The sequence below is a fragment of the Procambarus clarkii genome, chromosome 17, assembly GCF_040958095.1.
Source record: "Procambarus clarkii isolate CNS0578487 chromosome 17, FALCON_Pclarkii_2.0, whole genome shotgun sequence".
Taxonomy (NCBI): domain Eukaryota; kingdom Metazoa; phylum Arthropoda; class Malacostraca; order Decapoda; family Cambaridae; genus Procambarus; species Procambarus clarkii.
This window is the reverse complement of record NC_091166.1, coordinates 17,055,495-17,127,583: the sequence shown is the minus strand read 5'-3', so window position 1 is coordinate 17,127,583 and position 72,089 is coordinate 17,055,495.

Sequence of the window (72,089 nt, the reverse complement as noted above, 5' to 3'; positions counted from 1 at the left end):
ACAGCACCAGGTGCTGAGACAAGATCACATAAAGCAACAGGTGCTGAGACAAGATCACATACAACAACATATGCTGAGACAAGATCACATACAGCAAAAGATGCTGACACAAGATCACATATAGCAACATACGCTGAGACAAGATCACATACAGCAACAGATGCTAAGACAAGATCACAAACAGCAACAGACGCTGACACAAGATCACATACAGCAACAGATGCTGACACAAGATCACATACAACAACAGACGCTGACACAAGATCACATACAGCAACAGATGCTGAGACAAGATCACAAACAGCAACAGACGCTGACACAAGATCACATACAGCAACAGATGCTGAGACAAGATCAAATACAACAACAGACGCTGACACAAGATCACATACAGCAACAGACGCTGACACAAGATCACATACAGGAACAGATGCTGACACAAGATCACATACAGCAACAGACGCTGACAAAAGATCACATACAGCAACAGATGCTGAGACAAGATCACATACAACAACAGACGCTGACACAAGATCACATACAGCAACAGACGCTGACACAAGATCACATACAGCAACAGGTGCAGACACAAAATCACATACAGCAACAGAAGCTGACACTAGATCACATACAGCAACAGGTGTTGACACAAGATCACATACAGCAACAGACGCTAACACAAGATCACATACAGCAACAGGTGCTGACATAAGATCACACACAGCAACAGACGCTAACGCGAGATCACATACAGCAACAGACGCTGACAAAAGATCACATACAGCAACAGATGCTGACACAAGATCACATACAACAACAGATGCTGACACATGATCACATACAGCAACAGGTGCTGACACAAGATCACATACAGCAACAAATGCTGAGACAAGATCACATACAGCAACAGATGCTGAGACAAGATCACATACAGCAACAGAATGCTGAGACAAGATCACATACAGCAACAGATGCTGACACAAGATCACATACAGCAACAGATGCTGACACAAGACCACATACAGCAACAGATGCTGACACAAGACCACATACAGCAACAGATGCTGACACAAGATCACATACAGCAACAGATGCTGACACAAGATCACATACAGCAACAGATGCTGACACAAGATCACATACAGCAACAGACGCTGACACAAGATCACATACAGCAACAGACGCTGACACAAGATCACATACAGCAACAGACGCTGACACAAGATCACATACAGCAACAGACGCTGACACAAGATCACATACAGCAACAGACGCTGACACAAGAACACATACAGCAACAGACGCTGACACAAGATCACATTCAGCAACAGATGGTGACACATGATCACATACAGCAACAGACGCTGACACAAGATCACATACAGCAAAAGATGCTGACACAAGATCACATACAGCAACATAGGCTGACACAAGATCACATACAGCAACAGACGCTGACACAAGAACACATACAGCAACAGACGCTGACACAAGATCACATTCAGCAACAGATGGTGACACAAGATCACATACAGCAAAAGATGCTGACACAAGATCACATACAGCAACATAGGCTGACACAAGATCACATACAGCAACAGATGCTGACACAAGATCACATACCTTGCCTTGAGGATACCTTGAGGTGCTTCCGGAGTTTAGCGTCCCCGCAGCCCGGTCGTCGACCAGGCCTCCTGGTTGCCGGACTGATCAACCAGGCTGTTGGACGCGGCTGCTCGCAACAGATGCTGACACAAGATCACATACAGCAACAGATGCTGACACAAGATCACAAACAGCAACAGATGCTGACACAAGATCACATACAGCAAGATACGCTGACACAAGATCACATACAGCAACAGATGCTAAGACAAGATCACATACAGCAACAGATGCTGACACAAGATCACATACAGCAACAGATGCTGACACAAGATCACATACAGCAACAGATGCTGACACAAGATCACATACAGCAACAGACGCTGACACAAGATCACATACAACAACAGACGCTGACACAAGATCACATACAGCAACAGACGCTGTCACAAGATCACATACAGCAACAGACGCTGACACAAGATCACATACAGCAACAGACGCTGACACAAGATCACATACAGCAACAGATGCTGACACAAGATCACATACAGCAACAGACGCTGACACAAGATCACATACAGCAACAGATGCTGACACAAGATCACATACAGCAACAGATGCTGACACAAGATCACATACAGCACCAGGTGCTGAGACAAGATCACATAAAGCAACAGGTGCTGAGACAAGATCACATACAACAACATATGCTGAGACAAGATCACATACAGCAAAAGATGCTGACACAAGATCACATATAGCAACATACGCTGAGACAAGATCACATACAGCAACAGATGCTAAGACAAGATCACAAACAGCAACAGACGCTGACACATGACCACATACAGCAACAGATGCTGACACAAGATCACATACAACAACAGACGCTGACACAAGATCACATACAGCAACAGATGCTGAGACAAGATCACATACAGCAACAGGTGCTGACACAAGATCACATGCAGCAAAAGATGCTGACACAAGATCACATACTGCAACAGATGCTGACACAAGATCACATACAGCAACAGATGCTGACACAAGATCACAAACAGCAACAGATGCTGACACAAGATCACATACAGCAACAGTTGCTGAGACAAGATCACATACAGCAACAGTTGCTGAGACAAGATCACATACAGCAACAGATGCTGACACAAGATCACATACAGCAACAGATGCTGACACAAGATCACATACAGCAACAGATGCTGACACAAGATCACATACAGCAACAGACGCTGACTCAAGATCACATACAACAACAGACGCTGACACAAGATCACATACAGCAACAGGTGTTGACACAAGATCACATACAGCAACAGACGCTAACACAAGATCACATACAGCAACAGGTGCTGACATAAGATCACACACAGCAACAGACGCTAACGCGAGATCACATACAGCAACAGACGCTGACAAAAGATCACATACAGCAACAGATGCTGACACAAGATCACATACAACAACAGATGCTGACACAAGATCACATACAGCAACAGGTGCTGACACAAGATCACATACAGCAACAAATGCTGAGACAAGATCACATACAGCAACAGATGCTGAGACAAGATCACATACAGCAACAGATGCTGAGACAAGATCACATACAGCAACAGATGCTGACACAAGATCACATACAGCAACAGATGCTGACACAAGACCACATACAGCAACAGATGCTGACACAAGACCACATACAGCAACAGATGCTGACACAAGATCACATACAGCAACAGATGCTGACACAAGATCACATACAGCAACAGATGCTGACACAAGATCACATATAGCAACAGATGCTGACACAAGATCACATACAGCAACAGATGCTGACACAAGATCACATACAGCAACAGATGCTGAGACAAGATCACATACAGCAACAGATGCTGACACAAGATCACATACAGCAACAGATGCTGAGACAAGATCACATACAGCAACAGATGCTGAGACAAGATCACATACAGCAACAGATGCTGAGACAAGATCACATACAGCAAAAGGTGCTGACACAAGATCACATACAGCAACAGATGCTGACACAAGATCACATACAGCAACAGATGCTGAGACAATATCACATACAGCAACAGGTGCTGAGACAAGATCACATACAGCAACAGATGCTGAGACAAGATCACATACAGCAACAGATGCTGAGACAAAATCACATACAGTAACAGATGCTGACACAAGATCACATACAGCAACAGGTGCTGACACAAGACCATATACAGCAACAGATGCTGACACAAGATCTCATACAGCAACAGATGCTGGGACAAGATCACATACAGGAACATATGCTGAGACAAGATCACATACAGCAACAGATGCTGAGACAAGATCACATACAGCAACAGGTGCTGGCACAAGATCACATACAGCAACAGGTACCGAGACAAGATCACATACAGCAACAGGTGCTGAGACAAGATCACATACAGCAACAGATGCTGAGACAAGATCACATACAGCAAAAGATGCTGAGACAAGATCACATACAGCAAAAGATACTGAGACAAGATCACATACAGCAACAGATGCTGACACAAGATCACATACAGCAATAGATGCTGACACAAAATCACATATAGCAACATACGCTGAGACAAGATCACATACAGCAACAGATGCTGAGACAAGATCACAAACAGCAAAAAATGCTGAGACAAGATCACATACAGCAACAGATGCTGACACAAGATCACATACAGCAACAGATGCTGACACAAGATCACATACAGCACCAGGTGCTGAGACAAGATCACATAAAGCAACAGGTGCTGAGACAAGATCACATACAACAACATATGCTGAGACAAGATCACATACAGCAAAAGATGCTGACACAAGATCACATATAGCAACATACGCTGAGACAAGATCACATACAGCAACAGATGCTAAGACAAGATCACAAACAGCAACAGACGCTGACACAAGATCACATACAGCAACAGATGCTGACACAAGATCACATACAACAACAGACGCTGACACAAGATCACATACAGCAACAGATGCTGAGACAAGATCACAAACAGCAACAGACGCTGACACAAGATCACATACAGCAACAGATGCTGAGACAAGATCAAATACAACAACAGACGCTGACACAAGATCACATACAGCAACAGACGCTGACACAAGATCACATACAGCAACAGATGCTGACACAAGATCACATACAGCAACAGACGCTGACACAAGATCACATACAGCAACAGATGCTGAGACAAGATCACATACAACAACAGACGCTGACACAAGATCACATACAGCAACAGACGCTGACACAAGATCACATACAGCAACAGGGGCAGACACAAAATCACATACAGCAACAGACGCTGACACTAGATCACATACAGCAACAGGTGTTGACACAAGATCACATACAGCAACAGACGCTAACACAAGATCACATACAGCAACAGGTGCTGACACAAGATCACACACAGCAACAGACGCTAACGCGAGATCACATACAGCAACAGACGCTGACAAAAGATCACATACAGCAACAGATGCTGACACAAGATCACATACAACAACAGATGCTGACACAAGATCACATACAGCAACAGGTGCTGACACAAGATCACATACAGCAACAGACGCTGACACAAGATCACATACAGCAACAGATGCTGACACAAGATCACATACAGCAACAGACGCTGACACAAGATCACATACAACAACAGACGCTGACACAAGATTACATACAGCAACAGACGCTGACACAAGATCACATACAGCAACAAACGCTGAGACACCATCACATACAGCAAAAGATGCTGACACAAGATCACATACAGCAACAGATGCTGAGACAAGATCACATACAGCAACAGATGCTGACACAAGATCACATACAGCAACAGATGCTGAGACAAGATCACATACAGCAACAGATGCTGAGACAAGATCACATACAGCAAAAGATGCTGACACAAGATCACATACAGCAACAGATGCTGAAACAAGATCACATACAGCAACAGATGCTGACACAAGATCACATACAGCATCAGATACTGAGACAAGATCACATACAGGAACAGATGCTAACACAAGATCACATACAGCAACAGATGCTGACACAAGATCACATACAGCAACAGATGCTGACTCAAGATCACATACAGCAACAGATGCTGACACAAGATCACATACAGCAACAGATGCTGACACAAGATCACATACAGCAACAGATGCTGACACAAGATCACATACAGCAACAGATGCTGACACAAGATCACATACAGCAACAGATGCTGACACAAGATCACATACAGCAACAGACGCTGACACAAGATCACATACAGCAACAGACGCTGACACAAGATCACATACAGCAACAGATGCTGACACAAGATCACATACAGCAACAGATGCTGACACAAGATAATATACAGCAAAAGATGCTGACACAAGATCACATACAGCAACAGATACTGAGACAAGATCACATACAGCAACAGATGCTGACACAAGATCACATACAGCAACAGATGCTGAGACAAGATCACATACAGCAACAGATGCTGACACAAGATCACATACAGCAACAGATGCTGACACAAGATCACATACAGCAACAGATGCTGACACAAGATCACATACAGCACCAGGTGCTGAGACAAGATCACATAAAGCAACAGGTGCTGAGACAAGATCACATACAACAACATATGCTGAGACAAGATCACATACAGCAAAAGATGCTGACACAAGATCACATATAGCAACATACGCTGAGACAAGATCACATACAGCAACAGATGCTAGGACAAGATCACAAACAGCAACAGACGCTGACACAAGATCACATACAGCAACAGATGCTGACACAAGATCACATACAACAACAGACGCTGACACAAGATCACATACAGCAACAGATGCTGAGACAAGATCACAAACAGCAACAGACGCTGACACAAGATCACATACAGCAACAGATGCTGAGACAAGATCAAATACAACAACAGACGCTGACACAAGATCACATACAGCAACAGACGCTGACACAAGATCACATACAGCAACAGATGCTGACACAAGATCACATACAGCAACAGACGCTGACACAAGATCACATACAGCAACAGATGCTGAGACAAGATCACATACAACAACAGACGCTGACACAAGATCACATACAGCAACAGACGCTGACACAAGATCACATACAGCAACAGGTGCAGACACAAAATCACATACAGCAACAGACGCTGACACTAGATCACATACAGCAACAGGTGTTGACACAAGATCACATACAGCAACAGACGCTAACACAAGATCACATACAGCAACAGGTGCTGACACAAGATCACACACAGCAACAGACGCTAACGCGAGATCACATACAGCAACAGACGCTGACAAAAGATCACATACAGCAACAGATGCTGACACAAGATCACATACAACAACAGATGCTGACACAAGATCACATACAGCAACAGGTGCTGACACAAGATCACATACAGCAACAGATGCTGAGACAAGATCACATACAGCAACAGATGCTGACACAAGATCACATACAGCAACAGATGCTGACACAAGACCACATACAGCAACAGATGCTGACACAAGACCACATACAGCAACATATGCTGACACAAGATCACATACAGCAACAGATGCTGACACAAGATCACATACAGCAACAGATGCTGATACAAGATCACATACAGCAACAGACGCTGACACAAGATCACATACAGCAACAGACGCTGACACAAGATCACATACAGCAACAGACGCTGACACAAGATCACATACAGCAACAGACGCTGACACAAGAACACATACAGCAACAGACGCTGACACAAGATCACATTCAGCAACAGATGGTGACACATGATCACATACAGCAACAGACGCTGACACAAGATCACATACAGCAAAAGATGCTGACACAAGATCACATACAGCAACATAGGCTGACACAAGATCACATACAGCAACAGATGCTGAGACAAGATCACATACAGCAACAGATGCTGACACAAGATCACATACAGCAACAGATGCTGACACAAGATCACATACAGCAACAGATGCTGACACAAGATCACATACAGCAACAGATGCTGAGACAAGATCACATACAGTAACAGATGCTGAGACAAGATCACATACAGCAACAGATGCTGACACAAAATCACATATAGCAACAGATGCTGACACAAGATCACATACAGCAACAGATGCTGAGACAAGATCACATACAGCAACAGATGCTGACACAAGATCACATACAGCAACAGATGCTGAGACAAGATCACATACAGCAACAGATGCTGAGACAAGATCACATACAGCAACAGAGGCTGAGACAAGATCACATACAGCAAAAGGTGCTGACACAAGATCACATACAGCAACAGATGCTGACACAAGATCACATACAGCAACAGATGCTGAGACAATATCACATACAGCAACAGGTGCTGAGACAAGATCACATACAGCAACAGATGCTGAGACAAGATCACATACAGCAACAGATGCTGAGACAAAATCACATACAGTAACAGATGCTGACACAAGATCACATACAGCAACAGGTGCTGACACAAGACCATATACAGCAACAGATGCTGACACAAGATCACATACAGCAACAGATGCTGGGACAAGATCACATACAGGAACATATGCTGAGACAAGATCACATACAGCAACAGATGCTGAGACAAGATCACATACAGCAACAGGTGCTGGCACAAGATCACATACAGCAACAGGTACCGAGACAAGATCACATACAGCAACAGGTGCTGAGACAAGATCACATACAGCAACAGATGCTGAGACAAGATCACATACAGCAAAAGATGCTGAGACAAGATCACATACAGCAAAAGATGCTGAGACAAGATCACATACAGCAACAGATGCTGACACAAGATCACATACAACAATAGATGCTGACACAAAATCACATATAGCAACATACGCTGAGACAAGATCACATACAGCAACAGATGCTGAGACAAGATCACAAACAGCAAAAGCTGCTGAGACAAGATCACATACAGCAACAGATGCTGACACAAGATCACATACAGCAACAGATGCTGACACAAGATCACATACAGCACCAGGTGCTGAGACAAGATCACATAAAGCAACAGGTGCTGAGACAAGATCACATACAACAACATATGCTGAGACAAGATCACATACAGCAAAAGATGCTGACACAAGATCACATATAGCAACATACGCTGAGACAAGATCACATACAGCAACAGATGCTAAGACAAGATCACAAACAGCAACAGACGCTGACACAAGATCACATACAGCAACAGATGCTGACACAAGATCACATACAACAACAGACGCTGACACAAGATCACATACAACAACAGATGCTGAGACAAGATCACAAACAGCAACAGACGCTGACACAAGATCACATACAGCAACAGATGCTGAGACAAGATCAAATACAACAACAGACGCTGACACAAGATCACATACAGCAACAGACGCTGACACAAGATCACATACAGCAACAGATGCTGACACAAGATCACATACAGCAACAGACGCTGACACAAGATCACATACAGCAACAGATGCTGAGACAAGATCACATACAACAACAGACGCTGACACAAGATCACATACAGCAACAGACGCTGACACAAGATCACATACAGCAACAGGTGCAGACACAAAATCACATACAGCAACAGACGCTGACACTAGATCACATACAGCAACAGGTGTTGACACAAGATCACATACAGCAACAGACGCTAACACAAGATCACATACAGCAACAGGTGCTGACACAAGATCACACACAGCAACAGACGCTAACGCGAGATCACATACAGCAACAGACGCTGACAAAAGATCACATACAGCAACAGATGATGACACAAGATCACTTACAACAACAGATGCTGACACAAGATCACATACAGCAACAGGTGCTGACACAAGATCGTATACAGCAACAAATGCTGAGACAAGATCACATACAGCAACAGATGCTGAGACAAGATCACATACAGCAACAGATGCTGAGACAAGATCACATACAGCAACAGATGCTGACACAAGATCACATACAGCAACAGATGCTGACACAAGACCACATACAGCAACAGATGCTGACACAAGACCACATACAGCAACAGATGCTGACACAAGATCACATACAGCAACAGATGCTGACACAAGATCACATACAGCAACAGACGCTGACACAAGATCACATACAGCAACAGACGCTGACACAAGATCACATACAGCAACAGACGCTGACACAAGATCACATACAGCAACAGACGCTGACACAAGATCACATACAGCAACAGACGCTGACACAAGAACACATACAGCAACAGACGCTGACACAAGATCACATTCAGCAACAGATGGTGACACATGATCACATACAGCAACAGACGCTGACACAAGATCACATACAGCAAAAGATTCTGACACAAGATCACATACAGCAACATAGGCTGACACAAGATCACATACAGCAACAGATGCTGACACAAGATCACATACCTTGCCTTGAGGATACCTTGAGGTGCTTCCGGAGTTTAGCGTCCCCGCAGCCCGGTCGTCGACCAGGCCTCCTGGTTGCCGGACTGATCAACCAGGCTGTTGGACGCGGCTGCTCGCAACAGATGCTGACACAAGATCACATACAGCAACAGATGCTGACACAAGATCACATACAGCAACAGATGCTGACACAAGATCACAAACAGCAACAGATGCTGACACAAGATCACATACAGCAAGATACGCTGACACAAGATCACATACAGCAACAGATGCTGAGACAAGATCACATACAGCAACAGATGCTGACACAAGATCACATACAGCAACAGATGCTGACACAAGATCACATACAGCAACAGATGCTGACACAAGATCACATACAGCAACAGACGCTGACACAAGATCACATACAACAACAGACGCTGACACAAGATCACATACAGCAACAGACGCTGTCACAAGATCACATACAGCAACAGACGCTGACACAAGATCACATACAGCAACAGACGCTGACACAAGATCACATACAGCAACAGATGCTGACACAAAATCACATACAGCAACAGACGCTGACACAAGATCACATACAGCAACAGACGCTGACACAAGATCACATACAGCAACAGACGCTGACACAAGATCACATACAGCAACAAACGCTGAGACACGATCACATACAGCAAAAGATGCTGAGACAAGATCACATACAGCAACAGATGCTGAGACAAGATCACATACAGCAACAGATGCTGACACAAGATCACATACAGCAACAGATGCTGACACAAGATCACATACAGCAACAGATGCTGACACAAGATCACATACAGCAACAGATGCTGAGACAAGATCAAATACAACAACAGACGCTGACACAAGATCACATACAGCAACAGACGCTGACACAAGATCACATACAGCAACAGATGCTGACACAAGATCACATACAGCAACAGACGCTGACACAAGATCACATACAGCAACAGATGCTGAGACAAGATCACATACAACAACAGACGCTGAGACAAGATCACATACAGCAACAGATGCTAAGACAAGATCACAAACAGCAACAGACGCTGACACAAGATCACATACAGCAACAGATGCTGACACAAGATCACATACAACAACAGACGCTGACACAAGATCACATACAACAACAGATGCTGAGACAAGATCACAAACAGCAACAGACGCTGACACAAGATCACATACAGCAACAGATGCTGAGACAAGATCAAATACAACAACAGACGCTGACACAAGATCACATACAGCAACAGACGCTGACACAAGATCACATACAGCAACAGATGCTGACACAAGATCACATACAGCAACAGACGCTGACACAAGATCACATACAGCAACAGATGCTGAGACAAGATCACATACAACAACAGACGCTGACACAATATCACATACAGCAACAGACGTTGACACAAGATCACATACAGCAACAGGTGCAGACACAAAATCACATACAGCAACAGACGCTGACACTAGATCACATACAGCAACAGGTGTTGACACAAGATCACATACAGCAACAGACGCTAACACAAGATCACATACAGCAACAGGTGCTGACACAAGATCACACACAGCAACAGACGCTAACGCGAGATCACATACAGCAACAGACGCTGACAAAAGATCACATACAGCAACAGATGATGACACAAGATCACTTACAACAACAGATGCTGACACAAGATCACATACAGCAACAGGTGCTGACACAAGATCGTATACAGCAACAAATGCTGAGACAAGATCACATACAGCAACAGATGCTGAGACAAGATCACATACAGCAACAGATGCTGAGACAAGATCACATACAGCAATAGATGCTGACACAAAATCACATATAGCAACATACGCTGAGACAAGATCACATACAGCAACAGATGCTGAGACAAGATCACAAACAGCAAAAACTGCTGAGACAAGATCACATACAGCAACAGATGCTGACACAAGATCACATACAGCAACAGATGCTGACACAAGATCACATACAGCACCAGGTGCTGAGACAAGATCACATAAAGCAACAGGTGCTGAGACAAGATCACATACAACAACATATGCTGAGACAAGATCACATACAGCAAAAGATGCTGACACAAGATCACATATAGCAACATACGCTGAGACAAGATCACATACAGCAACAGATGCTAAGACAAGATCACAAACAGCAACAGACGCTGACACAAGATCACATACAGCAACAGATGCTGACACAAGATCACATACAACAACAGACGCTGACACAAGATCACATACAACAACAGATGCTGAGACAAGATCACAAACAGCAACAGACGCTGACACAAGATCACATACAGCAACAGATGCTGAGACAAGATCAAATACAACAACAGACGCTGACACAAGATCACATACAGCAACAGACGCTGACACAAGATCACATACAGCAACAGATGCTGACACAAGATCACATACAGCAACAGACGCTGACACAAGATCACATACAGCAACAGATGCTGAGACAAGATCACATACAACAACAGACGCTGACACAAGATCACATACAGCAACAGACGCTGACACAAGATCACATACAGCAACAGGTGCAGACACAAAATCACATACAGCAACAGACGCTGACACTAGATCACATACAGCAACAGGTGTTGACACAAGATCACATACAGCAACAGACGCTAACACAAGATCACATACAGCAACAGGTGCTGACACAAGATCACACACAGCAACAGACGCTAACGCGAGATCACATACAGCAACAGACGCTGACAAAAGACCACATACAGCAACAGATGATAACACAAGATCACATACAGCAACAGATGCTGACACAAGATCACATACAGCAACAGATGCTGACTCAAGATCACATACAGCAACAGATGCTGAAACAAGATCACATACAGCAACAGATGCTGACACAAGATCACATACAGCAACAGATGCTGACACAAGATCACATACAGCAACAGATGCTGACACAAGATCACATACAGCAACAGATGCTGACACAAGATCACATACAGCAACAGGCGCTGACACAAGATCACATACAGCAACAGACGCTGACACAAGATCACATACAGCAACAGATGCTGACACAAGATCACATACAGCAACAGATGCTGAGACAAGATCACATACAGCAACAGATGCTGAGACAAGATCACATACAGCAACAGATGCTGAGACAAGATCACATACAGCAAAAGGTGCTGACACAAGATCACATACAGCAACAGATGCTGACGCAAGATCACATACAGCAACAGATGCTGAGACAATATAACATACAGCAACAGGTGCTGAGACAAGATCACATACAGCAACAGATGCTGAGACAAGTTCACATACAGCAACAGATGCTGAGACAAAATCACATACAGTAACAGATGCTGAAACAAGATCACATACAGCAACAGATGCTGAGACAAGATCACATACAGCAAAAGATGCTGAGACAAGATCACATACAGCAAAAGATGCTGAGACAAGATCACATACAGCAACAGATGCTGACACAAGATCACATACAGCAATAGATGCTGACACAAGATCACATACAGCAACAGGAGCCGAGACAAGATCACATACAGCAACAGGTGCTGACACAAGACCATATACAGCAACAGATGCTGACACAAGATCACATACAGCAACAGATGCTGGGACAAGATCACATACAGGAACATATGCTGAGACAAGATCACATACAGCAACAGATGCTGAGACAAGATCACATACAGCAACAGGTGCTGGCACAAGATCACATACAGCAACAGGTGCCGAGACAAGATCACATACAGCAACAGGTGCTGAGACAAGATCACATACAGCAACAGATGCTGAGACAAGATCACATACAGCAAAAGATGCTGAGACAAGATCACATACAGCAAAAGATGCTGAGACAAGATCACATACAGCAACAGATGATGACACAAGATCACATACAGCAATAGATGCTGACACAAAATCACATATAGCAACATACGCTGAGACAAGATCACATACAGCAACAGATGCTGAGACAAGATCACAAACAGCAAAAAATGCTGAGACAAGATCACATACAGCAACAGATGCTGACACAAGATCACATACAGCAACAGATGCTGACACAAGATCACATACAGCACCAGGTGCTGAGACAAGATCACATAAAGCAACAGGTGCTGAGACAAGATCACATACAACAACATATGCTGAGACAAGATCACATACAGCAAAAGATGCTGACACAAGATCACATATAGCAACATACGCTGAGACAAGATCACATACAGCAACAGATGCTAAGACAAGATCACAAACAGCAACAGACGCTGACACAAGATCACATACAGCAACAGATGCTGACACAAGATCACATACAACAACAGACGCTGACACAAGATCACATACAGCAACAGATGCTGAGACAAGATCACAAACAGCAACAGACGCTGACACAAGATCACATACAGCAACAGATGCTGAGACAAGATCAAATACAACAACAGACGCTGACACAAGATCACATACAGCAACAGACGCTGACACAAGATCACATACAGGAACAGATGCTGACACAAGATCACATACAGCAACAGACGCTGACAAAAGATCACATACAGCAACAGATGCTGAGACAAGATCACATACAACAACAGACGCTGACACAAGATCACATACAGCAACAGACGCTGACACAAGATCACATACAGCAACAGGTGCAGACACAAAATCACATACAGCAACAGAAGCTGACACTAGATCACATACAGCAACAGGTGTTGACACAAGATCACATACAGCAACAGACGCTAACACAAGATCACATACAGCAACAGGTGCTGACATAAGATCACACACAGCAACAGACGCTAACGCGAGATCACATACAGCAACAGACGCTGACAAAAGATCACATACAGCAACAGATGCTGACACAAGATCACATACAACAACAGATGCTGACACATGATCACATACAGCAACAGGTGCTGACACAAGATCACATACAGCAACAAATGCTGAGACAAGATCACATACAGCAACAGATGCTGAGACAAGATCACATACAGCAACAGATGCTGAGACAAGATCACATACAGCAACAGATGCTGACACAAGATCACATACAGCAACAGATGCTGACACAAGACCACATACAGCAACAGATGCTGACACAAGACCACATACAGCAACAGATGCTGACACAAGATCACATACAGCAACAGATGCTGACACAAGATCACATACAGCAACAGATGCTGACACAAGATCACATACAGCAACAGACGCTGACACAAGATCACATACAGCAACAGACGCTGACACAAGATCACATACAGCAACAGACGCTGACACAAGATCACATACAGCAACAGACGCTGACACAAGATCACATACAGCAACAGACGCTGACACAAGAACACATACAGCAACAGACGCTGACACAAGATCACATTCAGCAACAGATGGTGACACATGATCACATACAGCAACAGACGCTGACACAAGATCACATACAGCAAAAGATGCTGACACAAGATCACATACAGCAACATAGGCTGACACAAGATCACATACAGCAACAGACGCTGACACAAGAACACATACAGCAACAGACGCTGACACAAGATCACATTCAGCAACAGATGGTGACACAAGATCACATACAGCAAAAGATGCTGACACAAGATCACATACAGCAACATAGGCTGACACAAGATCACATACAGCAACAGATGCTGACACAAGATCACATACCTTGCCTTGAGGATACCTTGAGGTGCTTCCGGAGTTTAGCGTCCCCGCAGCCCGGTCGTCGACCAGGCCTCCTGGTTGCCGGACTGATCAACCAGGCTGTTGGACGCGGCTGCTCGCAACAGATGCTGACACAAGATCACATACAGCAACAGATGCTGACACAAGATCACAAACAGCAACAGATGCTGACACAAGATCACATACAGCAAGATACGCTGACACAAGATCACATACAGCAACAGATGCTAAGACAAGATCACATACAGCAACAGATGCTGACACAAGATCACATACAGCAACAGATGCTGACACAAGATCACATACAGCAACAGATGCTGACACAAGATCACATACAGCAACAGACGCTGACACAAGATCACATACAACAACAGACGCTGACACAAGATCACATACAGCAACAGACGCTGTCACAAGATCACATACAGCAACAGACGCTGACACAAGATCACATACAGCAACAGACGCTGACACAAGATCACATACAGCAACAGATGCTGACACAAGATCACATACAGCAACAGACGCTGACACAAGATCACATACAGCAACAGATGCTGACACAAGATCACATACAGCAACAGATGCTGACACAAGATCACATACAGCACCAGGTGCTGAGACAAGATCACATAAAGCAACAGGTGCTGAGACAAGATCACATACAACAACATATGCTGAGACAAGATCACATACAGCAAAAGATGCTGACACAAGATCACATATAGCAACATACGCTGAGACAAGATCACATACAGCAACAGATGCTAAGACAAGATCACAAACAGCAACAGACGCTGACACATGACCACATACAGCAACAGATGCTGACACAAGATCACATACAACAACAGACGCTGACACAAGATCACATACAGCAACAGATGCTGAGACAAGATCACATACAGCAACAGGTGCTGACACAAGATCACATGCAGCAAAAGATGCTGACACAAGATCACATACTGCAACAGATGCTGACACAAGATCACATACAGCAACAGATGCTGACACAAGATCACAAACAGCAACAGATGCTGACACAAGATCACATACAGCAACAGTTGCTGAGACAAGATCACATACAGCAACAGTTGCTGAGACAAGATCACATACAGCAACAGATGCTGACACAAGATCACATACAGCAACAGATGCTGACACAAGATCACATACAGCAACAGATGCTGACACAAGATCACATACAGCAACAGACGCTGACTCAAGATCACATACAACAACAGACGCTGACACAAGATCACATACAGCAACAGGTGTTGACACAAGATCACATACAGCAACAGACGCTAACACAAGATCACATACAGCAACAGGTGCTGACATAAGATCACACACAGCAACAGACGCTAACGCGAGATCACATACAGCAACAGACGCTGACAAAAGATCACATACAGCAACAGATGCTGACACAAGATCACATACAACAACAGATGCTGACACAAGATCACATACAGCAACAGGTGCTGACACAAGATCACATACAGCAACAAATGCTGAGACAAGATCACATACAGCAACAGATGCTGAGACAAGATCACATACAGCAACAGATGCTGAGACAAGATCACATACAGCAACAGATGCTGACACAAGATCACATACAGCAACAGATGCTGACACAAGACCACATACAGCAACAGATGCTGACACAAGACCACATACAGCAACAGATGCTGACACAAGATCACATACAGCAACAGATGCTGACACAAGATCACATACAGCAACAGATGCTGACACAAGATCACATATAGCAACAGATGCTGACACAAGATCACATACAGCAACAGATGCTGACACAAGATCACATACAGCAACAGATGCTGAGACAAGATCACATACAGCAACAGATGCTGACACAAGATCACATACAGCAACAGATGCTGAGACAAGATCACATACAGCAACAGATGCTGAGACAAGATCACATACAGCAACAGATGCTGAGACAAGATCACATACAGCAAAAGGTGCTGACACAAGATCACATACAGCAACAGATGCTGACACAAGATCACATACAGCAACAGATGCTGAGACAATATCACATACAGCAACAGGTGCTGAGACAAGATCACATACAGCAACAGATGCTGAGACAAGATCACATACAGCAACAGATGCTGAGACAAAATCACATACAGTAACAGATGCTGACACAAGATCACATACAGCAACAGGTGCTGACACAAGACCATATACAGCAACAGATGCTGACACAAGATCTCATACAGCAACAGATGCTGGGACAAGATCACATACAGGAACATATGCTGAGACAAGATCACATACAGCAACAGATGCTGAGACAAGATCACATACAGCAACAGGTGCTGGCACAAGATCACATACAGCAACAGGTACCGAGACAAGATCACATACAGCAACAGGTGCTGAGACAAGATCACATACAGCAACAGATGCTGAGACAAGATCACATACAGCAAAAGATGCTGAGACAAGATCACATACAGCAAAAGATACTGAGACAAGATCACATACAGCAACAGATGCTGACACAAGATCACATACAGCAATAGATGCTGACACAAAATCACATATAGCAACATACGCTGAGACAAGATCACATACAGCAACAGATGCTGAGACAAGATCACAAACAGCAAAAAATGCTGAGACAAGATCACATACAGCAACAGATGCTGACACAAGATCACATACAGCAACAGATGCTGACACAAGATCACATACAGCACCAGGTGCTGAGACAAGATCACATAAAGCAACAGGTGCTGAGACAAGATCACATACAACAACATATGCTGAGACAAGATCACATACAGCAAAAGATGCTGACACAAGATCACATATAGCAACATACGCTGAGACAAGATCACATACAGCAACAGATGCTAAGACAAGATCACAAACAGCAACAGACGCTGACACAAGATCACATACAGCAACAGATGCTGACACAAGATCACATACAACAACAGACGCTGACACAAGATCACATACAGCAACAGATGCTGAGACAAGATCACAAACAGCAACAGACGCTGACACAAGATCACATACAGCAACAGATGCTGAGACAAGATCAAATACAACAACAGACGCTGACACAAGATCACATACAGCAACAGACGCTGACACAAGATCACATACAGCAACAGATGCTGACACAAGATCACATACAGCAACAGACGCTGACACAAGATCACATACAGCAACAGATGCTGAGACAAGATCACATACAACAACAGACGCTGACACAAGATCACATACAGCAACAGACGCTGACACAAGATCACATACAGCAACAGGGGCAGACACAAAATCACATACAGCAACAGACGCTGACACTAGATCACATACAGCAACAGGTGTTGACACAAGATCACATACAGCAACAGACGCTAACACAAGATCACATACAGCAACAGGTGCTGACACAAGATCACACACAGCAACAGACGCTAACGCGAGATCACATACAGCAACAGACGCTGACAAAAGATCACATACAGCAACAGATGCTGACACAAGATCACATACAACAACAGATGCTGACACAAGATCACATACAGCAACAGGTGCTGACACAAGATCACATACAGCAACAGACGCTGACACAAGATCACATACAGCAACAGATGCTGACACAAGATCACATACAGCAACAGACGCTGACACAAGATCACATACAGCAACAGATGCTGACACAAGATCACATACAGCAACAGATGCTGAGACAAGATCACATACAGCAACAGATGCTGACACAAGATCACATACAGCAACAGATGCTGACACAAGATCACATACAGCAACAGATGCTGAGACAAGATCACAAACAGCAACAGACGCTGACACAAGATCACATACAGCAACAGATGCTGAGACAAGATCAAATACAACAACAGACGCTGACACAAGATCACATACAGCAACAGACGCTGACACAAGATCACATACAGCAACAGATGCTGACACAAGATCACATACAGCAACAGACGCTGACACAAGATCACATACAGCAACAGATGCTGAGACAAGATCACATACAACAACAGACGCTGACACAAGATCACATACAGCAACAGACGCTGACACAAGATCACATACAGCAACAGGTGCAGACACAAAATCACATACAGCAACAGACGCTGACACTAGATCACATACAGCAACAGGTGTTGACACAAGATCACATACAGCAACAGACGCTAACACAAGATCACATACAGCAACAGGTGCTGACACAAGATCACACACAGCAACAGACGCTAACGCGAGATCACATACAGCAACAGACGCTGACAAAAGATCACATACAGCAACAGATGCTGACACAAGATCACATACAACAACAGATGCTGACACAAGATCACATACAGCAACAGGTGCTGACACAAGATCACATACAGCAACAGATGCTGAGACAAGATCACATACAGCAACAGATGCTGACACAAGATCACATACAGCAACAGATGCTGACACAAGACCACATACAGCAACAGATGCTGACACAAGACCACATACAGCAACATATGCTGACACAAGATCACATACAGCAACAGATGCTGACACAAGATCACATACAGCAACAGATGCTGATACAAGATCACATACAGCAACAGACGCTGACACAAGATCACATACAGCAACAGACGCTGACACAAGATCACATACAGCAACAGACGCTGACACAAGATCACATACAGCAACAGACGCTGACACAAGAACACATACAGCAACAGACGCTGACACAAGATCACATTCAGCAACAGATGGTGACACATGATCACATACAGCAACAGACGCTGACACAAGATCACATACAGCAAAAGATGCTGACACAAGATCACATACAGCAACATAGGCTGACACAAGATCACATACAGCAACAGATGCTGAGACAAGATCACATACAGCAACAGATGCTGACACAAGATCACATACAGCAACAGATGCTGACACAAGATCACATACAGCAACAGATGCTGACACAAGATCACATACAGCAACAGATGCTGAGACAAGATCACATACAGTAACAGATGCTGAGACAAGATCACATACAGCAACAGATGCTGACACAAAATCACATATAGCAACAGATGCTGACACAAGATCACATACAGCAACAGATGCTGAGACAAGATCACATACAGCAACAGATGCTGACACAAGATCACATACAGCAACAGATGCTGAGACAAGATCACATACAGCAACAGATGCTGAGACAAGATCACATACAGCAACAGAGGCTGAGACAAGATCACATACAGCAAAAGGTGCTGACACAAGATCACATACAGCAACAGATGCTGACACAAGATCACATACAGCAACAGATGCTGAGACAATATCACATACAGCAACAGGTGCTGAGACAAGATCACATACAGCAACAGATGCTGAGACAAGATCACATACAGCAACAGATGCTGAGACAAAATCACATACAGTAACAGATGCTGACACAAGATCACATACAGCAACAGGTGCTGACACAAGACCATATACAGCAACAGATGCTGACACAAGATCACATACAGCAACAGATGCTGGGACAAGATCACATACAGGAACATATGCTGAGACAAGATCACATACAGCAACAGATGCTGAGACAAGATCACATACAGCAACAGGTGCTGGCACAAGATCACATACAGCAACAGGTACCGAGACAAGATCACATACAGCAACAGGTGCTGAGACAAGATCACATACAGCAACAGATGCTGAGACAAGATCACATACAGCAAAAGATGCTGAGACAAGATCACATACAGCAAAAGATGCTGAGACAAGATCACATACAGCAACAGATGCTGACACAAGATCACATACAACAATAGATGCTGACACAAAATCACATATAGCAACATACGCTGAGACAAGATCACATACAGCAACAGATGCTGAGACAAGATCACAAACAGCAAAAGCTGCTGAGACAAGATCACATACAGCAACAGATGCTGACACAAGATCACATACAGCAACAGATGCTGACACAAGATCACATACAGCACCAGGTGCTGAGACAAGATCACATAAAGCAACAGGTGCTGAGACAAGATCACATACAACAACATATGCTGAGACAAGATCACATACAGCAAAAGATGCTGACACAAGATCACATATAGCAACATACGCTGAGACAAGATCACATACAGCAACAGATGCTAGGACAAGATCACAAACAGCAACAGACGCTGACACAAGATCACATACAGCAACAGATGCTGACACAAGATCACATACAACAACAGACGCTGACACAAGATCACATACAGCAACAGATGCTGAGACAAGATCACAAACAGCAACAGACGCTGACACAAGATCACATACAGCAACAGATGCTGAGACAAGATCAAATACAACAACAGACGCTGACACAAGATCACATACAGCAACAGACGCTGACACAAGATCACATACAGCAACAGATGCTGACACAAGATCACATACAGCAACAGACGCTGACACAAGATCACATACAGCAACAGATGCTGAGACAAGATCACATACAACAACAGACGCTGACACAAGATCACATACAGCAACAGACGCTGACACAAGATCACATACAGCAACAGGTGCAGACACAAAATCACATACAGCAACAGACGCTGACACTAGATCACATACAGCAACAGGTGTTGACACAAGATCACATACAGCAACAGACGCTAACACAAGATCACATACAGCAACAGGTGCTGACACAAGATCACACACAGCAACAGACGCTAACGCGAGATCACATACAGCAACAGACGCTGACAAAAGATCACATACAGCAACAGATGCTGACACAAGATCACATACAACAACAGATGCTGACACAAGATCACATACAGCAACAGGTGCTGACACAAGATCACATACAGCAACAGATGCTGAGACAAGATCACATACAGCAACAGATGCTGACACAAGATCACATACAGCAACAGATGCTGACACAAGACCACATACAGCAACAGATGCTGACACAAGACCACATACAGCAACATATGCTGACACAAGATCACATACAGCAACAGATGCTGACACAAGATCACATACAGCAACAGATGCTGATACAAGATCACATACAGCAACAGACGCTGACACAAGATCACATACAGCAACAGACGCTGACACAAGATCACATACAGCAACAGACGCTGACACAAGATCACATACAGCAACAGACGCTGACACAAGAACACATACAGCAACAGACGCTGACACAAGATCACATTCAGCAACAGATGGTGACACATGATCACATACAGCAACAGACGCTGACACAAGATCACATACAGCAAAAGATGCTGACACAAGATCACATACAGCAACATAGGCTGACACAAGATCACATACAGCAACAGATGCTGAGACAAGATCACATACAGCAACAGATGCTGACACAAGATCACATACAGCAACAGATGCTGACACAAGATCACATACAGCAACAGATGCTGACACAAGATCACATACAGCAACAGATGCTGAGACAAGATCACATACAGTAACAGATGCTGAGACAAGATCACATACAGCAACAGATGCTGACACAAAATCACATATAGCAACAGATGCTGACACAAGATCACATACAGCAACAGATGCTGAGACAAGATCACATACAGCAACAGATGCTGACACAAGATCACATACAGCAACAGATGCTGAGACAAGATCACATACAGCAACAGATGCTGAGACAAGATCACATACAGCAACAGAGGCTGAGACAAGATCACATACAGCAAAAGGTGCTGACACAAGATCACATACAGCAACAGATGCTGACACAAGATCACATACAGCAACAGATGCTGAGACAATATCACATACAGCAACAGGTGCTGAGACAAGATCACATACAGCAACAGATGCTGAGACAAGATCACATACAGCAACAGATGCTGAGACAAAATCACATACAGTAACAGATGCTGACACAAGATCACATACAGCAACAGGTGCTGACACAAGACCATATACAGCAACAGATGCTGACACAAGATCACATACAGCAACAGATGCTGGGACAAGATCACATACAGGAACATATGCTGAGACAAGATCACATACAGCAACAGATGCTGAGACAAGATCACATACAGCAACAGGTGCTGGCACAAGATCACATACAGCAACAGGTACCGAGACAAGATCACATACAGCAACAGGTGCTGAGACAAGATCACATACAGCAACAGATGCTGAGACAAGATCACATACAGCAAAAGATGCTGAGACAAGATCACATACAGCAAAAGATGCTGAGACAAGATCACATACAGCAACAGATGCTGACACAAGATCACATACAACAATAGATGCTGACACAAAATCACATATAGCAACAGATGCTGACACAAGATCACATACAGCAACAGATGCTGACACAAGATCACATACAGCACCAGGTGCTGAGACAAGATCACATAAAGCAACAGGTGCTGAGACAAGATCACATACAACAACATATGCTGAGACAAGATCACATACAGCAAAAGATGCTGACACAAGATCACATATAGCAACATACGCTGAGACAAGATCACATACAGCAACAGATGCTAAGACAAGATCACAAACAGCAACAGACGCTGACACAAGATCACATACAGCAACAGATGCTGACACAAGATCACATACAACAACAGACGCTGACACAAGATCACATACAACAACAGATGCTGAGACAAGATCACAAACAGCAACAGACGCTGACACAAGATCACATACAGCAACAGATGCTGAGACAAGATCAAATACAACAACAGACGCTGACACAAGATCACATACAGCAACAGACGCTGACACAAGATCACATACAGCAACAGATGCTGACACAAGATCACATACAGCAACAGACGCTGACACAAGATCACATACAGCAACAGATGCTGAGACAAGATCACATACAACAACAGACGCTGACACAAGATCACATACAGCAACAGACGCTGACACAAGATCACATACAGCAACAGGTGCAGACACAAAATCACATACAGCAACAGACGCTGACACTAGATCACATACAGCAACAGGTGTTGACACAAGATCACATACAGCAACAGACGCTAACACAAGATCACATACAGCAACAGGTGCTGACACAAGATCACACACAGCAACAGACGCTAACGCGAGATCACATACAGCAACAGACGCTGACAAAAGATCACATACAGCAACAGATGATGACACAAGATCACTTACAACAACAGATGCTGACACAAGATCACATACAGCAACAGGTGCTGACACAAGATCGTATACAGCAACAAATGCTGAGACAAGATCACATACAGCAACAGATGCTGAGACAAGATCACATACAGCAACAGATGCTGAGACAAGATCACATACAGCAACAGATGCTGACACAAGATCACATACAGCAACAGATGCTGACACAAGACCACATACAGCAACAGATGCTGACACAAGACCACATACAGCAACAGATGCTGACACAAGATCACATACAGCAACAGATGCTGACACAAGATCACATACAGCAACAGATGCTGACACAAGATCACATACAGCAACAGACGCTGACACAAGATCACATACAGCAACAGACGCTGACACAAGATCACATACAGCAACAGACGCTGACACAAGATCACATACAGCAACAGACGCTGACACAAGAACACATACAGCAACAGACGCTGACACAAGATCACATTCAGCAACAGATGGTGACACATGATCACATACAGCAACAGACGCTGACACAAGATCACATACAGCAAAAGATTCTGACACAAGATCACATACAGCAACATAGGCTGACACAAGATCACATACAGCAACAGATGCTGACACAAGATCACATACCTTGCCTTGAGGATACCTTGAGGTGCTTCCGGAGTTTAGCGTCCCCGCAGCCCGGTCGTCGACCAGGCCTCCTGGTTGCCGGACTGATCAACCAGGCTGTTGGACGCGGCTGCTCGCAACAGATGCTGACACAAGATCACATACAGCAACAGATGCTGACACAAGATCACATACAGCAACAGATGCTGACACAAGATCACAAACAGCAACAGATGCTGACACAAGATCACATACAGCAAGATACGCTGACACAAGATCACATACAGCAACAGATGCTGAGACAAGATCACATACAGCAACAGATGCTGACACAAGATCACATACAGCAACAGATGCTGACACAAGATCACATACAGCAACAGATGCTGACACAAGATCACATACAGCAACAGACGCTGACACAAGATCACATACAACAACAGACGCTGACACAAGATCACATACAGCAACAGACGCTGTCACAAGATCACATACAGCAACAGACGCTGACACAAGATCACATACAGCAACAGACGCTGACACAAGATCACATACAGCAACAGATGCTGACACAAAATCACATACAGCAACAGACGCTGACACAAGATCACATACAGCAACAGACGCTGACACAAGATCACATACAGCAACAGACGCTGACACAAGATCACATACAGCAACAAACGCTGAGACACGATCACATACAGCAAAAGATGCTGAGACAAGATCACATACAGCAACAGATGCTGAGACAAGATCACATACAGCAACAGATGCTGACACAAGATCACATACAGCAACAGATGCTGACACAAGATCACATACAGCAACAGATGCTGACACAAGATCACATACAGCAACAGATGCTGAGACAAGATCAAATACAACAACAGACGCTGACACAAGATCACATACAGCAACAGACGCTGACACAAGATCACATACAGCAACAGATGCTGACACAAGATCACATACAGCAACAGACGCTGACACAAGATCACATACAGCAACAGATGCTGAGACAAGATCACATACAACAACAGACGCTGAGACAAGATCACATACAGCAACAGATGCTAAGACAAGATCACAAACAGCAACAGACGCTGACACAAGATCACATACAGCAACAGATGCTGACACAAGATCACATACAACAACAGACGCTGACACAAGATCACATACAACAACAGATGCTGAGACAAGATCACAAACAGCAACAGACGCTGACACAAGATCACATACAGCAACAGATGCTGAGACAAGATCAAATACAACAACAGACGCTGACACAAGATCACATACAGCAACAGACGCTGACACAAGATCACATACAGCAACAGATGCTGACACAAGATCACATACAGCAACAGACGCTGACACAAGATCACATACAGCAACAGATGCTGAGACAAGATCACATACAACAACAGACGCTGACACAATATCACATACAGCAACAGACGTTGACACAAGATCACATACAGCAACAGGTGCAGACACAAAATCACATACAGCAACAGACGCTGACACTAGATCACATACAGCAACAGGTGTTGACACAAGATCACATACAGCAACAGACGCTAACACAAGATCACATACAGCAACAGGTGCTGACACAAGATCACACACAGCAACAGACGCTAACGCGAGATCACATACAGCAACAGACGCTGACAAAAGATCACATACAGCAACAGATGATGACACAAGATCACTTACAACAACAGATGCTGACACAAGATCACATACAGCAACAGGTGCTGACACAAGATCGTATACAGCAACAAATGCTGAGACAAGATCACATACAGCAACAGATGCTGAGACAAGATCACATACAGCAACAGATGCTGAGACAAGATCACATACAGCAATAGATGCTGACACAAAATCACATATAGCAACATACGCTGAGACAAGATCACATACAGCAACAGATGCTGAGACAAGATCACAAACAGCAAAAACTGCTGAGACAAGATCACATACAGCAACAGATGCTGACACAAGATCACATACAGCAACAGATGCTGACACAAGATCACATACAGCACCAGGTGCTGAGACAAGATCACATAAAGCAACAGGTGCTGAGACAAGATCACATACAACAACATATGCTGAGACAAGATCACATACAGCAAAAGATGCTGACACAAGATCACATATAGCAACATACGCTGAGACAAGATCACATACAGCAACAGATGCTAAGACAAGATCACAAACAGCAACAGACGCTGACACAAGATCACATACAGCAACAGATGCTGACACAAGATCACATACAACAACAGACGCTGACACAAGATCACATACAACAACAGATGCTGAGACAAGATCACAAACAGCAACAGACGCTGACACAAGATCACATACAGCAACAGATGCTGAGACAAGATCAAATACAACAACAGACGCTGACACAAGATCACATACAGCAACAGACGCTGACACAAGATCACATACAGCAACAGATGCTGACACAAGATCACATACAGCAACAGACGCTGACACAAGATCACATACAGCAACAGATGCTGAGACAAGATCACATACAACAACAGACGCTGACACAAGATCACATACAGCAACAGACGCTGACACAAGATCACATACAGCAACAGGTGCAGACACAAAATCACATACAGCAACAGACGCTGACACTAGATCACATACAGCAACAGGTGTTGACACAAGATCACATACAGCAACAGACGCTAACACAAGATCACATACAGCAACAGGTGCTGACACAAGATCACACACAGCAACAGACGCTAACGCGAGATCACATACAGCAACAGACGCTGACAAAAGACCACATACAGCAACAGATGATGACACAAGATCACTTACAACAACAGATGCTGACACAAGATCACATACAGCAACAGGTGCTGACACAAGATCGTATACAGCAACAAATGCTGAGACAAGATCACATACAGCAACAGATGCTGAGACAAGATCACATACAGCAACAGATGCTGAGACAAGATCACATACAGCAACAGATGCTGACACAAGATCACATACAGCAACAGATGCTGACACAAGACCACATACAGCAACAGATGCTGACACAAGACCACATACAGCAACAGATGCTGACACAAGATCACATACAGCAACAGATGCTGACACAAGATCACATACAGCAACAGATGCTGACACAAGATCACATACAGCAACAGACGCTGACACAAGATCACATACAGCAACAGACGCTGACACAAGATCACATACAGCAACAGACGCTGACACAAGATCACATACAGCAACAGACGCTGACACAAGAACACATACAGCAACAGACGCTGACACAAGATCACATTCAGCAACAGATGGTGACACATGATCACATACAGCAACAGACGCTGACACAAGATCACATACAGCAAAAGATTCTGACACAAGATCACATACAGCAACATAGGCTGACACAAGATCACATACAGCAACAGATGCTGACACAAGATCACATACCTTGCCTTGAGGATACCTTGAGGTGCTTCCGGAGTTTAGCGTCCCCGCAGCCCGGTCGTCGACCAGGCCTCCTGGTTGCCGGACTGATCAACCAGGCTGTTGGACGCGGCTGCTCGCAACAGATGCTGACACAAGATCACATACAGCAACAGATGCTGACACAAGATCACATACAGCAACAGATGCTGACACAAGATCACAAACAGCAACAGATGCTGACACAAGATCACATACAGCAAGATACGCTGACACAAGATCACATACAGCAACAGATGCTGAGACAAGATCACATACAGCAACAGATGCTGACACAAGATCACATACAGCAACAGATGCTGACACAAGATCACATACAGCAACAGATGCTGACACAAGATCACATACAGCAACAGACGCTGACACAAGATCACATACAACAACAGACGCTGACACAAGATCACATACAGCAACAGACGCTGTCACAAGATCACATACAGCAACAGACGCTGACACAAGATCACATACAGCAACAGACGCTGACACAAGATCACATACAGCAACAGATGCTGACACAAAATCACATACAGCAACAGACGCTGACACAAGAACACATACAGCAACAGACGCTGACACAAGACCACATACAGCAACAGACGCTGACACAAGATCACATACAGCAACAAACGCTGAGACACGATCACATACAGCAAAAGATGCTGAGACAAGATCACATACAGCAACAGATGCTGAGACAAGATCACATACAGCAACAGATGCTGACACAAGATCACATACAGCAACAGATGCTGCCACAAGATCACATACAGCAACAGATGCTGACACAAGATCACATACAGCAACAGATGCTGAGACAAGATCAAATACAACAACAGACGCTGACACAAGATCACATACAGCAACAGACGCTGACACAAGATCACATACAGCAACAGATGCTGACACAAGATCACATACAGCAACAGACGCTGACACAAGATCACATACAGCAACAGATGCTGAGACAAGATCACATACAACAACAGACGCTGAGACAAGATCACATACAGCAACAGATGCTAAGACAAGATCACAAACAGCAACAGACGCTGACACAAGATCACATACAGCAACAGATGCTGACACAAGATCACATACAACAACAGACGTTGACACAAGATCACATACAACAACAGATGCTGAGACAAGATCACAAACAGCAACAGACGCTGACACAAGATCACATACAGCAACAGATGCTGAGACAAGATCAAATACAACAACAGACGCTGACACAAGATCACATACAGCAACAGACGCTGACACAAGATCACATACAGCAACAGATGCTGACACAAGATCACATACAGCAACAGACGCTGACACAAGATCACATACAGCAATAGATGCTGAGACAAGATCACATACAACAACAGACGCTGACACAATATCACATACAGCAACAGACGTTGACACAAGATCACATACAGCAACAGGTGCAGACACAAAATCACATACAGCAACAGACGCTGACACTAGATCACATACAGCAACAGGTGTTGACACAAGATCACATACAGCAACAGACGCTAACACAAGATCACATACAGCAACAGGTGCTGACACAAGATCACACACAGCAACAGACGCTAACGCGAGATCACATACAGCAACAGACGCTGACAAAAGATCACATACAGCAACAGATGATGACACAAGATCACTTACAACAACAGATGCTGACACAAGATCACATACAGCAACAGGTGCTGACACAAGATCGTATACAGCAACAAATGCTGAGACAAGATCACATACAGCAACAGATGCTGAGACAAGATCACATACAGCAACAGATGCTGAGACAAGATCACATACAGCAACAGATGCTGACACAAGATCACATACAGCAACAGATGCTGACACAAGACCACATACAGCAACAGATGCTGACACAAGACCACATACAGCAACAGATGCTGACACAAGATCACATACAGCAACAGATGCTGACACAAGATCACATACAGCAACAGATGCTGACACAAGATCACATACAGCAACAGACGCTGACACAAGATCACATACAGCAACAGACGCTGACACAAGATCACATACAGCAACAGACGCTGACACAAGATCACATACAGCAACAGACGCTGACACAAGAACACATACAGCAACAGACGCTGACACAAGATCACATTCAGCAACAGATGGTGACACATGATCACATACAGCAACAGACGCTGACACAAGATCACATACAGCAAAAGATTCTGACACAAGATCACATACAGCAACATAGGCTGACACAAGATCACATACAGCAACAGATGCTGACACAAGATCACATACCTTGCCTTGAGGATACCTTGAGGTGCTTCCGGAGTTTAGCGTCCCCGCAGCCCGGTCGTCGACCAGGCCTCCTGGTTGCCGGACTGATCAACCAGGCTGTTGGACGCGGCTGCTCGCAACAGATGCTGACACAAGATCACATACAGCAACAGATGCTGACACAAGATCACATACAGCAACAGATGCTGACACAAGATCACAAACAGCAACAGATGCTGACACAAGATCACATACAGCAAGATACGCTGACACAAGATCACAAACAGCAACAGATGCTGAGACAAGATCACATACAGCAACAGATGCTGACACAAGATCACATACAGCAACAGATGCTGACACAAGATCACATACAGCAACAGATGCTGACACAAGATCACATACAGCAACAGACGCTGACACAAGATCACATACAACAACAGACGCTGACACAAGATCACATACAGCAACAGACGCTGTCACAAGATCACATACAGCAACAGACGCTGACACAAGATCACATACAGCAACAGACGCTGACACAAGATCACATACAGCAACAGATGCTGACACAAGATCACATACAGCAACAGACGCTGACACAAGATCACATACAGCAACAGACGCTGACACAAGATCACATACAGCAACAGACGCTGACACAAGATCACATACAGCAACAAACGCTGAGACACGATCACATACAGCAAAAGATGCTGAGACAAGATCACATACAGCAACAGATGCTGAGACAAGATCACATACAGCAACAGATGCTGACACAAGATCACATACAGCAACAGATGCTGACACAAGATCACATACAGCAACAGATGCTGACACAAGATCACATACAGCAACAGATGCTGAGACAAGATCAAATACAACAACAGACGCTGACACAAGATCACATACAGCAACAGACGCTGACACAAGATCACATACAGCAACAGATGCTGACACAAGATCACATACAGCAACAGACGCTGACACAAGATCACATACAGCAACAGATGCTGAGACAAGATCACATACAACAACAGACGCTGACACAAGATCACATACAGCAACAGACGCTGACACAAGATCACATACAGCAACAGGTGCAGACACAAAATCACATACAGCAACAGACGCTGACACTAGATCACATACAGCAACAGGTGTTGACACAAGATCACATACAGCAACAGACGCTAACACAAGATCACATACAGCAACAGGTGCTGACACAAGATCACACACAGCAACAGACGCTAACGCGAGATCACATACAGCAACAGACTCTGACAAAAGATCACATACAGCAACAGATGCTGACACAAGATCACATACAACAACAGATGCTGACACAAGATCACATACAGCAACAGGTGCTGACACAAGATCACATACAGCAACAAATGCTGAGACAAGATCACATACAGCAACAGATGCTGAGACAAGATCACATACAGCAACAGATGCTGAGACAAGATCACATACAGCAACAGATGCTGACACAAGATCACATACAGCAACAGATGCTGACACAAGACCACATACAGCAACAGATGCTGACACAAGACCACATACAGCAACAGATGCTGACACAAGATCACATACAGCAACTGATGCTGACACAAGATCACATACAGCAACAGATGCTGACACAAGATCACATACAGCAACAGACGCTGACACAAGATCACATACAGCAACAGACGCTGACACAAGATCACATACAGCAACAGACGCTGACACAAGATCACATACAGCAACAGACGCTGACACAAGAACACATACAGCAACAGACGCTGACACAAGATCACATTCAGCAACAGATGGTGACACATGATCACATACAGCAACAGACGCTGACACAAGATCACATACAGCAAAAGATGCTGACACAAAATCACATACAGCAACATAGGCTGACACAAGATCACATACAGCAACAGATGCTGACACAAGATCACATACCTTGCCTTGAGGATACCTTGAGGTGCTTCCGGAGTTTAGCGTCCCCGCAGCCCGGTCGTCGACCAGGCCTCCTGGTTGCCGGACTGATCAACCAGGCTGTTGGACGCGGCTGCTCGCAACAGATGCTGACACAAGATCACATACAGCAACAGATGCTGACACAAGATCACAAACAGCAACAGATGCTGACACAAGATCACATACAGCAAGATACGCTGAGACAAGATCACATACAGCAACAGATGCTAAGACAAGATCACAAACAGCAACAGACGCTGACACAAGATCACATACAGCAACAGATGCTGACACAAGATCACATACAACAACAGACGCTGACACAAGATCACATACAACAACAGATGCTGAGACAAGATCACAAACAGCAACAGACGCTGACACAAGATCACATACAGCAACAGATGCTGAGACAAGATCAAATACAACAACAGACGCTGACACAAGATCACATACAGCAACAGACGCTGACACAAGATCACATACAGCAACAGATGCTGACACAAGATCACATACAGCAACAGACGCTGACACAAGATCACATACAGCAACAGATGCTGAGACAAGATCACATACAACAACAGACGCTGACACAAGATCACATACAGCAACAGACGCTGACACAAGATCACATACAGCAACAGGTGCAGACACAAAATCACATACAGCAACAGACGCTGACACTAGATCACATACAGCAACAGGTGTTGACACAAGATCACATACAGCAACAGACGCTAACACAAGATCACATACAGCAACAGGTGCTGACACAAGATCACACACAGCAACAGACGCTAACGCGAGATCACATACAGCAACAGACGCTGACAAAAGACCACATACAGCAACAGATGATGACACAAGATCACTTACAACAACAGATGCTGACACAAGATCACATACAGCAACAGGTGCTGACACAAGATCGTATACAGCAACAAATGCTGAGACAAGATCACATACAGCAACAGATGCTGAGACAAGATCACATACAGCAACAGATGCTGAGACAAGATCACATACAGCAACAGATGCTGACACAAGATCACATACAGCAACAGATGCTGACACAAGACCACATACAGCAACAGATGCTGACACAAGACCACATACAGCAACAGATGCTGACACAAGATCACATACAGCAACAGATGCTGACACAAGATCACATACAGCAACAGATGCTGACACAAGATCACATACAGCAACAGACGCTGACACAAGATCACATACAGCAACAGACGCTGACACAAGATCACATACAGCAACAGACGCTGACACAAGATCACATACAGCAACAGACGCTGACACAAGAACACATACAGCAACAGACGCTGACACAAGATCACATTCAGCAACAGATGGTGACACATGATCACATACAGCAACAGACGCTGACACAAGATCACATACAGCAAAAGATTCTGACACAAGATCACATACAGCAACATAGGCTGACACAAGATCACATACAGCAACAGATGCTGACACAAGATCACATACCTTGCCTTGAGGATACCTTGAGGTGCTTCCGGAGTTTAGCGTCCCCGCAGCCCGGTCGTCGACCAGGCCTCCTGGTTGCCGGACTGATCAACCAGGCTGTTGGACGCGGCTGCTCGCAACAGATGCTGACACAAGATCACATACAGCAACAGATGCTGACACAAGATCACATACAGCAACAGATGCTGACACAAGATCACAAACAGCAACAGATGCTGACACAAGATCACATACAGCAAGATACGCTGACACAAGATCACATACAGCAACAGATGCTGAGACAAGATCACATACAGCAACAGATGCTGACACAAGATCACATACAGCAACAGATGCTGACACAAGATCACATACAGCAACAGATGCTGACACAAGATCACATACAGCAACAGACGCTGACACAAGATCACATACAACAACAGACGCTGACACAAGATCACATACAGCAACAGACGCTGTCACAAGATCACATACAGCAACAGACGCTGACACAAGATCACATACAGCAACAGACGCTGACACAAGATCACATACAGCAACAGATGCTGACACAAAATCACATACAGCAACAGACGCTGACACAAGAACACATACAGCAACAGACGCTGACACAAGACCACATACAGCAACAGACGCTGACACAAGATCACATACAGCAACAAACGCTGAGACACGATCACATACAGCAAAAGATGCTGAGACAAGATCACATACAGCAACAGATGCTGAGACAAGATCACATACAGCAACAGATGCTGACACAAGATCACATACAGCAACAGATGCTGCCACAAGATCACATACAGCAACAGATGCTGACACAAGATCACATACAGCAACAGATGCTGAGACAAGATCAAATACAACAACAGACGCTGACACAAGATCACATACAGCAACAGACGCTGACACAAGATCACATACAGCAACAGATGCTGACACAAGATCACATACAGCAACAGACGCTGACACAAGATCACATACAGCAACAGATGCTGAGACAAGATCACATACAACAACAGACGCTGAGACAAGATCACATACAGCAACAGATGCTAAGACAAGATCACAAACAGCAACAGACGCTGACACAAGATCACATACAGCAACAGATGCTGACACAAGATCACATACAACAACAGACGTTGACACAAGATCACATACAACAACAGATGCTGAGACAAGATCACAAACAGCAACAGACGCTGACACAAGATCACATACAGCAACAGATGCTGAGACAAGATCAAATACAACAACAGACGCTGACACAAGATCACATACAGCAACAGACGCTGACACAAGATCACATACAGCAACAGATGCTGACACAAGATCACATACAGCAACAGACGCTGACACAAGATCACATACAGCAATAGATGCTGAGACAAGATCACATACAACAACAGACGCTGACACAATATCACATACAGCAACAGACGTTGACACAAGATCACATACAGCAACAGGTGCAGACACAAAATCACATACAGCAACAGACGCTGACACTAGATCACATACAGCAACAGGTGTTGACACAAGATCACATACAGCAACAGACGCTAACACAAGATCACATACAGCAACAGGTGCTGACACAAGATCACACACAGCAACAGACGCTAACGCGAGATCACATACAGCAACAGACGCTGACAAAAGATCACATACAGCAACAGATGATGACACAAGATCACTTACAACAACAGATGCTGACACAAGATCACATACAGCAACAGGTGCTGACACAAGATCGTATACAGCAACAAATGCTGAGACAAGATCACATACAGCAACAGATGCTGAGACAAGATCACATACAGCAACAGATGCTGAGACAAGATCACATACAGCAACAGATGCTGACACAAGATCACATACAGCAACAGATGCTGACACAAGACCACATACAGCAACAGATGCTGACACAAGACCACATACAGCAACAGATGCTGACACAAGATCACATACAGCAACAGATGCTGACACAAGATCACATACAGCAACAGATGCTGACACAAGATCACATACAGCAACAGACGCTGACACAAGATCACATACAGCAACAGACGCTGACACAAGATCACATACAGCAACAGACGCTGACACAAGATCACATACAGCAACAGACGCTGACACAAGAACACATACAGCAACAGACGCTGACACAAGATCACATTCAGCAACAGATGGTGACACATGATCACATACAGCAACAGACGCTGACACAAGATCACATACAGCAAAAGATTCTGACACAAGATCACATACAGCAACATAGGCTGACACAAGATCACATACAGCAACAGATGCTGACACAAGATCACATACCTTGCCTTGAGGATACCTTGAGGTGCTTCCGGAGTTTAGCGTCCCCGCAGCCCGGTCGTCGACCAGGCCTCCTGGTTGCCGGACTGATCAACCAGGCTGTTGGACGCGGCTGCTCGCAACAGATGCTGACACAAGATCACATACAGCAACAGATGCTGACACAAGATCACATACAGCAACAGATGCTGACACAAGATCACAAACAGCAACAGATGCTGACACAAGATCACATACAGCAAGATACGCTGACACAAGATCACAAACAGCAACAGATGCTGAGACAAGATCACATACAGCAACAGATGCTGACACAAGATCACATACAGCAACAGATGCTGACACAAGATCACATACAGCAACAGATGCTGACACAAGATCACATACAGCAACAGACGCTGACACAAGATCACATACAACAACAGACGCTGACACAAGATCACATACAGCAACAGACGCTGTCACAAGATCACATACAGCAACAGACGCTGACACAAGATCACATACAGCAACAGACGCTGACACAAGATCACATACAGCAACAGATGCTGACACAAGATCACATACAGCAACAGACGCTGACACAAGATCACATACAGCAACAGACGCTGACACAAGATCACATACAGCAACAGACGCTGACACAAGATCACATACAGCAACAAACGCTGAGACACGATCACATACAGCAAAAGATGCTGAGACAAGATCACATACAGCAACAGATGCTGAGACAAGATCACATACAGCAACAGATGCTGACACAAGATCACATACAGCAACAGATGCTGACACAAGATCACATACAGCAACAGATGCTGACACAAGATCACATACAGCAACAGATGCTGAGACAAGATCAAATACAACAACAGACGCTGACACAAGATCACATACAGCAACAGACGCTGACACAAGATCACATACAGCAACAGATGCTGACACAAGATCACATACAGCAACAGACGCTGACACAAGATCACATACAGCAACAGATGCTGAGACAAGATCACATACAACAACAGACGCTGACACAAGATCACATACAGCAACAGACGCTGACACAAGATCACATACAGCAACAGGTGCAGACACAAAATCACATACAGCAACAGACGCTGACACTAGATCACATACAGCAACAGGTGTTGACACAAGATCACATACAGCAACAGACGCTAACACAAGATCACATACAGCAACAGGTGCTGACACAAGATCACACACAGCAACAGACGCTAACGCGAGATCACATACAGCAACAGACTCTGACAAAAGATCACATACAGCAACAGATGCTGACACAAGATCACATACAACAACAGATGCTGACACAAGATCACATACAGCAACAGGTGCTGACACAAGATCACATACAGCAACAAATGCTGAGACAAGATCACATACAGCAACAGATGCTGAGACAAGATCACATACAGCAACAGATGCTGAGACAAGATCACATACAGCAACAGATGCTGACACAAGATCACATACAGCAACAGATGCTGACACAAGACCACATACAGCAACAGATGCTGACACAAGACCACATACAGCAACAGATGCTGACACAAGATCACATACAGCAACTGATGCTGACACAAGATCACATACAGCAACAGATGCTGACACAAGATCACATACAGCAACAGACGCTGACACAAGATCACATACAGCAACAGACGCTGACACAAGATCACATACAGCAACAGACGCTGACACAAGATCACATACAGCAACAGACGCTGACACAAGAACACATACAGCAACAGACGCTGACACAAGATCACATTCAGCAACAGATGGTGACACATGATCACATACAGCAACAGACGCTGACACAAGATCACATACAGCAAAAGATGCTGACACAAAATCACATACAGCAACATAGGCTGACACAAGATCACATACAGCAACAGATGCTGACACAAGATCACATACCTTGCCTTGAGGATACCTTGAGGTGCTTCCGGAGTTTAGCGTCCCCGCAGCCCGGTCGTCGACCAGGCCTCCTGGTTGCCGGACTGATCAACCAGGCTGTTGGACGCGGCTGCTCGCAACAGATGCTGACACAAGATCACATACAGCAACAGATGCTGACACAAGATCACAAACAGCAACAGATGCTGACACAAGATCACATACAGCAAGATACGCTGACACAAGATCACATACAGCAACAGATGCTGAGACAAGATCACATACAGCAACAGATGCTGACACAAGATCACATACAGCAACAGATGCTGACACAAGATCACATACAGCAACAGATGCTGACACAAGATCACATACAGCAACAGACGCTGACACAAGATCACATACAACAACAGACGCTGACACAAGATCACATACAGCAACAGACGCTGTCACAAGATCACATACAGCAACAGACGCTGACACAAGATCACATACAGCAACAGACGCTGACACAAGATCACATACAGCAACAGATGCTGACACAAGATCACATACAGCAACAGACGCTGACACAAGATCACATACAGCAACAGACGCTGACACAAGATCACATACAGCAACAGACGCTGACACAAGATCACATACAGCAACAAACGCTGAGACACGATCACATACAGCAAAAGATGCTGAGACAAGATCACATACAGCAACAGATGCTGAGACAAGATCACATACAGCAACAGATGCTGACACAAGATCACATACAGCAACAGATGCTGACACAAGATCACATACAGCAACAGATGCTGAGACAAGATCACATACAGCAACAGATGCTGAGACAAGATCACATACAGCAACAGATGCTGAGACAAGATCACATACAGCAACAGATGCTGAGACAAGATCATATACAGCAACAGATGCTGAGACAAGATCACATACAGCAACAGATGCTGAGACAAGGTCAAATACAGCAACAGATGCTGAGACAAGATCACATACATTAACAGATGCTGAGACAAGATCACATACAGCAACAGATGCTGACACAAGATCACATACAGCAACAGATGCTGAGACAAGATCACATACAGCAACAGATGCTGACACAAGATCACATACAGCAACAGATGCTGAGACAAGATCACATACAGCAACAGATGCTGACACAAGATCACATACAGCAACAGACGCTGACACAAGATCACATACAGCAACAGGTGCTGACACAAGGTCACATACAGCAACAGATGCTGAGACAAGATCACATACAGCAACAGACGCTAACACAAGATCACATACAGCAGCAGACGCTGACACAAGATCACATACAGCAACAGACGCTGACACAAGATCACATACAGCAACAGACGCTGACACAAGATCACATACAGCAACAGACGCTGACACAAGATCACTTACAGCAACATATATCGACGCAAGAACATATTAAACCTGAAATATGGACACATACATACGTACACATAAAGACACACTCACACACTGTCACGGATACAGACATACGTACACATAAAATCACACATAAAAAGACATATACAGTATAGGAAATATACTAGAGACACATAATGGAGGGAAAAATAGATAGAACCCATACTCCCAGAAGCAACGCAACTGGTATGTACAAGACGCCTTAATCCACTTGACCATCACGACCGGACAAAATGAGGAGCATTTTACCAAATCACCTCATTCTTTGCGGCACACGTGAGGAACACAAATGCGAACAAGCCTGAATGGTCCCCAGGACAATATGCAACTGAAAACTCTATGCCCAAGATTACTATCCGAGTGCCGGCGGTGGGGTGGTTCAAATAGCCTCGGCTATCACCTCATTTTGTCCGGTCGTGATGGTCAAGTGGATTAAGGCGTCTTGTACATACCAGTTGCGTTGCTTCTGGGAGTATGGGTTCGAGTCACTTCTGGGGTGTGAGTTTTCAGTTGCATATTGTCCTGGGGACCATTCAGGCTTGTTCGCATTTGTGTTCCTCACGTGTGCCCCAAAGAATGAGGTGATTTGGTAAAATGCTATGCCCAAGATTACTATCCGAGTGCCGGCGGTGGGGTGGTTCAAATAGCCTCGGCTATCACCTCATTTTGTCCGGTCGTGATAGTCAAGTGGATTAAGGCGTCTTGTACATACCAGTTGCGTTGCTTCTGGGAGTATGGGTTCGAGTCACTTCTGGGGTGTGAGTTTTCAGTTGCATATTGTCCTGGGGACCATTCAGGCTTGTTCGCATTTGTGTTCCTCACGTGTGCCCCAAAGAATGAGGTGATTTGGTAAAATGCTATGCCCAAGATTACTATCCGAGTGCCGGCGGTGGGGTGGTTCAAATAGCCTCGGCTATCACCTCATTTTGTCCAGTCGTGATGGTCAAGTGGATTAAGGCATCTTGTACATACCAGTTGCGTTGCTTCTGGGAGTATGGGTTCGAGTCACTTCTGGGGTGTGAGTTTTCAGTTGCATATTGTCCTGGTGACCATTCAGGCTTGTTCGCATATATATATATATATATATGTATATAATATATATATATATATATATATATATATATATATATATATATATATATATATATATATATATATATATATATATATATATATTATATATAATATAATATATATATATATATATATATATATATATATATATATATATATATATATATATATATATATATATATCTTGGTCGTGGAATTGCCATAGGTCCTCCATATAACGTTATATAACCATATAACGCAATTCCACGACCAAGAGATGGCTTCCTGAACCTTGCAGGAATTAACCTCACTGAGGACCAAGTCACTCTCCTAAATCTGGGTATAAACTGTCACGTTATGTCCAGACCGAGTGAGATGGCCCGGAAAGTGGAGTTGGAAATTCTGTTGGACGACATATTCGACCTCGTGACACAAAAGAAGGTCACTACCAAAGATACCTTACAAGCAGAACTTATTGCGGAAGGAGGAAAGAATCGAGGTAACTACAGAAGCACCATACTGTCCCCCGAGCTCAAAGCGGCAGCTAAAAGCCTTCGTGAGAACAAGGAGATAGTTGTCAGGAGAGGTGACAAGTTGCCAATATGCGTCATTCTTAAAAAAGACGAATATCTGTCGAAAATGAACCTCATACTCTCTGACCAAACTAAATTCCAAAGGGTAACGAAGGACACTACAGCCGAATTGAAAGCAAAGGTCAACAAACTGATCGAAATTGTGAACGCCAAGAAATCAGGACTCCACCTGCCAAAGATTATTGGGGAATATAAACCTGGATATGCGTATGAAAATGTCAAGACACACAAGCCTGGAAACCCACTTCGGCCAATCATTAGCCAGATACCCACACCCACATACAGACTGGCGAAGCGACTCTACGGCCTGCTGACTCCTTATGTCCCTTGTGCCTTCAGCCTGAAGTCGCCAAAGGAATTTGTTGACTTACTGTGGGGCACACGGGCCACAGGGATAAGAGCCTCGTTGGACGTAGAATCACTGTTCACCAACGTACCTGTGGACGAGACAATCGGGATGATAGCCGACAGAGTGTATCGTGAGCCAGCCTGTACTCCTCTTGACATACCAGAAAATATCCTAAGGAAACTACTCCAAGCTTGTACTAAAGAGGCACCCTTCTTGAGCCCGGATGGGCACATGTATAAGCAAGTAGATGGGGTCGCCATGGGTTCTCCCCTAGGTGTCCTGTTTGCAAACTTCTACATGGGTACCATCGAGCAAAAAGTCTTAGTCGACATGAACTTGAAACCGGCCTTATACTGCAGGTATGTTGACGACATTTTTACACAGGTACCTGATGTCAGACATCTGCTGGAGCTGAAGGAGGCATTCGAGCAGAGTTCCGTGCTGCGTTTCACTTACGAGATGGAAAAGGATGGGAAGCTGCCCTTTCTAGATGTAACAGTCATGGAAAAGAGCGGAGGTTTCCACACTGCAGTCTACACTAAGGAAACGAGCATAGGAATGTGCCTAAATGCCAACAGCGACTGCCCAGACAGGTACAAGAGGAGTGTTGTTAACGCATATGTCGACCTTGCTCTCAGCCACAACTCAGAATGGAAGCAAGTCGACGAAGAACTCTGTAGGGTAAGGCAGGTCCTAGTCAACAACGGCTTCTTCAATGGTTTCGTCGAAGACATCATAAGAAGGAAAGTGAAACGCCATGCAACCTCTGAAGAGACAACTAACACTACACCTATACCCCCTATTAGACTATTTTACAGGAACTTCTTTTCCACAGCTCATAAAACGGAGGAAAGGGTCCTGAAAGATATTGTTAATAGAAACGTTATCCCTACAGACAAAAATCAGAGGATACAACTGACAATTTACTATAAAACCAGAAAAACGGCCAGCCTACTCATGAGAAACTCTCCAGACACAAAGCAGAACGCTTAAAAGACACCAACGTCGTCTATGCCTTCAAATGCCCTCTTGGGGACTGTAAGTTCCAAAAAAACGTAGTATATAGGCAAGACAACAACATCTCTTTCTAGGCGTTTAACGATGCATAAGCAACAGGGCTCCATTAAGGAACATATAATCTCTTCCCACAACCAAACCATCGCCAGAGAAATCCTAGTAAACAACACAGAAATCATCGATAGATACAGCGATAGCAGGCGGCTTGACGTTTGCGAGGCACTACACATTAAGAAGTCAACACCAGCAATCAACAGCCAATTAATGCACAACTATATTCTACCCACCTCAAGACTCCGCTCCAATATAGAAGCATCAAGAAATATGGACCAATAGGCTTTCTACAATCACTTCTATTCAATACCCATTGTTTCGTGTTCTGTCTTGTGTTGATGAATTTAATACCCTATTAAATACCACCTCACCCCATCCACCTCACTCAAATGTAGATATAAACAAATCGGAGATGTGTAAGTTCTATTCAGTTGTGTATGTGTAAACTAAAGTCTTTGAAAATGTAATAAGTTTTACGAAACGCGCTCAAGTGTCGCGTCAGACTAGAAATAAAAATGAATTTTGGAAAATTGATTTTTGAATTACCACCGATAGTGAAAAGAAATGTACGAAAGATTGAGAAAATTCGTGTTAGAATTATTAATCTTACTTTTTCGGTCATATTTAATAATATATGTCTACAGGAAAGACTGCTACCAAAATATACTAATATATATATGTCGGAAAATCCGACAGCATTAATATATCATTCAGATAATAGCAGTGATGTATAAACAAGTTACCCATAGAAAACATAACTTGTAGTGGAATTACCGTCTAAAGAAAACGGGATATCATCACCACATACTATTATATTCACCACCTATTATGGTGGAAATTATTCTTAAATACATTAGTCTTTGGACTTTACCATCATAAAAACATCTCATATAAATTAACTTAATTATCAATATTAAAGTAGAGTAAATGTGACCCTTCTATCACTTATTGACATCTGGACAATGTAAGCTAGGCGTCAGGGTGAGGGAGGTCAGCCATTGTTGAGACTAGACCAGAGGCTCTCGGGAGCAAATTCGGCTCCTGTTAATTTTACTTGGACGTAGTGTTATGGAAACCAAAGATGTACCATTATCAACACGCTGTCATCAATTCAAGTTAAGTGTTCTTTCCGAAACCCATTATCTATCATTAGTGGCCATTAATGTCATTGGGTAGGGTTAGCTGGTTAGAGCACGATATAGCCTCAAACTAAAGGTAATTAAGCCAGGTCTTCATTGTTCCATGTACAGTGTTTTCTCTGAAATACTTGTCATATATAGGATTCTGGCTTTACAGCTAGCGCCCTTTTAACAGGTCAAGACGAGGAAGCAAGACTTTGTGCACCAGTTACTGGGTGATGGAAGCTACCTCAAAGAGGATAATTTGGTGTCTACAACCTAGTTATACCTGGTGGATAAGGCCTGCTGTACTATAAGATAAGGAACCTCTTCAATGTATGTAGTCTATTACTGTAGTTTGATTGGCTGCATATATTTAAATTAATATAAACCCCCCTAATGTGTAGAGGATCGATTTGTGAGATTATGACATTATTGCAGAAATACAGTCCACTTATCATTATACAAATTGCTATCGAAGTATATAAATTAACGTAAATATAAATTCTATATAAATTCATATAAATTAAATAAATATAAATCTCACAGGTCGGTTCCCACAATATATAAATATATATAATATATATATTATTATATATATTATATATATATATATATATATATATATATATATTAATATATATATTATATATATATATATTTTTATATATATTATATATATATTATTATATATATTATATATATATTATTATATATATTATATATATATATATATATATATATATATATATATATATATATATATTTATATATATATAAATATATATAATATATATATATAATATATATATATATATATATATATATATATATATATATATATATATATATATATATATATATATATATATATATATATTGGTGTATACTGGCAGCAGGTTTTCTTTCAAACATGTTTCATTGAATATGACCGCATATTCTGTATTTATTATTTTCTGGTTTAGGGCTTCTATCCCTCTAACTATTTTCTTAGCATCAGGGCTTAATTGAAATAGGAGTTCTCCAAAACTCATTTTCGTACTTTTAAGGTGAAGAAAAGAAGTGATTTACTATAGAGTGTATTACACTTATTTGTATAATTTGCACGACGTTTCGAACCTCCATGGTTCATTCTCAAGTGAACAGATCTTACAATACTAGTTGATTTTATACCCGCATTAGGTCAGGTGATAATACAATGAAGGTGAAAACATGGGGGGATACATAAGGGATAAACATAGGGGCTGCAGAAGGCTTATTGGCCCATACGAGGCATCTCCTATCTAAACACAAAGATTAATCCAGTGTAATTGGCCTGTTATGTTGGACATTGTCTTCTGTGTTGGCATCGATATGTTCTTGTCTTGTCCTTACTCTCATGGTGGGTAGAGTAAATAGTTCCGTGATTTGGGTGTTCATGGTAGGTCGCTCTATTCTTATGTGAATTGCCTCAAGAATTTGTAATCTTCTTGAATCTTGGGTTTTGTCTATTATGCAAGTATTCTTGTTCAACATTTCTCTTGTTAGAGTAATGTCATGGGCTTGTCTCATGTGATTCCTAGGGGCACCAGATTGAAGATGGCATGTCAAACGCCTCGTCAGCTTGGTCGACGTCATACCTATGTACTTACATTGAAGGTTACATCCTTCGTGGGGGCAAGTGTACATGTATACAACGCTTGACTGCTGTAGAGGGTTCTCCGTCGGCTTCGGGCTGTTTTTGATAAGGAGTTCGGAAGTCTTCTTGGTTTTGTAGAATATTATCAGGTTTATGTTTTGGTTAGGAGTAGTGCTTTTTACTCCTTTACGGATTATTTCTTTCATTATTCTTTCCTCTTTTATATGTTCACTGTGCATGGTTGATTTGTAATATAATTTTATTGGTTTTTTTTTCCAGGCGTTTAAAAACGCCTGGAAATCGAAATGCTTCTGGACGATATCCATAAGCTAGAAGACAACAAAAAAGTCATCACCACTGACACACTTCAAGCTGAACTACTTGCAGAAGCAGTGAAAAAACGAGGAACATATTCATCTACAATCTTAACCCCACGACTCAAAGAAGCAGCGAAACAACTAAAAAATCTGAAAGACGTAACAATAAGAAAAGCCGACAAAACAGCAGCATATGTATTGATTCCTACCCATGAATACATGAACAAAATTAGCGACATCCTAAGTGACGACTCCAAATTTCAACGAATCACGAGGAACCCCGTAGAAGACCTTAAGCGGAAAGTAAACAAAACAATTACAGCAATCAACGCAAAGAAAGGTAGTGTGCATTTCAATAAACTTCAAGGCGACTATGGCTTATGATATGCCTACGGCAATGTTAAGACGCATAAACCAGGTAACCCACTACGCCCTATAATCAGCCAAATACCAACCCCAACTTATCACCTGGCAAAGAAACTCAATGAACTCCTAACTCCATACACTCCAAGTAAGTTTAGTCTACAATCATCAGCAGATTTCCTAGAATTGATCAAATCTACCCAGCCCGATGGAATCATCGCTTCCCTGGACGTTGAATCCCTTTTTACCAACGTCCCAGTCGACACAACCATAGGAATGATACTGGACAGAGTATACAGAGACGAGAGCACCCCCAAATTAGACATACCTGAGCCACACTTGAAAAGTCTTCTCGAAGCATGTACAAAGGAAGCCCCTTTCATCAGTCCACAAGGAGACATGTATTTACAAATAGACGGAGTAGCAATGGGCTCCCCCTTAGGAGTTTTATTTGCTAATTTTTATATGGGAACCATCGAAGATAGGGTCGTCAGTAGCAGACAAAAACCAACTGTATACTGCCGTTATGTAGATGACATATTCGTAATAGTAAAAGACTCAGATGAACTAATTGCCCTAAAAAGACACCTAGAGAGAGAGTCAGTACTCCGATTTACACATGAAAATAGTGAAAATAACAGTCTGCCATTCTTGGATGTACTAATAACAAAAACAGGAACCTCTTTAAGCACCAACGTATATACCAAGCCCACCAACATAGGATTATGCCTGAACGGTAGAAGTGAGTGCCCCCAAAGATACAAAGCCAGTGTTCTCAATGCTTATATTCGTCGAGCGCTTACCCACTGCTCTGAATGGAGCAACGTGAGTAGAGAGTTTGAAAGAGTAACTCAGGTATTGGTGAACAACGGATACAGCAACGCGGAAATAAACGCTGCTATAAGAAGACACTTGGACCGTTGGTATAATTCAGAACCTAGAACAGAAACCACAACACCCCCAATAAAATTATATTACAAATCAACCATGCACAGTGAACATATAAAAGAGGAAAGAATAATGAAAGAAATAATCCGTAAAGGAGTAAAAAGCACTACTCCTAACCAAAACATAAACCTGATAATATTCTACAAAACCAAGAAGACTTCCGAACTCCTTATCAAAAACAGCCCGAAGCCGACGGAGAACCCTCTACAGCAGTCAAGCGTTGTATACATGTACACTTGCCCCCACGAAGGATGTAACCTTCAATGTAAGTACATAGGTATGACGTCGACCAAGCTGACGAGGCGTTTGACATGCCATCTTCAATCTGGTGCCCCTAGGAATCACATGAGACAAGCCCATGACATTACTCTAACAAGAGAAATGTTGAACAAGAATACTTGCATAATAGACAAAACCCAAGATTCAAGAAGATTACAAATTCTTGAGGCAATTCACATAAGAATAGAGCGACCTACCATGAACACCCAAATCACGGAACTATTTACTCTACCCACCATGAGAGTAAGGACAAGACAAGAACATATCGATGCCAACACAGAAGACAATGTCCAACATAACAGGCCAATTACACTGGATTAATCTTTGTGTTTAGATAGGAGATGCCTCGTATGGGCCAATAAGCCTTCTGCAGCCCCTATGTTTATCCCTTATGTATCCCCCCATGTTTTCACCTTCATTGTATTATCACCTGACCTAATGCGGGTATAAAATCAACTAGTATTGTAAGATCTGTTCACTTGAGAATGAACCATGGAGGTTCGAAACGTCGTGCAAATTATACAAATAAGTGTAATACACTCTATAGTAAATCACTTCTTTTCTTCACCTTAAAAGTACGAAAATGAGTTTTGGAGAACTCCTATTTCAATTAAGCCCTGATGCTAAGAAAATAGTTAGAGGGATAGAAGCCCTAAACCAGAAAATAATAAATACAGAATATGCGGTCATATTCAATGAAACATATATATATATTGTGACGGTAACGCGTTGGTGTTCGGCTGTTTAAGGCTAGGGGTATGGCCTCGTCACATAGTTATAAAAAAAAATAGAAAAACTGGAACTTCGTCTGTGGTAAGGTAAGGAGAAGACACACAAAACACAAGTAAACTTTAACAATGAAATTTTAATTACGTTAAATAAATCAAAACATGAAAAAATGGACAAACAAATTCTTATAATAAAATCAATCAATCAAAATAATAAGAATAATTAAATGACACAATGAAAAGTTACGTTAAGATAAAATAACAAGAAGTGCAACACAAAATTAAAGGGAGGTGCTGGAATATTGGCTTTAAGCTACCACCTCTCTCAGTACACGCTAACGTCTAGCCGGGAGGAGTGATACCTGCGAAAGCACAGAATATTCTGAGGTCTGAGGTCGTGGCGACCCCAGACATCAAGTAGTATGGGGGGGTGGAGTGCAGTTGCAGCCCGGCCGGCGACCAATCAGCGGAGCCGGTAGCGATCAACAGGTAGTTTGGCGGTTTGAGTCTGAACAGGTGTCCCTGGCTGCAACGTTTTGCGCTCTGGCAAACCTTGCTGGTGTTGTTGTCGTTGTTGGACATTTCTTCCATAGTAGTTATATATAGTATGTTGCGACGTATTTGTAGAGGGAAGAGCAGGCTCAATCTCTTGAAGGAGATTATTGTCACAACTCTCCCCTGAAGCCTGCGGTTCTGGAAGAAGTACGTCGTTATGTGGTGGAGTAATGGATGGAGTCGCTTCTACTTCATAAACTCTGGAGAGGGCATCGGGTATGGTGTTGTCAGAACCCTTGATATAGCGGATCTCCAGGTTGAAGACTTGTAAATACAGAGCCCATCGTAGAAGACGATGGTTGGAGAATTGGGCTTGATGTAGGAAGCGGAGAGGGTTGTGGTCTGAGAAGATGGTGGTAGACCGGGCGCCTTGTAGGTACGGAGCGAAGTGTTGGAGGTTCAGGACGATGGATAGTAGCTCCTTTTCAATAGTGCTGTAGTTCCTCTGGTGTGGTTTCAGTTTGTAGCTGTAGTAGCTGACAGGTAGAACCTCCTCGCCTCGTTGTTGCATCAGGACACCACCAATGCCGGTACCACTGGCGTCGACATGAAGGACGAAAGGCTTGGTGATATCTGGAGAGGCGAGAATGGGGTTAGAACAGAGGAGGAATTTGAGTTGTTCGAAAGCAACGGTTTGCTGTATGGTCCAATAATACCGTTGCTTGGGACTGGTTAATAGAATTAGAGGTGTGGCGACTGTACTGAAATTCCTCACAAACCTACGGTAGTAAGAGGCAAGACCAAGGAAGCACAGGAGCTGCTTCCTGGTGGTAGGCTGTGGATACTGTTGGATGGCTTGAGTGTGTGAGTCTAACGGAGCTATGCTGCCACTCCCAATAACATGACCCAGATAACGCACTTTACCTTTCGCGAAAGTGGACTTGCCCAGGTTGATGGTGAGGCCGGCTGTCAGGAGCTTGGAGAACAGACGTCGCAGCTGGAGCAGATGTTCACTCCAGGAGTTGGAGGCTACGACGATATCGTCCAGGTAGGCGTATGTGTTATCCAAGCCCTGGATGACACGGTTGACAGCTCTTTGAAAGGTGGCCGGGGCATTACATAGTCCGAAAGGAAGGCGTTCATATCTGAAAAGTCCAAAAGGAGTGATGAAGGCAGATATCTCTTTAGCATGCTCCGTTAGACACACTTGATAGTACCCCTTAAGCAAGTCCACTTGGGACAAGTACTGGGCACTACCAATGGCATCAAGGATGTCATCTATCCTTGGCAAGGGGTAAGCATCCTTGACAGTGACAGAGTTCAGTTTACGATAGTCAGTGCATAACCGCACCTTACCTTGGGGTTTGGGCACCAAGATACAAGGTGAGGCCCAGGGGGACTCACAAGGTGTAGCCAGTCCATGGTCCAAGAGGTACTGCACCTCAGCACGCATGACTTCCTTCTTGCTCGGGCTGATTCGGTAGAAGGGTTGACGAATCGGCCGGGTGTCGGGGAGCAGTTGGATGTCGTACTGGGTAACATTACACTCTTGGGGATCATCTCGGAACAACTCTTGATGTTCTCTGAAGATCTTGACGAGAGGTGCACTATGATTATCCTGAAAGTATTTGGGAAGATCATTAAGGATTTCGGAATTAGAAAGCGCTGACTCCTTGTCAGTGCTTTCGGGAGGAGAAGCTGGGAAGGTCTCACTGTGGATGTAGGGTTCTGTGAAGGTAGAATAGTTAGTCAGGACAGTGGGAGGAGTACCATTATATTGCTTCAGGAGGTTGACGTGGCACAGCTGGGTCTTCCGCCGCCTATCTGGAGTCTCTATTACGTAGTTGTTATTATTCCTGCACTCTTTGACGCAGTAGGGTCCTGAAAATCTGTTTTGTAAAGGTAAACCTGGGATAGGGAAATAGGCAAGGACGAAGTCTCCCGGCTTGAATTTTCGTACTTTGCTGGTCTGGTCGTAATGAGTCTTCATTCTCACCTAGGCTTTCAATAGATTATCATGGGCAAAACGGTGGACTCTCTCTAGAATGTGTTGAAGGTTTTGAAGAAACTGGGGCACATTCTGATGCTCACTGAAGGTGGCATCTCGGAGAGAGTCTTTGAAAGCCTTAAGGGGAGTACGGCACTTACGGCCGTAGAGCATCTCATAAGGAGATACTCCTAGGGACTCATTGGGGAGACTTCTGAAAATACACATTATAAGGTCAATCTGCTTATCCCAATCCTTCGAGGTTTCACTACAAAACTTTTTCAAGAGTGCTTTGATGGTCTGATGACTACGTTCAAGAGAACCCTGTGAAGCAGGATGATAGGGGCTGGACAATACCTGTTTGATGTTGAACTCCTCCAGTGTCCTTTTGAAGAGATCACTGGTGAAGTTGGTACCACAGTCACTTTGAATCTCCCTGGGAAATCCGTATTGAGTGAAGATCTTCAATAGATGTTTGATAACCGTAGCAGCCGTGATGTTCTTCACTGGAACTGCTATGGGAAATCTGGTGGTAGGACACAGGATGGTTAGGATGTAGGCGTTACCTGAACTGGTCCGAAGTAAAGGACCAACACAGTCTATTATGAGTCTGTGGAAAGGTTCCGCAGGCACCTGTATGGGAATCAGTGGCGCTCTGGGAATGGAGATGTTCGGTTTGCCTGCCATCTGACATGTATGACACTGTTTTACGTACTGTTTGACGTTATTTACCATACCTGGCCAGTAGTAGTCTTGACGAATCCCATGGTAAGTCTTGTTGAAGCCGTAGTGGGAGAATGCTCCGTGGGCCAGGTGTAGAATAGTGGGCCGCAGGCTGGTGGGAATCACAAGTTGTTCGATGTTGGCCCAATCGTCCTCCTCCTTCAGTTTACTGGGTCTATATCTGCGGTAGAGTAAGTCGTTCTCTAGGAAGAACCCAGGAATACTGTCGGGTTGAGTCTCAGCCTGGAAAAACAATGGTGTTAAAGTAAGATCTTCCCTCTGCAACTTACGGAACTCCAACTTGGTCAGATGCGGGGGGAGTTTCTGAGGGTCTTGAGGGACAGCGGTAGCAGTAGAGTCAGCTGGCTGTGGACGTGCGGCTTGTGCACGGGTGGTCACGAGAACCGGAGGAGAAACTTCATCACTCTCTTGAACCTCTGCTGGAACATACTCTAGAATAGGGTTTATTGGCACAGAGTTACACACCTGAGGTTTGTCCATGACGATCAAGTTGGTCGGTTGCAGGTCTTCTGCCAAGTCGTTGCCTAGGAGAAGTTGCACTCCAGGCATGGGAAAAGGCTTTTCCCTGACGGCGACTTGGACTTCCCCGTTCACGTAGGGACAATCCAGGTGGACTCTGGCGAGAGGGTATGGAGTGGTAGCAGTGAGGTCAGTGATGAAGACAGTTTCTCCGGTGTAGACGATGTTGGGCACAGCCGACTTCAAGATGATCGATTGAAGAGCCGCTGTGTCCCTCAAGATCTTCAATTTGAAACGTCCCTCCGGATTTGAACCGTTGGCAGAGCCAGTTCCAGTATACAGGTGGTTACTGAAAAGAGAAAGATCATTAACATCAACACCATTCATCACCATTCAACAACATTCATCACAGGCTTACCGGACTTAGGAGGAGTTGGTTTGGGTCTTTGTTGGTCAGTGGTTCCCTTGTATTGAGACTTACCACACTTGTCTATGGTATGTCCATAGAGTCTACAATACTTGCAGTACAGTTGTGAACCAGCTTGATCGGGGCTCACCTTCTCGTAACTGTACCACGACTTCTTACTGGAGGATGGTTCAGGTGTCAGCCGGTGGATGAGGCTGTAAGTGTCAGCCGACTTAGCACACTTCAGGTAGTCGGTTTCTTCTTTATCTGCTAAGTAGAGGCGGACAGGAGGCGGCACACGTCTCAAGAATTCTTCAACAAGCATCAGGTTGACGAGTTCTGTAAAAGTAGAGACATGTGCTGCTTCCAGCCATTTCATGAAATACCTCCGTTTCGTGTTAGCAAACTCGAGGAAGGTAGTGGTACTTGCCTTCAGGTGGTCACGGAATTTCCTTCTATAACTTTCAGTGGAAAGTAGGTAGGCGTCCAACACTGCTTGTTTCAGAGTGTGGTAGTCATTCTCAGACGCCAGAGTACTGAGTGTGACTGCAGCTCTACCTGTAAGATGGACTCTGAGAAGTGTGGCCCATTGGTCGACAGGCCAACTGAGTTGATTAGCAAGGGTTTCAAAGGTGGTGAAAAACACATCAACTTCTGCTTCTACAAAGGATGGCATTAACTTACTTGCATGTGATATATTAAAACTGACGGGAAGATTGGCAGTAGCTTGCTTGGGTTGAGTGAAGTGTGAAGTTTCCAAGGCGATTTCACGTTGACGACACTCTAGAGCCAGAGTCGCTTGTTGCTTGTCATGTTCGCGTTGCATCTCCAACTCGCGTTGTTTGGTTTCAAGCTGTACGCGTTCCCGCTCCTGGAGCATTGCAACCTCACGTTCCTGGAGGGCGAGTTCACGTTCCTTGTGGGCGATTTCTCGTTCTTGTTCTTCTCTCCTCAAGGCAGCTTCGCGTTCTTGTTCTTCCCTTCGTATGGCAGCAGCTCGTTCTTGTTGTTCGAGGGCTTCCCTTTGCTGCTCACGTTCAATCTTGGCCAGCTCTAGTTTGAGTTTCATCGTTGCCAAGTCAGTTTTATCTGCAATATAGTAAGTTTCATGAGTTTCAGAGTCTATCTTACCTTGCTCTAAATAGTAATCCAGCAACAGGTTGTGTAGGTCATTTTTGTTGGCTTGGTAGGGAACTTCTAGTTGATACTCATGTGCAAGAGTTTGTAATTCAGTCCTCTTGGCACGACTTAAAGTCCCTATTTCACCTGCTGGATTTGCACGGAAAGCTTGGAGACGAAACATGGTGAAATTAGCAAATAAAGGTACACGAATATTCAATAGTGAATGTCAGAAACAGGACAACGTGGCAACTGGTACCTATCCTGTGATATCTTTAACAATTAAAGTTAAGTAAAAGATGTTAAATGATTAAATTAAATCAAGGGCGCAGGAAATCTTGTACCCGGTACTCATGTAAGAGGATAAGGGCAAGAAAATCCTACTAACAAATGAAACAGAGTTTCGAAAACAAATGAAACAGTTAAATGCTTCAAAAGTAAAATTGGTAGTCCAAGGATGTAGGCATACCTTGCCGAGTCTCTATAGGACATAAAGCAAGTTTTTCCTACTGAATTTAATATGATACTTACAGAATTAGCGAACTTTTGTGCTCTGAAAAGTAAGCTAATTCCCTACCGTTGTATGTATCATCATCTCTGACTGACGTGTAGGGGTGCGAGGTGTCAACTGGTGACGAGAACTGCTGCTGAGGTCCCAATTCAGCAACTAAAGTTCGAGCTAGAGGAACTATGGCCCTCTTTGTCCTCCTACAGTCAGATTGCAGAAGATTGGGTGCACTTGACCCGGGGCAGACCACAGTACCAGGGTACCAATATGATGATCTGTCAGAATGAGAAATATTCAAGGGACAAAGATGGTAAACACGAGTAATAACAAGGAGGGAGAGATGACCAATTAAGAGTATGACTGCGGCCTACAGTCACCACGTAATCCAAAGTTGTCTCACCTTCACTATATGTTACTCTCGTAATGCACAATACACCGCACCTTATAAAAAATGAAATTGAATATGAAAAATAGTAAAGCTACGTTAACAAAGTTAAATACGCTTACCATAAATTACCACTTGGCACCAGTACCTGAGTGAAGCTCCCGGACAGGCCCCCATATAACTTGTGACGGTAACGCGTTGGTGTTCGGCTGTTTAAGGCTAGGGGTATGGCCTCGTCACATAGTTATAAAAAAAATAGAAAAACTGGAACTTCGTCTGTGGTAAGGTAAGGAGAAGACACACAAAACACAAGTAAACTTTAACAATGAAATTTTAATTACGTTAAATTAATCAAAACATGAAAAAATGGACAAACAAATTCTTATAATAAAATCAATCAATCAAAATAATAAGAATAATTAAATGACACAATGAAAAGTTACGTTAAGATAAAATAACAAGAAGTGCAACACAAAATTAAAGGGAGGTGCTGGAATATTGGCTTTAAGCTACCACCTCTCTCAGTACACGCTAACGTCTAGCCGGGAGGAGTGATACCTGCGAAAGCACAGAATATTCTGAGGTCTGAGGTCGTGGCGACCCCAGACATCAAGTAGTATGGGGGGGTGGAGTGCAGTTGCAGCCCGGCCGGCGACCAATCAGCGGAGCCGGTAGCGATCAACAGGTAGTTTGGCGGTTTGAGTCTGAACAGGTGTCCCTGGCTGCAACGTTTTGCGCTCTGGCAAACCTTGCTGGTGTTGTTGTCGTTGTTGGACATTTCTTCCATAGTAGTTATATATAGTATGTTGCGACGTATTTGTAGAGGGAAGAGCAGGCTCAATCTCTTGAAGGAGATTATTGTCACAATATATATATATATATATATATATATATATATATATATATATATATATGTCGTACCTAGTAGCCAGAACTCACTTCTCAGCCTACTATTCAAGGCCCGATTTGCCTAATAAGCCAAGTTTTCCTGAATTAATATATTTACTATAATTTTTTTCTTATGAAATGATAAAGCTACCCTTTTCACTATGTATGAGGTCAATTTTTTTTTATTGGAGTTAAAATTAACGTAGATATATGACCGAACCTAACCAACCCTACCTAACCTAACCAATATATATAGGTAAGGTTAGGTTAGGTAGCCAAAAAAAGCTAGGTTAGGTTAGGTTAGGTAGGTTAGGTAGACGAAAAAACATTAATTCATGAAAACTTGGCTTATTAGGCAAATCGGGCCTTGCATAGTAGGCTGAGAAGTGAGTTCTGGCTACTAGGTACGACATATATATATATATATATATATATATATATATATATATATATATATACCAGCCAGCCCAGCCAGACCCAGCCAGCCGCCCATCAACACACAGCCTACCCACACACGGTGCCCAGGCCATGCCCAACTCCCCCAGGAGGGTAATGCTTGCCGTGTTACTCTCCATCTGGGAAGGAGAGGGTGCACTCAGCGGGCAGCCAGGCGTCATCACATCTAGGCATGGCACATGTCGCACCTGACACACAGCCTCTTTCCAGCCAAGAAGATGGCCACCCAAGAGGAAACTGTCAAGTGTGTGACAGACGGTATCGTCTCAATTCAAATGGAACTGTCCGCTATCATTCTCTCAATTCAGGTGGTTGTCTAGGGCCTAGGCGCCTGCCCCGGGGCAGTGACGATGGACAACCTGCTGCAGGAGCGAGGAACAATATCTCCCTCAACTTCATTTCAGCAGATAATCTGCTTGAAGCAGTCAAAGCGACGTCCACCAGGACCTTGCCCCACATCCCCAAGGCTGCCCGTCATCAAGCAGCAGCCAAACTCACCAGTCTGCTGACAAAGGTCAACAATGCTCCCAGAACCTCTGGATCGTGGCACAATCTCCTTCTATTTGGGAATGCATGCCTAGCATTACCGCCCAGGAGAGACAAGTCATTAGCAACCTCTGTAATCAGGGCACTTAATGAATTCCCCAGAGCAGACAACCTGGTCCGCCTCCCCCCTCGTGCCAAGAACACCAGCCGCAGGACGACCAACAAAACTCATCTGAGAACCACAAAATGAGAGCACAGATCACCAGGAAAATAGAAGAGGGCAATACCACAGGTGCCATCAGAATCATGACCAGCGATGACACTATTGCCCCCAGGAACGCCACGACAGCAGAGGCTCTTCAAGACAAACACCCACCCAGAGCCCCCGACAGCAGCAGGGATCCCCAGGAAAACAATGCTGGCATAGAACCCTTGACTGTTCGAGAATCTGAGGTGTACAAAGCAGCCATGTCTTTCCCAACAGGTTCTGTAGGGGGCTTTACAGGCCTAAGACCCCAGCATATCAAACAAATGCTGAACCCGGTGCTTGGAGATGCTGCAAAGGACCTTCTAGTGGAACTTACCAGATTCTCCAACATGTGTTTGGCTGGCGGCATCCCTGAGGACATCAGGCCTGTCTTTTATGGAGCAGCACTCTGTGCTCTAAAGAAGAAGGATAGGGGTATCAGGCCCATTGCCGTTGGCAACACCCTCCGACGCCTCGTAGCTAAGGCTGCAGTCAGATCTACAGCCAGGAAGCAGCCACCTTGTTGAAACCTCATCAGCTCGGGTTTGGGATTCCCCTAGGTTGTGAAGCTGCAGCACATGCAGCGCGGGCTTACATTGTTGATCTCCCGGACCAGAAGGCACTAGTAAAGCTTGACTTCAAAAATGCCTTCAATCAAGTCAGACGAGACGCTGTCCTCAGGGCTGTACACAACCATTTCCGTCCCCTTTACCCATTCATCCTATCGTGCTACAGTGGGGACTCTAAGCTTCTTTTTGGGGAGCATGAAATAAACTCCTGTGAAGGTGTCCAACAAGGTGACCCCTTAGCCCCCCTCCTTTTCTGCCTAGCTATCAAAGAGGTCACTGATAGTCTGACAAGCGAGCTAAACATCTGGTACCTGGATGATGGCACTCTAGCTGGAACTCCGGAAACCATTTTGGAGGATATAAGGAAATTCCAGGAGCAGGGAGCAGCCTTTGGCCTCATTCTCAATGCATCCAAATGTGAAATAATCTCCCGCAACCCAGACATCACTGGGCAAATACAAAATGTTCTTCCAGACATTCTCGTTGTCGAGCCACCGGACTGCACTCTCCTGGGTGCCCCCATTGGCCCACGAGCAATCGAGGAAGTCCTGGTTGCAAAAATCACTGACCTAAAGAGAATGCAGGACAGGATTGACAAGATTGATGCCCATGATGCTCTCTTTCTCCTTACAAGATGCCTGTCTCTCCCTAAGTTGACCTACTTTCTGAGATGTTCTCCATCCTACAGCAGCCCTAAGTTTAATGTGTATGACACCCTTCTGAGGTCCATGCTGGTGAAAGTCCTGAACCTGCCATTGGACGACTCTCAGTGGGAGCAAGCAACCCTTCCTGTAAGACTCGGCGGCCTTGGTGTCCGCACAGCCTCCCAAATTGCTCTACCAGCCTTCCTTTCCTCCTCTCATGCATCGCACGACCTCGTCAGAGATATTTTACCTGCAACCCTGAGAGATTCAGCAGGAATACACGATCCTGCTTTCACTGAATGTTCAAATCAGTGGGATGTTCTTGCAACCCCAGCAACCATTATAGAGCCAACAAAACAACACAAACAGTCCGGCTGGGACCACCCTCTAGTGGAAAAAGTAGCTGATGCAATGCTCAGCGTCGCAACATCAGACAAGGAGAAAGCCCGCCTCAGAGCAGTGCGTGCCCCCCATGCAGGAGACTTCCTCCTGGCAGTACCCATGTCAGCAATGGGCACGCGCCTAGATCCAGAATCCCTTCGTGTAGCAGTGGCCCTCCGCCTTGGTGCCCCAATTCACACTGAATACAAGTGTATTTGCAACAGGGTGGAAGCAGACCAATACGGACTGCATGGGTTGCATTGCGGAAGCACAAAGGGCTGGCATGCAAGACACAACGAGGTCAATGATATCATCAAGAGAAGCCTCGTCTCAGCTGGGTGCCCAGCGGAGAGAGAACCTCGCATCCTAGGGGTCCAAAACCCGGATTTCCCCGCACTTCACCCTGATGGCATCACCATATACTCATGGAAGGAGGGTAGACAGTTGGTGTGGGACTACACATGTGTATCCACCCTGGCTGACACCTATGTACACTTCGGAGCTGATCAAGCAGGTGGGGCGGCCAACCACAGGGAAACAGCAAAATCACTCAAGTACAGGCGACTGGAAGGTCAATACCTCTTTGTTCCCATAGCGTCTGAGACGCATGGCCCCTGGGGCAAGAGTGCCTTGGGATTTCTCAAGGAATTGGGTTCCAAGCTCATTGACTTCACCAGAGACCCAAGGGCTTCCAGTTTTTTATTTCAGCGTCTCAGTGTGGCGATCCAGAGGGGAAATGCTTGCTGCGTCCTTGGTTCCTGTCCAGAAGCAGAGGAGCTTCAAGAGATCCATAACCTTAAGGCATTTGTCTTGTATGTTTTGTAACCTTTAAATACACAATAAAGGGAAAAAAAAAAAGGGAAGGGGGTGGTAGGAGAAAAGCACACAGAAACTGTATTGGAGGGGACCTACATTCCCTCCAATGCGTTATGTGTGGTTTCCTCCGAGGCTATGTGTCCCCCTTCTTCCAGCCAGAGGTGGTACTCTATTATTTATATATATATATATATATATATATATATATATTTATATATATATATATATATATATATATATATATATATATATATATATATATATATATATATAAATATATATATATATATAAATATATATATATATAAATATATATATATACATATATATATATATATACATATATATATATATATATATATATATATATATATATATATATATATATATATATATATATATATATATATATTGTGACGGTAACGCGTTGGTGTTCGGCTGTTTCAAAAGCTAGGGGTATGGCCTCGTCACATAAAGAAACAAAAGAGAAAATCTGGAACTTTCGTCTGTGGTAAGGTAATGGGAAGACACACAAAACACAAGTAAATTTAACAATGAGATTTTAATTACGTTAGAAAAGGAAAACATGAATAAAATGGGCATAAAAATTGTAACATAAAATCAATCAAACAAAATAATAAGAATAATTACTGGCAAATGAAAAGTTACGTTAAGACAAGTGAATAATAGACAAGTAAATATAGTGCAGGAATATTGGCTTCAAGCTGCCACCTCCCTTAGTACACGTAAGCCAGGGCTTAGTCTACCAATGAGACGTGTTAACTTGTGGAAAGCACTGGATATTCTGAGGACTGTAGGTCGTGGTGGCCCAGACGTCAGCTAGTGTGGCGGGTGGAGGGAGCAGGTGCGATGGGCACCAGCCAATCAGCGAAGGGCAGGCGACGGACAAGTAGTTTGCTGGTTTGAGTGGCGGAGGTGGAGCAGGTGTTCCCGGTGCTGAATACGTTTGCTCTCTGGGCAAACCTTGGTGTTGTACTTGTTGGATATATCTTCTATATTAGTTGTATTGTTGTTAGGGACGTACTTAGGAGGGAAGAGCAGGCTCAATCTCTCTTGAAGGAGATTATCGTCACAACTCTCCCCCGAAGCCTGCGGTTCTGGAAGAAGTACGTCGTTATGTGGTGGAGTAATGGGTGGAGTCGCTTCTACTTCATAAACTCTGGAGAGGGCATCGGCTATGATGTTGTCAGAACCCTTGATATAGCGGATCTCCAGGTTGAAATCTTGTAAATACAAAGCCCATCGTAGAAGACGCTGGTTAGTGAATTGGGCTTGATGTAGGAAGCGGAGAGGGTTGTGGTCTGAGAAGATGGTGGTAGACCTGTCGCCTTGTAGGTACGGAGCGAAGTGTTGGAGATTCAGGACGATGGATAGTAGCTGCTTTTCAATAGTGCTGTAGTTCCTCTGGTGTGGTTTCAATTTGTAGCTGTAGTAGCTGACAGGTAGAACCTCCTCGCCTCGTTGCTGCATCAGGACACCACCAACGCCGGTACCACTGGCATCGACATGAAGGACGAAAGGCTTGGTGATATCTGGCGAGGCGAGAATGGGATTAGAACAGAGGAGGAATTTGAGTTGTTCGAAAGCAACGGTTTGCTGCATGGTCCACTTATACCGTTGCTTGGGACTGGTTAATAGGATTAGAGGTGTGGCAACTGTACTGAAATTTCTCACAAACCTACGGTAGTAGGAGGCAAGACCAAGGAAGCGCAGGAGCTGCTTCCTGGTGGTAGGCTGTGGATAATGTTGGATGGCTTGAGTGTGTGAGTTTAACGGAGCTAGGCTGCCACTCCCAATAACATGACCCAGATAACGCACATTACCTTTCGCGAAGGTGGACTTGTCCAGGTTGATGGTGAGGCCGGCTGTCAGGAGCTTGGAGAACAGACGTCGCAGCTGGAGCAGATGTTCACTCCAGGTGTTGGATGCTACGACGATATCATCCAGGTAGGCGTATGTGTTATCCAAGCCCTGGATGACACGGTTGACAGCTCTCTGAAAGGTGGCCGGGGCATTACATAGTCCGAAAGGAAGGCGTTCATATCTGAAAAGTCCAAAAGGAGTGATAAAGGCAGATATCTCTTTAGCTCGCTCCGTTAGACACACTTGATAGTACCCCTTCAGCAAGTCCACTTGGGACAAGTACTGGGCATTACCAATGGCGTCTAGAATGTCATCTATCCTTGGCAAGGGGTATGCATCCTTGACGGTTACGTTATTTAGTTTACGATAGTCAGTACATAACCGCACCATACCTTGGGGTTTGGGCACCAAGATACAGGGTGAGGCCCAGGGGGACTCACAAGGTGTAGCCAGTCCATGATCCAAGAGGTACTGCACCTCAGCACGCATGACTTCCTTCTTGCTAGGGCTGATTCGGTAGAAGGGTTGACGAATCGGCCCTGTGTCGGGGAGCAGTTGGATGTCGTGCTGGGTAACATTACACTCTTGGGGGTCATCTCTGAACAACTCTCGATGTTCTCTGAAGATCTTGACGAGAGGTGCACTATGATTATCCTGAAAGTAGTTGGGAAGATCATTAAGGATTTCGGAATTAGAAAGCGCTGACTCCTTGTCAGTGCTTTCGGGAGGAGAAGCTGGGAAGGTCTCACTGTGGATGTAGGGTTCTGTGAAGGTAGAATAGTTTATCATGACAGTGGGAGGAGTACCATTATATAGCTTCAGGAGGTTGACGTGGCACAGCTGGGTCTTCCGCCGCCTATCTGGAGTCTCTAGAACGTAGTTATGGTTGTTTCGGCACTCCTTGATGCGGTAGGGTCCTGAAAACCTGTTTTGTAAAGGAGAACCTGGGATAGGGAAGTATGCTAGCACGAAGTCTCCCGGCTTAAATTTTCTCACTTTGCTGGTCTGGTCGTAATGAGTCTTCATCCTCTCCTGTGCTTTCAATAGATTATCATGGGCAAAACTGTGGACTCTCTCTAGAATGTGTTGAAGGTTTTGAAGAAACTGGGGCACATTCTGATGCTCACTGAAGGTGGCATCTCGTAGAGAGTCTTTGAAAGCCTTGAGGGGAGTACGGCACTTACGGCCGTAGAGCATCTCATAAGGAGATATTCCTAGGGACTCATTGGGAAGACTTCTATATATGCACATTATCAAATCAATTTGCTTATCCCAATCCTTAGAGGTTTCACTACAAAACTTTTTCAGGAGTGCTTTGATAGTCTGATGACTACGCTCAAGAGAACCCTGTGAAGCAGGATGATAGGGGCTGGACAATACCTGTTTAATGTTGAACTCCTCCAGTGTCCTTTTGAAGAGATCACTGGTGAAGTTGGTACTACAGTCGCTCTGAATCTCCCTGGGAAATCCATATTGAGTGAAGATCTTCAATAAATGCTTTACAACCGTAGCAGCCGTGATGTTCTTCACTGGAACTGCTATGGGAAATCTGGTGGTAGGACACAGGATGGTTAAGATACAGGCGTTGCCAGTACTGGTCCGAGGTAAAGGACCAACACAGTCTATAATAAGTCTGTGGATAGGTTCCGCAGGCACCTGTATGGGAGTCAGTGGCGCTCTGGGAATAGACATGTTCGGTTTACCTGCCATCTGACATGTATGACACTGTTTGACGTACTGTTTGACGCTATTTACCATACCTGGCCAGTAGTAGTCTTGACGGATTCCATGGTAAGTCTTGTTGAATCCGTAGTGGCAGAGTGCTCCGTGGGCCAGGTGTAGAATAGTGGGCCGCAGGCTGGCAGGAATCACAAGTTGTTCGATGTTGGCCCAATCGTCCTCCTCCTTCAGTTTACTGGGTCTATATCTGCGGTAGAGCAAGTCGTTCTCTAGGAAGAACCCAGGAATACTGTCGGGTTGAGTCTCAGCCTGGAAAAACTATAGTGTTAAGGTAAGATCTTCCCTCTGCAACTTACGGAACTCCAACTTGGTCAGATTCGGGGGTAGTTTCTGAGGGTCTTGAGGGACAGCGGTAGCAGTAGAGTCAGCTGGCTGTGGACGTGCGGCTTGTGCACGGGTGGTCACTAGAACTGGAGGAGAAACTTCATCACTCTCTTGAACCTTTGCTGGAACATACTCGAATATAGGGTTAGTTGGCACAGAGGTACACACCTGGGGTTTGTCCATGACGATCAGGTTGGTCGGTTGCAGGTCTTCTGCCAAGTCGTTGCCCAGGAGAAGTTGCACTCCAGGCATGGGAAAAGGCTTTTCCCTGACGGCGACTTGGACTTCTCCGTTCACGAAGGGACAATCCAGGTGGACTCTGGCGAGAGGATAAGGAGTGGTAGCAGTGAGGTCAGTGATGAAGACAGTTTCTCCGGTGTAGGCGATGTTGGGCACAGCTGACTTCAAGATGATCGATTGAAGAGCCGCTGTGTCCCTCAAAATCTTCAATTTGAAACGTCCCTCCGGATTTGAACCGTTGGCACAGACAGTTCCAGTATACAGGTGGTTACTGAAAAGAGAAAGATCATTAACATGAACACCAACATTCATCACAGGCTTACCGGACTTAGGAGGAGTTGGCTTGGGTTTTTGCGTGTCATTGGTTCCTTTGTATTGAGAGATACCACACTTGTCTATGGTATGTCCATAGAGTCTACAATACTTTCAGTACAATTGCGAGCCAGCTTGATCGGTGCTCACTTTCTCGTAACTGTACCACGACTTGTTACTGGAGGATGGTTCGGGTGTCAGCCGGTGGATGAGGCTGTAAGTGTCAGCCAACTTAGCACACTTCAGGTAGTCGGTTTCTTCTTTATCTGCTAAGTAGAGACGGACAGGAGGCGGCACACGCCTCAAGAATTCTTCAACAAGCATCAGGTTGACGAGTTCTGTAAAAGTAGAGACATGTGCTGCTTCCAGCCATTTCATGAAATATCTCCGTTTTGTGTTAGCAAACTCGAGGAAGGTAGTGGTACTTGTCTTCAGGTGGTCACGGAATTTCCTTCTATAACTTTCTGTGAAAAGGAGGTAGGCGTCCAACACTGCTTGTTTCAGAGTCTGGTAGTCATTCTCAGACGCCAGAGTACTGAGTGTGACTGCAGCTCTACCTGTAAGATGGACTCTGAGAAGTGTGGCCCATTGGTCGACAGGCCAACTGAGTTGATTAGCAAGGGTTTCAAAGGTGGTGAAAAACACATCAACTTCGGCTTCTACAAAGGATGGCATTAACTTACTTGCATGTGATATATTAAAACTGACAGGAAGATTGGCAGTAGCTTGCTGGCGTTGAGCGAGGTGTGAAGTTTCCAACGTGTATTCTCGTTGACGACACTCTAGAGCCAGAGTCGCTTGTTGCTTGTCATGTTCGTGTTGCATCTCCAACTCGCGTCGTTTTGTTTCAAGCTGTACTCGTTCCCGCTCATGGAGCATTGCAACCTCACGTTCCTGGAGGGCGAGTTCACGTTCCTTGAGGGCGATTTCTCGTTCTTGTTCTTCCCTTCTTAAGGCAGCTTCACGTTGTTGTTCTTCCCTTCGCATGGCAGCTGCTTCTCTTTGCTGCTCGAGGGCTTCCCTTTGCTGCTCACGTTCAATCTTGGCCAGCTCTAGTTTGAGTTTCATCGTTGCCAAATTAGTTTTATCTGCAATATAGTAAGTTTCATGAGTTTCGGAGTCTATCTTACCTTGCTCTAAGAAATGATCCAGTAACAGGTTGTGTATTTCACTCTTGTTGGCTTGGTAGGGGACTGTTAGTTGATACTCATGTGCAAGAGTTTGTAATTCGATCCTCTTGGCACGACTTAAAGTCCCTATTGCACCTGCTGGATCTGCACGGAAAGCTTGGAGACGAAACATGGTGAAATTAGCAAATAAATATACAACGAATATACCGTGGTGATATAGTGAATGTCAGAAACAGGACAACGTGGCAACTGGTACCTATCCTGTGGAATCTTCAACAATTAAAGTTAAGTACAAGATGTTAAATGATTAATGTAAATCAAGGTCGCAGGAAATCTTGTACCCGGTACTCATGTAAGAGGATAAGGGCAAGAAAATCCTACTAAACAAGTGAAACTGAGTTTCGAAAACAAATGAAACAGTTAATTGCCTCAAAAGTAAAATTGGTAGTCCAAGGATGTAGGCATACCTTGCCGAGTCTCTATAGGACATAAGCAAGTTTTTCCCACTGAAATTAATATGATACTTACAGAATTAGCGAACTTTTGTGCTCTGAAAAAGAAAGCTAATTGCCTACCATTGTATGTATCATCATCTCTGACTGACGTGTAGGGGTGCGAGGTGTCAACGGGTGACGAGAACTGCTGCTGAGGTCCCAATTCAGCAACTAAAGTTCGAGCTAGAGGAACTATGGCCCTCTTTATCCTCCTACAGTCAGATTGCAGAAGATTAGGTGCACTTGACCCGGGGGCAGACCACAGTACCAGGGTACCAATATGATGATCTGTCGAAAATATGAGAAATATCCAAGGGACAAAAGATGGTAAACACGAGTAATAACACGGAGGGAGAGATGACCAATTAAGAGAATGACTGAGGCCTACAGTCACCACGTAATCCAAAGTTGTCTCACCTTCACCATATGCAACTCTCGTAATGAACAATACACACCGCACCATATAAAAAATGAAATTGAATATGAAAAATAGTAAAAGCTACGTTACGAAAGTTAAGTACGCTTACCATTAATTACTACTTGGCACCAGTACCTGAGTGAAGCTCCTAGGGCAGGCCCCCACTTATATGAGTACCTGAGTGAAGCTCCTAGGGCAGGCCCCCACTTATATGAGTACCTGAGTGAAGCTCCTAGGACAGGCCCCCACTTATATGTGATGGTAACACGTTGGTGTTCGGCTGTTTCAAAAGCTAGGGGTATGGCCTCGTCACATAAAGAAACAAAAGAGAAAATCTGGAACTTTCTCTGTGGTAAGGTAATGGGAAGACACACAAAACACAAGTAAATTTAACAATGAGATTTTAATTATGTTAGAAAAGCAAAACATGAATAAAATGGGCATAAAAATTGTAACATAAAATCAATCAAACAAAATAATAAGAATAATTACTGGCAAATGAAAAGTTACGTTAAGACAAGTGAATAATAGACAAGTAAATATAGTGCAGGAATATTGGCTTCAAGCTGCCACCTCCCTTAGTACACGTAAGCCAGGGCTTAGTCTACCAATGAGACGTGTTAACTTGTGGAAAGCACGGGATATTCTGAGGACTGTAGGTCGTGGTGGCCCAGACGTCAGCTAGTGTGGCGGGTGGAGGGAGCAGGTGCGACGGGCACCAGCCAATCAGCGAAGGGCAGGCGACGGACAAGTAGTTTGCTGGTTTGAGTGGCGGAGGTGGAGCAGGTGTTCCCGGTGCTGAATACGTTTGCTCGCTCTCTGGGCAAACCTTGGTGTTGTACTTGTTGGATATATCTTCTATATTAGTTGTATTGTTGTTAGGGACGTACTTAGGAGGGAAGAGCAGGCTCAATCTCTCTTGAAGGAGATTATCGTCACAATATATATATATATATATATATATATATATATATATATATATATATATATATATATATATAAATATATATATATATAAATATATATATATATATATATAAATATATATATATATAAATATATATATATATATATATATATAAATATATATATATATATATATATATATATATATATATATATATATATATATATATATATATATATATATATATATATATATATATATATATTGTGACAATAATCTCCTTCAAGAGATTGAGCCTGCTCTTCCCTTCATAATTACGTCGTCACAATTATATAAAAGACTATGGAAGAAATGTCAAACAACGACAACAACACCAGCACCAGCAAGGCTTGCCAGGGTGAGCAGAAACGTATGCATCCAGCCACCTGTTCGAACTCCAACCACCAAACTACCCGTTGATCGCTACGGCTCCGCTGATTGGTCGCCGGTCTGGCTGCACCTGCACTCGCCCCCAATACTACCTGATGTCTGGGGTCGCCCCAACATCAGTCCTCAGAATGTTCAGTGCTTTCGTAGCCAGCACACCTCCCAGCTAGACTCTAGAGTGTACTGAGAGAGGTGGTGGCTTTAAGCCAATATTCCAGCACCTCCCACTTACTGTTGTATTGCACTTGTTATTTTGCCTTAACGTAACTTTTCATTTTGTCATTTAAGTATTCTTATTATTTTGATTCATTGATTTTATTATAAGAATTTGTTTGTGCATTATTTTCATGTTTTGATTTATTTAACGTAATTAAAATTTCATTGTTAAAGTTTTACTTGTGTTTTGTGTGTCTTCTCCTTACCTTACCACAGACGAAGTTCCAGTTTTTCTATTTTTTTTTATAACTATGTGACGAGGCCATACCCCTAGCCTTAAACAGCCGAACACCAACGCGTTACCGTCACAAGTTATATGGGGGCCTGTCCGGGAGCCTCACTCAGGTACTGGTGCCAAGTGGTAATTTATGGTAAGCGTATTTAACTTTGTTAACGTAGCTTTACTATTTTTCATTCAATTTCATTTTTTATAAGGTGCGGTGTATTGTGCATTACGAGAGTAACATATAGTGAAGGTGAGACAACTTTGGATTACGTGGTGACTGTAGGCCTCAGTCATACTCTTAATTGGTCATCTCTCCCTCCATGTTATTACTCGTATTTACCATCTATGTCCCTTGAATATTTCTCATTCTGACAGATCATCATATTGGTACCCTGGTACTGTGGTCTGCCCCGGGTCAAGAGTACCCAATCTTCTGCAATCTGACTGTAGGAGGACAAAGAGGGCCATAGTTCCTCTAGCTCGAACTTTAGTTGCTGAATTGGGACCTCAGCAGCAGTTCTCGTCACCAGTTGACACCTCGCACCCCTACACGTCAGTCAGAGATGATGATACATACAACGGTAGGGAATTAGCTTATTTTTTCAGAGCACAAAAGTTCGCTAATTCTGTAAGTATCATATTAAATTCAGTGGGAAAAACTTGCTTTATGTCCTATAGAGACTTGGCAAGGTATGCCTACATCCTTGGACTACCAATTTTACTTTTGAAGCATTTAACTGTTTCATTTGTTTTCGAAACTCTGTTTCATTTGTTAGTAGGATTTTCTTGCCCTTATTCTCTTACATGAGTACCGGGTACAAGATTTCCTGCGCCCTTGATTTAATTTAATCATTTAATATCTTTCACTTAACGTTAATTGTTAAAGATCACACAGGATAGGTGCCAGTTGCCACGTTGTCCTGTTTCTGACATTTCATTATTGAACATTCGTGTACCTTTATTTGCTAATTTCACCATGTTTCGTCTCCAAACTTTCCGTGCAAATCCAGCAGGTGAAATAGGAACTTTAAGTCGTGCCAAGAGGACTGAATTACAAACTCTTGCACATAAAACTGATTTGGCAACGCTGAAACTCAAACTAGAGCTGGCCAAGATTGAAGAACGAACAGCTGCCATACGGAGGGAAGAACAAGAACGCGAAGCTGCTATGAGGAGAGACGAACGAGAACGCGAAGCTGCTTTGAGGAGAGAAGAACACGAACGCGAGGTCGCATTACTCCGTGAACGTGAAAGAGTACAGCTTGAAACACTCCAGGAGCGGGAACGCTTACAGCTTGAAACCAAACAACGCGAGTTGGAAATACAACGCGAACATGACAAGCAACAAGCGACTCTGGCTCTAGAGTGTCGTCAACGCGAAATCGCCTTGGAAACTTCACACTTCACTCAACGCCAGCAAGCTACTGCCAATCTTCCCGTCAGTTTTAATATATCACATGCAAGTAAGTTAATGCCATCCTTTGTAGAAGCAGAAGTTGATGTGTTCTTTACCACCTTTGAAACCCTTGCTAATCAACTCAGTTGGCCTGTCGACCAATGGGCCACACTTCTCAGAGTCCATCTTACAGGTAGAGCTGCAGTCACACTCAGTACTTTGGCGTCTGAGAATGACTACTACACTCTGAAACAAGCAGTGTTGGACGCCTACCTCCTCTCTACTGAAAGTTATAGAAGGAAATTCCGTGACCACCTGAAGGCAAGTACCACTACCTTCCTCGAGTTTGCTAACACGAAACGGAGGTATTTCATGAAATGGCTGGAAGCAGCACATGTCTCTACTTTTACAGAACTCGTCAACCTGATGCTTGTTGAAGAATTCTTGAGACGTGTGCCGCCTCCTGTCCGCCTCTACTTAGCAGATAAAGAAGAAACCGACTACCTGAAGTGTTCTAAGTCGGCTGACACTTACAGCCTCATCCACCGGCTGACACCTGAACCATCCTCCAGTAAGAAGTCGTGGTACAGTTACGAGAAGGTGAGCCCCGATCAAGCTGGTTCACAACTGTACTGCAAGTATTGTAGACTCTATGGACATACCATAGACAAGTGTGGTAAGTCTCAATACAAGGGAACCACTGACCAACAACGACCCAAACCAACTCCTCCTAAGTCCGGTAAGCCTGTGATGAATGTTGGTGTTGATGTTAATGATCTTTCTCTTTTCAGTAACCACCTGTATACTGGAACTGTCTCTGCCAACGGTTCAAATCCGGAGGGACGTTTCAAATTGAAGATCTTGAGGGACACAGCGGCTCTACAATCGATCATCTTGAAGTCGGCTGTGCCCAACATAGTCTACACCGGGGAAACGGTCTTCATCACTGACCTCACTGCTACCACTCCATACCCTCTCGCCAGAGTCCACCTGAATTGTCCCTACGTGAACGGGGAAGTCCAAGTCGCCGTCAGGGAAAAGCCTTTTCCCATGCCTGGAGTGCAACTTCTCCTAGGCAACGACTTGGCAGAAGACCTGCAACCGACCAACCTGATCGTCATGGACAAACCCCAGGTGTGTAACTCTGTGCCAAGTAACCCTATTCTTGAGTATGTTCCAGCAGAGGTTCAAGAGAGTGATGATGTTTCTCCTCCGGTTCTCGTGACCACCCGTGCACAAGCCGCACGTCCACAGCCAGCTGACTCTACTGCTACCGCTGTCCCTCAAGACCCTCAGAAACTACCCCCGCATCTGACCAAGTTGGAGTTCCGTAAGTTGCAGAGGGAAGATCTTACTTTAACACCATTGTTTTTCCAGGCTGAGACTCAACCCGACAGTATTCCTGGGTTCTTCCTAGAGAACGACTTGCTCTACCGCAGATATAGACCCAGTAAACTGAAGGAGGAGGACGATTGGGCCAACATCGAACAACTTCTGATTCCCACCAGCCTGCGGCCCACTATTCTACACCTGGCCCATGGAGCATTCTCCCACTACGGCTTCAACAAGACTTACCATGGGATTCGTCAAGACTACTACTGGCCAGGTATGGTAAATAACGTCAAACAGTACGTAAAACAGTGTCATACATGTCAGATGGCAGGCAAACCGAACGTCTCCATTCCCAGAGCACCACTGATTCCCATACAGGTGCCTGCGGAACCTTTCCACAGACTCATAATAGACTGTGTTGGTCCTTTACCTCGGACCAGTTCAGGTAACGCCTACATCCTAACCATCCTGTGTCCTACCACCAGATTTCCCATAGCAGTTCCAGTGAAGAACATCACGGCTGCTACGGTTATCAAACATCTACTGAAGATCTTCACTCAATACGGATTTCCCAGGGAGATTCAAAGTGACTGTGGCACCAACTTCACCAGTGATCTCTTCAAAAGGACACTGGAGGAGTTCAACATCAAACAGGTATTGTCCAGCCCCTATCATCCTGCTTCACAGGGTTCTCTTGAACGTAGTCATCAGACCATCAAAGCACTCTTGAAAAAGTTTTGTAGTGAAACCTCAAAGGATTGGGATAAGCAGATTGACCTAATAATGTGTATTTTCAGAAGTCTCCCCAATGAGTCCCTAGGAGTATCTCCTTATGAGATGCTCTACGGCCGTAAGTGCCGTACTCCCCTTAAGGCTTTCAAAGACTCTCTCAGAGATGCCACCTTCAGTGAGCATCAGAATGTGCCCCAGTTTCTTCAAAACCTTCAACACATTCTAGAGAGAGTCCACCGCTTTGCTCATGATAATCTATTGAAAGCCCAGGTGAGAATGAAGACTCATTACGACCAGACCAGCAAAGTAAGAAAATTCAAGCCGGGAGACTTCGTCCTTGCTTATTTCCCTATCCCAGGTTCACCTTTACAAAACAGATTTTCAGGACCCTACTGCGTCAAAGAGTGCAGGAATAATAATAATTA